General features: G+C 32.1%; 1 protein-coding gene and 1 long non-coding RNA gene across 2 annotated transcripts; one reads left to right on the forward strand and one right to left on the reverse strand.

The window, feature by feature from the left end:
• The first annotated feature begins 19,474 nt into the window (after positions 1-19,474).
• LOC126883190 (uncharacterized) lies at positions 19,475-36,035 on the forward strand. Its single transcript, XR_007697552.1, has 3 exons — positions 19,475-20,482; positions 20,983-26,406; positions 34,793-36,035. It is a non-coding gene; the product is annotated as an uncharacterized LOC126883190 (long non-coding RNA).
• Positions 36,036-45,903: 9,868 nt separating this feature from the next.
• On the reverse strand, positions 45,904-46,638 carry LOC126883705 (uncharacterized). The gene has a single exon (XM_050649365.1). It carries the CDS (start codon positions 46,636-46,638, stop codon positions 45,904-45,906), a length of 735 nt encoding a protein of 244 aa, XP_050505322.1.
• Positions 46,639-72,089: the final 25,451 nt, after the last annotated feature.

Here is a 72,089-nt window from a genome sequence, read left to right on the forward strand (position 1 = left end):
TAAAACTCCGGTAAAGCGTTCCCAAATGATGACTTAAAGGTTTCCCAAATCTACAGCGTCGTATATATGTTACAGTTCAAGTTGATTCTCAGTTAGAGTTGACTCCAACTAGTTGGAGTCAACTCCAACTGAAACGAGCAGTAAAAGTTGATTTTAAAAATTTAAATCAACTTTTACTAGTTGGAGTTGACTCTTCCTGGATCGATTCAGTAAATGTTGATTATACAAGAATCTCAAGTGCATTTTTAATGAGTGTGCGTTTCTTTGTTTTGACCGTTTCAACTGCTTATTAGTATAGTCTGTAACGTCGCCCCCGTTAGGTAAATTATTCTGATTCGATTTTTTGCACAAACTTACTCAAAGAAATACATCCGTATAACAATCCTTATAACAAATACACGGGTGTCACGCGGTACCGCGGTCGAAAAATTGTTTAACCAATTTCAGTAAAGTCAGTCAGTAAAGTGACTCTTTATCGAACAAGTCTGATATTACGAGCAGAGGAACAGACGCGTTCGATAAAGAGTATTGAGGTGGTGCGTACAAAATTGTATCTTCAATCATAAAAAAACTAACACTTACTTACAACTTTGAGGAAATTTTTTTAATTTTAGACGAAATAAAAAATTCGTATGACAGTAACGAGAGTAATCCCAGATGACTTTTGCATGATGGCTGGTTTTGAAGTTTAATCGATATAGTTATCAATATTGTATACCTACCTAATTACTAAATCTGTAAAGTTTTGATTTATTTTGTATGAATATAATTGCGAAACACTACAGAATTTTACTTTTTGACATAAATTTTATTAATAATAAGATAAATTTTGTACAATATTTTTAATAATTAAAGTAAATAAATTTTAATTTCACTCAAATAAATAATCGATTGCAGCCATTGACCACTTACATTCAATCTCGGTTAATTTGATTAATTATCGCGGCAGGTAAAGTAACATTCTTCTTTCAATACAACAAAGTGTTACTTTACTGCCGAAAATGAGGGCAAATGAGTACAATAATGAATGATTTTAGTGACGTTTGGCGATAAACAATGATTTTAAACAAATTCGCAAAAATATGTAATTTTTTCACTTCGTACAAATGAAAATGAGGGCAAATGAGTACAATAATGAATGATTTTAGTGACGTTTGGCGATAAACAATGATTTTAAACAAATTCGCAAAAATATGTAATTTTTTCACTTCGTACAAATTTTTTTTTAGATCCGTTGGGCCTTTTTTCTCTAAAATTGACTGTTGTCGAGTTATTAGCGACTTAAAATTTGAAAAACGCCAAAATAACCATTTTCAAGGTTAAAGATAATTATTGTGAAAGTCGAGCGAGCGGCCGTGGAGTAACGGCATAATCGCTGGCCTCATACGCCAGTGCACGTAGGTTCGAGCCCTGCTTAAGACAAACCATTTTCATTTCCAATAATGACACGAGCCGTCTCACCGTGCCTCGGAAAGCACGTTAAGTCGTCGGTCCCCCTGGGCTAGTGTACATCGACACTAGTTGCTTGAAACAGGGTTAAAGATGTAATTGGCGCCGGAACTGTCCGAAAAGCAAAAATGCCATACGATATTATATATTATGAAAGTCAGAAACTAAAAAAAATCAAAGATTAAAGCTACCTCTATAAGATCCTGAAGAAATTTTTATCATTATTTCATTAATAAGATATTATTTTTAATTATCAACAATGAGCGCTAACCGTGTATTGAGGCGGCCGTCAATGTGAGTGCGAGTGAGATTCACCATTGGACGGCTGGAATGGTGCATCTCTTTAGCACTCACAATTGACGGCCGCCTAATACGCACTTAGCGCTCATTGTTAATAATTAAAGATAAAGCTTAGTAATAAAATAGTGACAAAAATTTCTGCTGGATCTTGTAGAGGGGGCTATAAACTTTGATTTGGTCACTTTCTGACTTCCATAATAATGGATTTTAACCGAGTTATTAAGACTTGAAAATGGCTATTTTCGCATTTTTCAAATTTTAAATCGCGTATAACTCGACAACAATCAATTTTAGAGAAAAATCACAAAATACCTTTTTTGCTCAGAATAACCCAAATGATCTAAAAAAAAATTGTTCGAAGTGAAAAAAATATTTTTGTGAATTTGTCTAAAAAAATTGTTTAAACAATTTATCGATCAAGGTACTGCCTGGCACCCAGTAGATTTGTTATAAGGACCTTTTTTGAGTAAGTTTGTGCAAAAAATTCGAATCGGAGTAATTTACCTAACGAGGGCGACGATACAGGCAAGACTAATTTGAACATATTCAGTAACATTTAATTTCTAGAATCGGCTGTTTGTGTGAATCAGATTCAACTTTGACTAAATGGCATTGGGAAGAGTATACTTTTCCTAGTTGGAGTCTACTTTTACTAGTAGATGTTGAATATAAATCTTCATTTTATATTTATAATCAACTTTTACTGAAACCAGCAGTTAGAGTTGACTCCAACTAGTTGGAGTCAACTCCAACTGGATAATCAACTTGAACTGTAACATATATAATAGTTTGTATTTAAACGAAAAAATTGTAAGCAATGGGGCTGCCAGTGCCATGCGCGACCAACGGAATACTACTTCAATTTTAGTTTAATATAAATAGCAATACCATAAATTTCTGATGGTAACAGTAAGTTCAAACTAAAATCGTCTACAGACGCCCTGATAAAACCTCCTGACCCGACAAACTTAGGGGAATAATTTTGTAGGGGTCAGCTCTACACACGTCCTGATAAAAGTATCTGACAAAACGTAAAATAATTACTTTACTTAAATTGTGTCTAAACATAATGTGTACCTGTAAGCAGTATTTTTTAATTTCTAACGTCATAATAATTGGGAGTAACAAAAGTACAGCTCCACTCCAAAGTAAATTATCATGGATAACACGTCATTTGTGTAATAATAGATCATTAACGAATATGGAAAGAACCAAATAAACAATCTATTACGAATTTATCGTAAATAGTATATGTATTACATAAAACAATCATTTTTCAAAAAATGTTAAAATTATAAAATTTCTAACGTCCTAATTGGAGTAAAAAAATGCAACATGTCAAAATATACAGCAATAATTAGTAAATTATGTACTTACTCTATATTATAGAGCTTAGCATAGTTAACAGGTCATTTGTGTCCACCGCTTTACAAAAGCAATCCGTATAGATTATGAACATTACTGATATGAGTCATAAATCAGGCCAACAACGCTACACACGTCCTGACACGATAAATTTGTCAGGATATTAGAATAGCAAGACCACCCGACAAAATCGGTCATCCTGACTGTCATGATTAGGGATGGGAAAAACCTACCGGTTTTAACAAAAAACCGTTTTTTTACTTCGCAATAACCGGTTTTACCGGTTGGTTTTTGTCCCGGTTAAAACTGTTTTTTTCTTTTTAAAGTAAAAACAGGTTATTAAGTTTTTACGATGATTATGATTAGGTTAGGTGTTACTTTGGATCCCAATCACAATTATTATTCTCAAGTAATTATTCCAAACAAAACCATAATTCAAATTGTATTTTATAAATACAGAAGCAAGCTGAAAGCGCAAATTCACATCAGCCAGAAACAATGAAGTTTTATTATAATATTTCGGTGAAAAGGTATTTGTAATCATAATATTTACATAAGAAGTGATCTGGTTGAAGTAGACGCAAACATCATCTATTTTTCACACTTGACTCTTGACATTGAAAGTGGGTAAATTACTTTTTCTGACTACCAAAAATAATGTTACGACTATGAATATCGAATTACCGATTACGAATACAAATCTCCAAGGATTTCCCTACGTTTTCAAAACGATACACCCATACAGGAAGTATTAAATGAGTTAAAATGTACCTATTATACAAATATACAAACGTGTTAAAAGAAATACATGATAATTTTTTTTGATGGTAGTAAAAATAAAAGATAAATTGCATTATCCAATTTATTTTTAAGTAAAATATTTATGTTGATAATATTTTTTTTTAAATCCCATTTACAAGAGTCTGAGAAATAATCAATAAATATATAATAATGATAAATAAATATATTAATTAATAGAAAAATTGGTTTTATTTTATATATATATATATATATATATATATATAAACAAAAGATGTAGATCTTTGAAACACACTCAGTGATCAAAAGATCCACAAGTACTGGTTTAACGACCACTAGTACGAAATCAAACAAATGAAATAGAGAATGTGGAAAAATCCCCTTACGAATAATTCGAAATGGTGGATGTGTGAATTATTCGTAAGGGGATTTTTCCACATTCTCTATTTCATTTGTTTTATATATATATATATATATATATATATATATATATATATATATATATATATATATATATATATATATGGCTCTCTCTTCCTATATATATATATATATATATATATATATATATATATATATATATCCAAGATTTTATTGTCTGCCCAAAATTCACAAGCCCACATTGAGCATGAGGCCTATTGTTTCCTCAATTAATTCACCTAATATACATATTGCTAAATTTTTGACTGATATCTTGTCAAAATCTTATAATTACAATAATGATTACAACATTGTTGACTCTTTTCAATTTAGTGAATTTATTAATGACTTGAAGCTACCACATGGTTATATTTTGGTGAGTTTTGATGTAGTTTCACTTTTTACTAACCTTCCCTTGGCTAGTGTCCTTACTTCACTAAGAAATCATTGGAATATTATCCAACCTAATTCTCCAGTTTCCTGGGAAGTGTTTGCAGAATTGCTCCAATTAGTGTTTGACACTAATTTTTTGGTCTTCAACGACAAATTTTATTTACAAATTTTTGGGACACCAATGGGTTCCTCGATTTCACCCATCCTAGTGAATTATGTTTTGGATGATTTAGTTTCTGACCGGCTGGGTTATTTAGATTTTCAAGTTCCTTTTGTTAAACGTTATGTGGACGACCTATTACTAGCCTTACCACCAGACAAGACTCAGGCCACCTTGTCCATCTTCAATGGGTTTGATCCTCACTTGCAGTTCACATGTGAACTCGAGGACCCCAACAACCAGAGTATCCCCTTCTTGGACATGCGTGTCACTAGAAGTGGAGATAACACACTCTGTACAAGCTGGTATAGGAAACCAATGGCCTCTAATAGGTTTCTCAACTACCATTCTTGTCATCCTTTTAAATATAAAATAAATCTTATTAAAGCTTTAAGCTGCAGGCTACATAGGTTGACACATCCGGTTAATCGAAGGGAATCCCTTCTGTTACTCAGAAGTATATTGGTAGATAATTCCTACCCTTCATCCCTTATCAACAAATTTCTTTTTTCCCAAAGTTACGGTTCTTCTCTGAACGACATACCCAATGGTGACCAACTTAGATCAATATCGAATAATACTGTTAACATCACAATTCTGCCTACTACTAATCTTGGGACTCCTGTTTCCCAGTTTTCTTCACTTCCTTATTTTCCTCAGGTTACTGATAAACTTATTAAACTATATAAAAATAATAATATTCCTGTTAAGATTGCAATTAAGAACGCAAGATCAGTCAGAAATTTGTTCTCTAAGACTAAAACACCCTTGTCCCCTTTGGAACAGGTTAATGTGGTCTACCACATACCTTGTGCTGAATGTGACGCATGTTATGTAGGGCAGACAAAGCGAGCTTTAAAATCACGTTTAATTTCACACCGTAGTGATATCAATTTGAAAAAACCAACTTGTGCCTTAGCCCAACATGCAATAGATACAAAACATAAGGTGGACTTTGATGAAGCCAAGATCCTTTGCAATGAACGCAACCTGTCGAAAAGACAGTTCTTAGAGATGTGTTTCATATTAAAAACCTCTAATGTACTTAACAAGAGAACTGACATCAGTAACTTGAGTCAAATATACCATGCATTGATTTTGCAGAATTAGTTGGTATTATTACACTCAAATTATTATATTGTAAAAAAGTTTTTGTGGTTTTCAGGCTTTTCCCACTTCTTTTAATATTGATCTTGCGGAATCAGTAGATGTTATTACACTTAAATTATTTTATTGTAAAAAAGTTTTTGGTGGTTTTTTCAAGCTTTTCCCACTTTTTTTTTGATAATAACAGTTACTTAATAGATTGAACAATTTAAAATTTTCCATAGGATAAAATTTTGCATTATTGATATTAATTATAAATTACAATTTGCTAAACTGATTTATAAATTTTCTTAAATTATTGCATATTTTTTCTTGCATTTTGAGCTGCGATATATGGGAGTTATACTATTGTACTATCTTATATATTCGTTAGTAACTGGATGACCAGTACTAACGTAGGCACTTTTCCATATAATTGTGTGAAGTGCCCTCACTTGTTTAAAATAAACTGTGATTCTTGTCTACGAGGTATAAGGTACATCCCTTGATTACTTCTTGATATTACTTTCACTTTTTAAACACTTTTATAACTGTTTTAAATACATCAATTCAAATTTTACCGCGCTGCGCTGCAGTTGTCAGTCACTCTTTGTTATAAAATTTTTTAAAGGTTGCCTGCCTCTTGGCGAGATGTCAGTTTACACCTGATAATTCAAACTCCATTTTCTTTTGTGTGTCCGTTGGGCTAGGATGACCTGCTGGTAACTATTCAACTTTAAATTTTCGAAGTTGCATATTAGCACTATATTCATTTAATGATGTTGCCTAAGGTTAAAATGAAGTATGCTTAAACACTACTAAATTTTTGGAAGTGTGAATCTGGTTTTTTCTTGGTTCATTCTTGACTTTGGAAAAAAAGCAAGCCAGCTTTTTTCCACTTGTTTTTTATATGTGACTGTTACCACATGGTCTTGTCTTTGGCTGTACTAAAGTTTTTAAATATTAACTATACACTTAAATGTTACATACTTATACATTACATTGGTTCATGGATAAGGTTTTTTTTACTATGTACATCTTATCTTTTGCTACATGTCTTTTTAAGGTAACGCTAGTGCTTTTTTACCTCTCTTTTGGATGTTGTTTCTTATAACACTCTTTTTGTAGATGAACTGATGATGTCTACTGAGCAGTAGACGAAACGTCTTCAATAAATAGATGAAGTAGCTGAATTCTTTGTCTCTTTTTTCACCCACTTGACCGATAAAACCCTACACTTACGAGTGCTCCTTTGTTATATATATATATATATATATATATATATATATATATATATATATATATATAGATTTTTCCACATTCTCTATTTCATCTGTTTGATTTTATATATATATATATATATATATATATATATATATATATATATATATATATATATATATATATATAACAAGGAGAGGTTAACGCGAGTTAATAGGTATCGGCATGGCTCGCAACAATGAAAATACAAAATATGCATAAGATGGAATGCAACCACAGACACGTGTTTCTGACTTATTAGTCGTCATCAGTATGGTATAGCCAAACAGGAGCAACGCAACCAATTTGTGGCTGTAATGTTAGAAGACCCTCAGGATTCGAGAGCAACAACTAACACATCCACGGAGGAAGCTACAGCTACCTGAGGAAAGTAATGCCAAACGTTTAAAACGTTTTAAAATCAAACAAGGAGAGGTTAACGCGAGTTAATAGATATCGGCATGGCTCGCAACAATGAAAATACAAAATATGCATAAGATGGAATGCAACCACAGACACGTGTTTCTGACTTATTAGTCGTCATCAGTATGGTATAGCCAAACAGGAGCAACGCAACCAATTTGTGGCTGTAATGTTAGAAGACCCTCAGGATTCGAGAGCAACAACTAACACATCCACGGAGGAAGCTACAGCTACCTGAGGAAAGTAATGCCAAACGTTTAAAACGTTTTAAAATCAAACAAGGAGAGGTTAACGCGAGTTAATAGATATCGGCATGACTCGCAACAATGAAAATACAAAATATGCATAAGATGGAATGCAACCACAGACACGTGTTTCTGACTTATTAGTCGTCATCAGTATGGTATAGCCAAACAGGAGCAACGCAACCAATTTGTGGCTGTAATGTTAGAAGACCCTCAGGATTCGAGAGCAACAACTAACACATCCACGGAGGAAGCTACAGCTACCTGAGGAAAGTAATGCCAAACGTTTAAAACGTTTTAAAATCAAACAAGGAGAGGTTAACGCGAGTTAATAGATATCGGCATGGCTCGCAACAATGAAAATACAAAATATGCATAAGATGGAATGCAACCACAGACACGTGTTTCTGACTTATTAGTCGTCATCAGTATGGTATAGCCAAACAGGAGCAACGCAACCAATTTGTGGCTGTAATGTTAGAAGACCCTCAGGATTCGAGAGCAACAACTAACACATCCACGGAGGAAGCTACAGCTACCTGAGGAAAGTAATGCCAAACGTTTAAAACGTTTTAAAATCAAACAAGGAGAGGTTAACGCGAGTTAATAGATATCGGCATGGCTCGCAACAATGAAAATACAAAATATGCATAAGATGTAATGCAACCACAGACACGTGTTTCTGACTTATTAGTCGTCATCAGTATGGTATAGCCAAACAGGAGCAACGCAACCAATTTGTGGCTGTAATGTTAGAAGACCCTCAGGATTCGAGAGCAACAACTAACACATCCACGGAGGAAGCTACAGCTACCTGAGGAAAGTAATGCCAAACGTTTAAAACGTTTTAAAATCAAACAAGGAGAGGTTAACGCGAGTTAATAGATATCGGCATGGCTCGCAACAATGAAAATACAAAATAAGCATAAGATGGAATGCAACCACAGACACGTGTTTCTGACTTATTAGTCGTCATCAGTATGGTATAGCCAAACAGGAGCAACACAACCAATTTGTGGCTGTAATGTTAGAAGACCCTCAGGATTCGAGAGCAACAACCAACACATCCACGGAGGAAGCTACAGCTACCTGAGGAAAGTAATGCCAAACGTTTAAAACGTTTTAAAATCAAACAAGGAGAGGTTAACGCGAGTTAATAGATATCGGCATTCCATCTTATGCATATTTTGTATTTTCATTGTTGCGAGCCATGCCGATATAGAAGAAAATCAAAGGGAAACCCAACAAAAAATGGATGAAACACAACAAAAAATGGGTCAAAAAATGGATGAATCACAACAAAGAATTGATCAAAAAATGGATAAAGTGGATCAAAAAATGGATGAAACATCAAAGAAAATGGATAAAATGCAAGAAAATCAGGAAGAAACAAAACGAGTAATGAAAGAAAATCAGGAGGAAACAAAACAAGCAATAGAAGAGAGCAATAAGAAAATAGAGGAACGCATAGAAAAGTATGAAAAGGAAATAAAAGGATGTTTGACAACAATGAAAAACGAGATAAGAGAACAAGAAATGAAAATTCAAAATAAAATGGAGGAGTTAACAAATTGCCAGAAAAATGAACTAGAAAATTTGGAAAATAAGTTGGAAAACGCATTACAAGAGGACAGGCGAGAAATAGAAAGACAAATGGAGGAAATCAAGAATCAACAAAATTCCGGAGAAAGAAGGGAAACGATTATCCATAGTACAGAGGAACTGAAAATGAGATTTGGCGGGGATGTAAAAAAATTACACCCAGTAATTTTCATAAATAATTTAAAAAAGAAAGTACAATACATCTTCGAAACAGCCAAAGAAATGATCAGGAACCATCTTAAAGATGAGGCGAGTTTATGGTTTGATAGAAAAGAAGAAGAATTGGACAATTGGCATAAATTTGAACAAAAGTTCCTGAGTTATTTCTGGGGAAAAATACAACAGCTAGAAATAAACAAGGAGTTGCAAAACGGGAGGTACCATGATAGAATGGGTATTTCAGAAAAAACATATGCACTACAATTATACAACAATGCAAAACATCTACAGTACAATTATTCTTCCGAACAGCTAGTAGAACTGATAGCCAGATATTTTGAAGATACCTTAGAAGATCACATAACGTTACAAAACTACAAAGATATCGACAGTTTATGCCAATTCTTACAAATACGAGAAGCAAAAATGAGAGAAAGAGAAATAAGAAGATCGCAAGAAAATTATAGACAACGCGAAAATCAAGACTATAGAGATAGAAGACAAAACTTTAGGAGAGATTATACAAGAAGAGATAGGAGGGAAAACGAAAATAGAGACAACGGAAGAGGAAACTATGAACAAAGAAATCGGCAATGGAACGAAGGCAGATATCGAGAAAACCAAAATAGAAATAACACCCGCACATATCAAGAAGACAGAAATGATAATAGAAGGAATGAACAGGAAAATCGTGGAAACCGATACGGGTCCGACAGACCAAGAGAAAATAGAAGAGCGGTAAACAATACGCAAATAGGTGAACATGAGGATGAGAGACAAAGCGACGGAAGAAGAAGCGAAGAAGAACAGCAAGCGTCTTTTCACGAAGGCACTCACTAAACACAAAAGAACAAACAGGAATTTTTTGTCACCCGAAGGAATTTATTAAATTAGCAGGAAATAATGATAAAAGAAGTGGATTTAATTTAAAATTTTTAGATGGTTTTATCAATGAGAAACCGATTAAAATTATGATTGATACTGGTTCGGAAATAACATTGATTAACAGGAAATTAATAGAAGAGGTTGATTTAACGAATTTAATTGATGGATTCGACCGTTACTTGATGGAAGTTCATTTTATCTCACAATAAAACACTGAAAAACGTTTGTTTTCTATACTTCCACAAAATTTATTACAACTATGTTATTACTACAGCTGTTTCGGCAAAGTGCCTTTCTCAAGTGATATATTTTACAATGTGTTTGCCTTTTTAAGTCTTTAACTGAAGAGGTTGAGGAGTGGGGAGCTGTTTGTCTTAAGTTGGTCATTCAGAATTATATCTGTATTTTTCAATTTATTAATTTCCATTGATTCTAAAAGTGATAGCTTAAGGCCTTTATTTTGAATATGTAGAATTTGAAACTCTTCATTGAAAGAATGATTATGATCTAGAAGGTGAAGTGCGTATGTAGAAGTGTCTGTTTTTCTATTGTTGAAAGCCCTTTTGTATTCTGCTATCCGTTTGTCAAAAGTTCTGCCAGTTTGACCGATGTAAGTTTTCGGACAGTCACCACAAGTTAGTTTGTACACACCACTCTGTAGTTGCTTTCTCTTTCGGCTTTTATTGTTTTTAATATGTTTGCTTAAGTTGTTGTTAGTTCTGAAAGCTGGTGTTATTCCTTTCTTTTTTATGTATCTGGTTATTTTTGTTGTTATTTTGCCAGTATATGTGAGAGAACAGAAGGTACTGGGTTCTTTCTGTGGTGGTGGATACACTAATTTCAAGGCTTTCTTATGGAGTTTTTGGTTTAAAATGTTGTTAACTGTTTGTTCGTTATAGCCATTGTTTACTGCTATTTGTCTAATGATATTTAGTTCTGTCTCGATGTTATTTTTTGTCATAGGAATTTCTGTCAGTCTATGTATCATGCTATGGTAGGCTGCTAATTTGTGTTGTGTAGGATGGGATGATGAATTGTGTATAGTTGTGTCAGTATGGGTAGGTTTATGATATACGGAGAACTCATGTTTGTTGTGTAGTCTGGTAATCGTTACATCTAGAAAGTTTATGGAACTATTCTGTTCTGTTTCTATTGTGAACTCAATATTACTATGAAGTGAATTAATGTATGATAGAAAATGGTCAAGCTGTTAGTTCCTGTAAAGCAGACTAGTATGTCATCCACGTATCTCCACCAATATAAGAACTGTTTAAATACGGGGTGTTTAGAAATTGTTGTTTCAAATTGGTTCATAAATATATCTGATAGTAATGGGCTTAGAGGATTACCCATAATAAGTCCTGCACTGTTGTTTGTGTAAATTTGATTATTGAATTCAAAATAGTCTTGATTTATGCAAATTTCAAGAAGGTGTAAAATTTCAGATGCAATGATCGGATTTGTACTATTATGTTCTAAAAGGTTTTTAACTAAAACAAAAGTTTCTGTAGGAGGAACACTAGGAAAAAGATTTTTTACGTCAAATGAAATTAGTCTGGAGTTGTTGAGCAATTGAAAATGTTGTATTTTATTAACTAGTTCTAGTGTATTTTTTACGGTGAATTTAGGTGAAAATTTAGTGTATTCTGTAATAATAACTGACAGTTTTTTTGAAAGTTTATATGACGGAGCTGTACAAAAAGAAACTACAGGTCTTATTGGGTGGTCAGGTTTGTGTAGTTCAATAAAAGAGTATAATTTAGGGGGTTGTGGGTTCATAATATTAAGGTATTTCTGTTCTGTTGGATTTAGTATTGATTTTGAATTTTCAATGGCTAGTTTAATTTGTTTTCGGTATTTTTCTGTGGGGTCTTTGTTTAGTGTTATACTATTTTGGTTATTTAAAAATTCTATTGTTTTGTTATTATAGTCACTTTTATCGATAGCAATAGTAGTGTTACCTTTGTCTGAGAAAGGCACTTTGCCGAAACAGCTGTAGTAATAACATAGTTGTAATAAATTTTGTGGAAGTATAGAAAACAAACGTTTTTCAGTGTTTTATTGTGAGTTAACGAATTTAATTTACAAAATTCCCAGGGTAAATTTAGTGGGCACAAATAAACGGACTTTGGCAACAATAAATGAAGGAATACGAATAAAGGTTCGATTGGGGAAGAAATTTTATGCCTTACAATGTGTTATAATGCCAAACATGATGCATGATATGATCGTAGGAGTGGATGAATTGTCAGAAAAGCATGTGGTGATAGATTTCAAAAATAACACGATGAAAATCACAAAGGGAAAAGAAGAAGAACAGGACATTCTGGAAATGAACAAGGAACATGAGAAACGGAAAAAGGATAATGTAGACAAAAATCAAACGGTGGAAATGAATTTGTCAATGAAGCAAGGACAGAAAAGAAAGAGGAGAAAGCAGCAGAAGATAAGTAAAGACAATGAAGCCTTGGATTCCTCGAAAAAAGAGATGAGCCCAGAAGAAGAAAAAGAAGAAAAAGAAGAAAAAAGATTGACACAAGAAAATGAAGCTTGGGATTCCTCAAAAGAAGAGATGAGCCCAGAAGAAGAAGAGACCAGAATAGAAAAAGAAGGCGAGAGAGAGACCATTGAAACTGTGGTATTTGAAGAAGAAGTATGCAAATGGAGGAGGCATAATACACAATAAACATGTGTAAAGAATCGGAGGAAGAAGAAATAAAATTTATATGTGGAGAAGGAAAGGAGAAGGAACTGCGTGAAATATTGAGGGAGTATGAAAATTTAATAAATGAAGAAAACAGAGTAGCCAAAAAGTATGAACATTCGTTTGAGGTTAAAGACTTAGGAAATTTTCGATCGAAAACTTACCCCATCCCATATAAGTACCGACAAGAGGTGAAAGGAGAAATCAATAAAATGTTAGAAGATCAAATCATAGAGAGATGCGACTCGCCGTATGTCAACCCAATCGTGATTGTTAAAAAAAGCAGTGGAGAATTGAGGCTCTGTTTGGATGCCCGGAATATAAATCAACACACGGTATCTCAATATGAATCACCTCTCAACATCGAGGCTATTTTTGGGAGAATTACAGGATCACATATTTTTTCTAAAATTGACTTAAAACATAGTTTTTGGTTGATACCGTTAGCAGAAAAATGTAGAAACTACACCGCTTTTTCAATCGATGGTATCGTGTACCGATTTAAAGTAGTGCCTTTTGGGTTACAAAGTGCTTGTGCAGCACTGGTAAGAGCTCTCCATACAATATTAAACAGGTATGAAGATTTTATAGTACACTACATCGACGACTTACTAATTTTTTCACCAGATACATCGAGTCATTTGAAACACATAAAAATTATCTTAGAATAGTTGGACAAGGCCGGATTAACATTGAACATTGAAAAATGTCAATTTTTTCAAAAAGAAGTGACATATTTGGGATTTAAATTGGAAACAAAAACAGTTAGTTTAGCCGAGGACCGGGTGAAACTCATAGATGAATACCCAAGGCCAACGAATTTGAAAACATTAAGAGGTTTTCTTGGTACGATTAACTATTTCAAAAAAACTAATTCCTGATTTGAGCCAGAAGGAGATTCCATTGATAAAATTATTGAAGAAAGGTGTTAAATGGAATTGGAAAGAAGAACAAGAGAAAGCTTTCCAAATATTAAAAGAAGAATTCTCGAAAGGAACTAAAATATATCATCCCATGTACAATTTACCTTTCATATTACGAACTGATGCGTCCATCCAAAAATTCGCGGGAGTTTTGTCGCAGATACAAAACAACCAAGAAGTGCCAATTAGTTTAATTTCCCGGGTGACAAAAACATACGAAAAAAATACAGTGTGACTGAATTAGAGTTTGCTAGCGTAATTTTTTGTGTAAATAAATTAAGGTTTTATCTATTAGGAGCAAAATTCACAATCGAAACAGATCATGCAGCTTTGGTGCATATCATGAAAAATCGACTGGTTAACAATCGTATACATCGAGGCATTTTGTTACTACAGGAGTATGAATTTGAGTTTCGATACATAAAAGGAAAAGACATTATAGCCGACGCTCTCACACGGGATGAAGACACTGGAAAAAAGGAAGCAATTGTTTTTCAGGTGGGACTAAATATCTTGACACAAGAGGAAGGTGTATTTTCGTTAAACGAAATAAGAATAAATCAAGAAGATCTGGAGGAAAAAGAAAAAAGAAGAGCGGAAAGGGAAAATGATATTTTCTTCAAAAGAATCGACGGAAAGGAACTATATTTGGTAACACAGACATTTTCAGAGAGGATCATACAAAAATTACACAATGACAATGGGCATATCGGTAGCAGGAAGGTTTGGCTGGTTTTTCGAGAAAACTATATCTGCCGAAAAGATTACCGGATTGCCAAAGAAGTGACACAAAAATGCGAAATATGTCAAAAATATAAAAGCAGAAATATAAATAATAAAAATATAAATATAATTTCAGAAATGAAAATATTGCTACAAATATTGTATCCCGTCAAAAATTGGATATTGTAGCAATAGATATGTTAAGTGATCTGATAATGACCACGCAAAGGAACAAACATATTTTGGTGATGGTCGATATATTTTCAAAATACGTAAAGTTATACAGTTGCCGTACGACAAAGGGGGAAGAAATAATGAGAAAGATTGACAATTTTATAGCCACCGTAGGAACACCAAGAAGAATTCTCTTAGACAACGCAACGTATTTCCGGGGACAGTTTCAAGACAGAGGAATAGGGGCAAATTTTGTCAGTATCCAACATCCTCAAAGTAATCTTCAGAGCGTTTTATACAGGAGACTACGAAATTCCTTCGCATGGCTGCAAATGGACAACATCGACGATGGGATAGGAAAGTGGCAGAAATAGAAAACTATTTAAACACCATTCCAAGTACGGTGACAAAAGAGACTCCGGAATATATCATGAAGGGTGTTATGCCCGTACGGCCATGGGAAGAACCTGAACAGAGGGAATACCAACGAGTTTTGGAAATTGTGCAGAGGAGGCTGCTGCGCAGTAATGAGAAATATCTCCAAAGACAAAATCATAATAGGAGACGACGACCAGTGACTTTTCAGAAGGGAGAAAAGGTGCTTGTAAGGGCATTACGAGTATCAAACCTCACTGGGGACGTTTGCGCAAAACGAATGCCTATTTTCGAGGGTCCATACACCGTGCACAATGAAAATGGAATAAACAGTTATGTTCTGAGGCATGTGGAATCAGAAAAGATACGAGGAGTTTACAATATCCATGATGTGTACAAATACCACGAATAAGGAGAAATGCATAAAATTTAAGGTAGGATAAAAGAATTAGGTTAGGATAACATGATAACAAGAAAAAAATTTGTTGTCGAGAGAAAATCATTCTCTTCGTTGCACTTATTAATAACGATTTTATCTCAAAAACAAGGCGGGGATGTTATTGTGTTTCAATTTATCAATCAAAGATAGAATAAAAATTTTTATTTTTTTTAATATAACGCGGGCACATAAATTTGATCCACCCTGTACATTGATTTGTAACTATTTATTATAAGTAGTTTTTAAGAAGTGATTTATCGTTAGTAAGCTTTTTCCCTGAAAAATAGAACACATTAGGAAAGAAAGTGATATGGATAGACCATAATTGTTCAGGGTATTTGGAGATTATAACAATGTTTTGTTATGCACGAGGGCAAAGCCACATTAATTAGTTCTTAGGAAATTAATGTAAAGAAAGTTTTGAATTTTAAATATGTTTGTTTAATGATAGGAATATTTAGATAATTTCCGGAAGGTCGTAAGTTTGGGTAGGAATATTTTTGAGAGAATGACTGTTTGTTTTCAAATAAAAAAAAAGAAGATGGGGAGATAAATGTTTCTGATTGGCTAGGCACTTTGGAATGGGGAAAGTTTTGTATTGAATGTTGAGATAGTTTTGGAAAGAGGAATTATTATGTGATTGGTATCGCGGAAGAGCAGTCAACGTTTTCGTGGATAGTTAGATAGCAAGTACCAGTGGGTGTTTTGATAGTGGAGAATAGAGCTGAAAAGTGGAACGAGAGACAGATCAAATTGAGACGAAACACCTCTTTGATTCTGTATTATTGTGAGAAGGAGAGGAGAGAAATTTTTGGAGTTTGTGTTTTGTTGGAGAATTGGTGCTGGTATGCTGATAGATTTGAAGCTTGAGAACGGAGAGGGCTTTGATGGGTAGCCTAACATAGTCAACGAGAGAGAGAGAGCTGTTTTGGGTCAAGAGAAGACATCAGAGTGAGTGAAGCAAAAGGTCAATTAATTTATGTGAAATATATTTTTAGGTTCGGAAACTAAAATTTTGAGTAAAAGCATATGAATTAAGATTCCAATATTTCAAAAAGTAAATAGGAAGTATAGGTAGATTTGCGAATACCTAAATTTGTTTGTTTAGCTTGTTTTGTCAAAGTCATCGGGAATTTTTTTAACTAGAATAAATTTAAGTGGTAAAAATTTCATTCGGACAGCTGTGTCCACAGGTTTTAAATTTGATCGATTTTTAGAGTATTGATTTTGATAATAAAATTCTGTATGCTTATTTAATATTTCTATTTAATTCCTTTTCCTAATATTTTTCCCGATTAGAACCAATTAAGAGATACTGAAACCACGAGAGAAGATAAGTATAACATAAGATAATTTAGATATTTTTTTTTATGTATTATAAAAAGGCTCCCTGAGATTTTTTCTTAATTTTTTTGTATGATTTGCGACAATTGGATAATTGATTAAATAATTAATTGGAGTAATCAAATAAAGACTAATTGATATTAAAGAAATAAAAAGTAGATCATAACAATATATGTATATATATATATATATATATATATATATATATATATTGAACGTTTACTTATATATATATATATATATATATATATATATATATAAAACAATTTAAGTTTCAGTGGGTTCGAGTCAATAAAAAGGGGCTATTTTAGAGGACTATTCTTTATTTCTCAAGCTTTCGAATGCCATCGCATTCTTTTTCAAGAGCATATAAAACTAGGTTCGTTATTAAACCTGCTAACTAAACTAACAATAAATGGTAAAATAAAAATGTTAATAATAGAATAAATATTTCCCAGACTGCATAAAAAAAAATAATTATTTGAATTTTGAATTTAAAATATCGGTAGAAATTTTTTTATAAATCTAGGATTTATAAAAAATTTATAAATTTGGATTTATAAAAAAATTTCTACCGATATTTTAAATTCAAAATTCAAATAATTATTTTTTTTTATGCAGTCTGGGAAATATTCATTCTATTATTAACATTTTTATTTTACCATTTATTGTTAGTTTAGTTAGCAGGTTTAATAACGAACCTAGTTTTATATGCTCTTGAAAAAGAATGCGATGGCATTCGAAAGCTTGAGAAATAAAGAATAGTCCTCTAAAATAGCCCCTTTTTATTGACTCGAACCCACTGAAACTTAAATTGTTTTATTCCAAACAAGTCAACATAGTACTTCTTTTTCTTTACTTATATATATATATATATATATATATATATATATATATATATATATATATATATATATATTTATATATATATATATATATATATATATATATATATATATATATATATATATATATTATATATATATATATATATATATATATATATATATATATATATATATTCATTTAGCTGTGAATCGAAACAAGAGCAGTCTTACCTTAGTTAGTTTAGAGAGCGCCAAAAGTGCTCTAACTAGTTTCAACTCTTGCTAGAGTTTCTTCAGAGAGCACATATTTGATTCTCTATAAACCAGCAAAATTCTGGCATTCATGCGTCAGCTCGAACCACAAACGAAAGATTATCATGAGATGGATGCCGTGGCGGCATCTGCTAAAGACTAACGAAAGTTTTATTGTTAATACTAACAATATTAAAAATAAAACTTAATCAGAAATAATCTTCTGGTTACATCATTCATGGCTTCTAAAATTTGCAAGCCAATGAATCGCCGGAGCAAAAAAGGCCGAGGGAGATCTATCGAGTTGCATCTCACAACTCGCCTGTTCAGCACGGTAAAATGGTTTTATTAAAAATTGTGTTTTCTTTATACATATTGATATTGATATTCTTTCGTTAGTACTAATTTTGATCATATTGATATCGAGTATCGAGTCGACTGAAGTATCGCAAACTAAAGTGCATTGTAAATGTAACATTGTAACCTATTGGATTAAAAAACCGAAAACCGGTTTTTGGAAAAACCGGTTTTTTGACCGGTTATAACCGCCAGGTTAAACCTTAAGTAAACAACCGGTATAACCGAAAACCGGTGTTTTGTCAAAAACCGCCATCGCTAGTCATGATTACTCGTTTTTGTAGTGAGACCAGCCTACACACGCTCGGACAGTCTAAATTTGTCAGCCCCAACTTTGTTAGCCCTAACTTTGTCAGAGCGTGTGTAGACGGTTTCAACTTCCACTGGTCACGTAGCTAATATTTTTAGTTCTCATTAAAACCTTCTACACACGCTCTGACAAAGTTAGGGCTGACAAATTTAAACTGTTGGAGCGTGTGTAGGCTTGTTGCATTACAAAAATGAGTAATCCTGACAGACAGGCTGACCGATTTTGTCGGGTGGTCTTGCTATTCTAACATCCTGACAATTTTTATTTTGTCAGGACGTGTGTAGCGTTGTTGGCCTGAGTTCTGACTCCAACACGGCTGAATAATTTTTAACAATCTATACGGATTTCTTTTGTAAAGTGGTGGACACAAATTACGTGTTAAACTATGCTAAGGTCTATAATATACAGTGATGAGCGTCCTAATAACCGGCAAAATAGCTCAAAAGATGGAAAACATATTAAACCGTGAGATAAAAAGAAATAAAACTAGTAGAGTTGTTACATTTAGCGTTAGTAACATATAAATTGACATTATATTGATTGTTTCCCACCTTTAGACGTATCAGAGGAGTATGCCAACTAAAAATGTCACTGTGACAGTGGCATTTCTCAAATTCGTCCGATACGTCTAAAGGTGGGAAATAATCAATATAATGTCAATCTATAAGTTACTATCGCTAAATTTAACAACTCCACAAGGTTCATCTCTTTTTATCTCACAACTTAATTATGTTTTCCATCTTTTGCGTTATTTTGTCGGTTATTAGTGCGTTATTACTGTAGAGTATAATTATAATTTACTACTTGATGCCATATAGTGCTAGTCTAAAGTCCGTACCCCTCTCGTATCTTTTGAACGGTTATACCTATAATAGTGAAATTTGGTGGGAGCAAATAAACAGACGTAAGCTTTTTAACTAGTCATAACAGGTGACGTAATTATGACAGATGACTGTACAGAGCCACTGTGACAGATAATTTTAAATGGGACCTTATGGCAAGTGATACCTCGTTTGAAAGGTATTGAAAACACCTATTCAGGCATACTAATTTTGTTTGAGTTTAAGCTAATTCTGATGAATAAATGAAATAAATATAAAATTGTAGTTTCGCATTTAATTCATAAAAATTCGACCCCCTTGTAACGGTCACATTACGAAATTAGATCTTTAATTATTTTTATAAGTATTTCCCCTCGGTCTCTCATTTGATTTCTTTCAACTTCTCTAATTTTCTCGTAAATAAATATTTACGTGACGTCACACTTCAGAGTATGGAACATACTCTACACCTCGGGTAATAATTTGATTCGTGTGCTGACAATTTGACGTTTTGCTCTGTGAAGTGGCGAGACGAGAGACTTCACTTGTGGTTGGGAATTTGGTTAGTATGGATGGCGGGTGAGGATCAAATTTGGAGGTTAGACCTCGTGTTAATAAAAATGTGTGACTTTTGAATTATGGATCACCAAACCTATCTAGGAGTGTTTGGGAATACAGAAGGTATTAATCCAATGGGGTTTACAGCATAACATCATCGTATCACACGGTAAATAGCAATATCTGTGTTTTATAAATAGTTTTTATAACCATTGTTGTCACTCTTGTTCAAGGTGACATAATATATAATCTTTCTGATGTGTGTGATGTGTAAAATTCAATGAATTGTTCTTTTAATTATTCTACTAATTACGAGTAATATCTTTTCATTATTCCCATATCTATAGATAATATTCATTCAGAGAAAATTCTAATATTTTTAACCTTTGGTTATACTAAAGTCACTTTCAATATCACTTATCAGTCCTATAATAATTATTTTAAAGAAATCATATTTATTCTGTATTTAAATCCTAAATCCACATGTCTGTAATGAGAACTCACATAAACTTTGTCAAGGTCAAGTACTTCAGTAATTAAGAGGTCTCTTTTTGTGTGTTTTTTTTATTACTATCTATCCAAAAAAACACTTTCCTAGTTTTCTTCTTTCTTTCTTTGATTGGTCGTACACATAAGAAATTGAAGTAAACGGGAATTTTGTGTTTTTAGCCATCCATGTGAAATCTTAAATAACACCTCGAAACACCAAGAGGCCAAACTCCAACCATAAGTCACTGGGAGTAGTTACTTGGGGAACAAGCCTTTTGGGGGCATTCCAGCTCCTTTTCGTATTAGCACTTGGACCTACAGGAGGCATGATTTTTGCACTATCCTAGTGCTCATTTCCGGGGATGCGCCAGCAACCTATTTAGGAGTCGTTCGAGTTTGTTTGAGAACTACCAGTGGGTGACATTAGTAACTATTGTGTGTTTATCTCCTGTTTTATTTTAATGCACTGTTTATTAATTTTGTTTCAGATTTAGTTTACCTATTTATATAACATATTTGTATATTATGGTATTAAGTTCCCAAACTCATGTATCATTTTGCGGTACTGTACGTTGAGCTCTGCGTATTTGCCCAAAAGTTATTACTTCTAATATTTTATTGTTTATTTAGGTCGATTTCATGTCATTATGTAAATTTAGGTTGTACTATTTGCTTGTTTCCCAAATATGTTATTTATTCGCTTTATTTCATTTGTTCAGTTAATTCGTCGCTACTTTATTTTATTGCATTTGCTCGGGTAATTTAGGTCATCGTTTGGGTATTTATCTTAGCTTCATTTTTATAACTTTTATTAATGCATTTGCTTAATTCATCATGGTATTTTCTCTTCGCCAGGCTTGTGCCTATTTATTTATATTACTTTTAATATTTCGGGTTTTAATTCAGTTGTACGTAGCAAGCGTACTATAACCATTGGGTAGAAATCTCATGTGAGTTGTACCCTATATGTAAGTGAGAGGCACTTAGGTAATTTTGTAACAGATAACATTATTGTAGTTATCTCAAATATAACTATGTAAAACTTGTGATTGTATAGTCACAGTATATGCTTTATATAACTCAGATATTGTCAAAGATCTAGTAGTTATTTTTAATAAATATTTATTTATTTTGTATATATCATTTATTTTTATTATTCCTTTATGTTCATTATTACAGATTTAATTTATTTAATATTTAACAGCAGTGTAAGATACCTGGGAAAGTGATCGAAGATCATTTTCTTGGCGCCCATGATTTGTTAGTTTTATTTATTTTGATCGTCTTTAGAAATCATTCATCTTCATTAATTTTTAGTATATTATTCTTATTTTATTATTTCACCTTTTAGTCATCATTATTATTAACTTAGAGCTACTGTTCTTCGACAGGCATGCAAACGAGCCGTATCCATCCTTGAGTGTCAAGTTGTTCTCTTGCATCTCTTGCTAGCCAACTCTATTTAGTTTGCCTCTGTCTCTTCCCATTCCTACGTCTATCCCTTTTAATTCCCGTTTCTTCAGTACTACTGCACTTTAGTAGTAATTTTTCATACTTCGGCTTCGACGCTGAAGCCCCTTCATTTTTATTTTCATAATAGCCACAACTATTAGTTATCTAGTTTTCTTACTTCTGTTGGAGTATATCCTTCTTTTTACTTTCACTCCAACAGAAGTTTTCTTATTTTTGTTACATTGGCGCCCAACGTGGGGCCAACCGTTTATGGTTCTAAGACAGTAGTCCTTTTAGTTCATTTCTTTTTTCTTTTATGGAATTTTCTGTATTATTACCTTTTTGATATCTTTGTATACATGTTATTTCTGATTTATTTTTGTCGTTAAATTTTTTATTAATACTAAACAGGTAGACTTATACTGCTTTTCTTTGTTTATGATTAGTTTATTTTCGATACCTCATTTTTTATTAGGTTTAGTGGTACAGCTCATATTGTAGTTTGAATTTTGTATTTTTATTGGAAACTTATTTATGTATTTAGACTGAGTATACATAACTGACTTATGTTCTATTATGATAAATTTTTATTCCTTTTACCAATGGTAGTATGTTTGCTCGTACAATTAATCGGTGACTATATGCACATATTTTTTTTCTAATATGGTTATATTTTATACATAACTAGAAATCATTTTCAGTATTTAGGTACTTTATTTACTTTATTGATTTGATTTTTTATATATTTTGCTGGCATTTTTGATTTGTTGGTGTGTCGCTAATATTTTCTCCATATGTATATTTGTCTTACAAACTTTAGATTATATTTTATATTTGTTATTTTTGATATTTGGGTTGTTTGGTAAGACAGGCACACACCACAAAGTAATATCAGTCCAGAACATTAGCTTCTATACATGATACGTTGAGTTCGCATGGTTCGGATGATTACAGATGGTCATCTAACTTTATTTTTCTTTAATTGGTAGTGTTAAACATAACAATTTTAATTATTGTATGGTAAAGTAGTTCCATTATCCATCTCACCTTCTAGTTTGTTAATTTTGATAATAATATTATATTAATGTGGGTACCATAATATAATCCTTATATAAATCAGATACTTTAGGTTGAGATTCAAATATAAATTCGTTATTAGTTAGGAAACATTGATACTATTTTTCAATTAAGTTATAGAATAATCTTCAGAAGAAGATTACCTTAACAGTGTTGTTCAAGCTAATCTCTTCTTCTGTTTGTCTTTAGCTTAGCTCAATCTTTAGTATGGTTAGAAATTTTAGTCTGATATTTTTTATCATCCGATAATGCAGGTACCTACATACATTGCTTGATTTCATCTTTGGCTTTGTTGTTGATGACTTTATTTATGAATTTATTACTTATTAGTTTAATTATTAGTAGTACTTTATGTATGAGTTTATTTTTTTTGTATTATACATGATGCATTTTAATTATTAGTATGAGTCAATATTATTCATTGCTGATCCTGTCAGTAGGATTACACAATTAATAATAAGTTCACTTGTATTTTTGTTTAGTTTTGCACACCTAACCCCTAAGTTAGTAGGGTTGTTAACTTATTATATATTTATATAGTTGGATAGGAGAGCTCATACAAGTACTCTTGTTTAATATGGATATTATGATGGAACTATGTTACACTATCATATCTCAGGTTATGTGTTATATTATTTTGAATATTTGATTACTTATTAATTTTTATTATTTTTTATATCTTGTTATTGGATTTGCCATATTGGAAAGATGTGGTTTTTATTTTTTATTAGGTTACTCTATTGACACTTGTCTCCAATATTTTAAATATTTTATAATAATTCAGACCCTTATTTCCTATACAGTATGATTCTGGAATTAGTTTGGAATTTTGATGTATGTATGAATTCTTGAGTCTTTCATATTTCTTCTTAGAAACTAGTCTGTTGATGCTCAAAGTTGGTGAATACGTGGGTTCGAAGTTCAGCAAGGCGCCATTGCTATCCAATTTCGCAATCTATGTTTTTCATTGCAGAGTAGACAGATGTTAATCTATCATAATATTTCTTGTCAGGAAATGTCTGCAGCAGGTCCTAACCATTCTAGTGTTAGTCCAATTATTCCAGTTATATTTTTACCATTTGATAGGGAAGTGTTTAGTTTATATTATGTCTCGTACTTCATAGTATGTCTGTTTTTTGACTATCCCTATACACAGTAGATCCCTTAATTTAGTATTTGAGGTGTTTAGACAAATGAGTTGTTCATTTGAGTATATTCCCACTTCTTTCCTTAGGCATTAGTTTTGCTATTGAGATTCAGGAATATATTCCTGGATAATTCTATGTATGCGAGAACGCATAAATCTACAGTTTTATTCAAAATTGGTTGCTCATTCTCGTCACATATTTTTTTCCTATCACTTATCATAGTGCCATAGAACTTGTAAGTTCACCATTCCATTCTGTTTTCTTTCTTACTTATTCTTACGTTATTAGTACTTTATCTGAGTCTGGTTATTCTCATACATCTGTTGTAGCAACATGCTATAGTTCGCGAATACCAGCACGAATTAAGTTTATGTAGTTTCTATAATATTTTAGTCAATACACTATAGGTATTTATCATACCTTTGATTTAGTTTGGTTACATCTCTGTTACTTAGTCTGTTAGTAATTTTTTTTCTGACTTATTTTGGATTAGTTAGTTTGGATAGGTTCATATTACCGGATGAGGGTGTATGTAGACCTAATTTATTTATTTTGTTCAGTATTAGTTACCATTGGATCCAATAATTTAGTTTATTTAGCATTAGTAAGAATTGGTCCATAAATTTGCCTGATCGTTCTTCTTTGGATATGCTCTTATATAAATCTGGTGTCCATTGATAGTCCGATTCTGGATAAGTGTCCGATTCTTCATTTATTTTGTGTATTTGGTTGGATAGGTTCGTATTACCGGATGTGGGTGTACGTAGACCTGATCTGTTTATGTGGTTTAGTATTGGTGTGAATTGGTCCATAAATCTTCCTGGTCGTTCTTCTTTGGATATGCTATTATGAATCTGGTGTCCACTGAGAGTCTGACTTTGGATTAAGTGTCCGATGTCACATCTATTTTGGTTATTGAGATTTGGATTCCTTTGGTATGGTTATTATTGGTATTATTTGGCATTTGTGAGAATTGTTCCATAAATCTTCCTGACTGTTCTTCTCTGGATATACTATTATGAATCGGGTGTCCATTGTTAGTTCAATTTTGGATTAAGTGTTCAATTCTTTACTTACTTTAGTTACTGATTTTTTTTTAATTCACTTTGGTATATTTACTCTTGATATGGTTCGAATTGGCTCACACCTTTTCCGGGTTGTTCCGTCCTTGGATATACCCTTTATAAATCTGATGTCCATGGATAGTTCAATTTTGGTTTTAGTGCCAAATTCGACACTTAGTTATTATTATGAACTTTAGTACAATATTTAGTTTTGTTTTGACTTTTAAGCAATATTATGTCAATATTTGGTAGCAGAGAGTAACATAGTAACATTTTAGTGTGAATTTGAGTCATATATTAATTTATTTTTCCTTGAACATTAATTTATGCTTATTGGTAATCTTGCGAATCAACGTGGATTGTTAGACTATGTATTGCAAAGTTAGTTGTTATTATTTTGAAGTTTAGGAAAAAAAAATTTATTGATAAAATTTTTTTCCCGAGTAGAAGTGGATTGTAACGGTCACGTTACGAAATTAGATCTTTAATTATTTTTATAATTATTTCCCCTCGGTCTCTCATTTGATTTCTTTCAACTTCTCTAATTTTCTCGTAAATAAATATTTACGTGACGTCACACTTCAGAGTATGGAACATACTCTACACCTCGGGTAATAATTTGATTCGTGTGCTGAGAATTTGACGTTTTGCTCTGTGAAGTGGCGAGACGAGAGACTTCACTTGTGGTTGGGAATTTGGTTAGTATGGATGGCGGGTGAGGATCAAATTTGGAGGTTAGACCTCGTGTTAATAAAAATGTGTGACTTTTGAATTATGGATCACCAAACCTATCTAGGAGTGTTTGGGAATACAGAAGGTATTAATCCAATGGGGTTTACAGCATAACATCATCTTATCACACGGTAAATAGCAATATCTGTGTTTTATAAATAGTTTTTATAACCATTGTTGTCACTCTTGTTCAAGGTGACATAATATATAATCTTTCTGATGTGTGTGATGTGTAAATTTATTCAGTGAATTGTTCTTTTAATTATTCTACTATTTACGAGTAATATCTTTTAATTATTCCCATATCTATAGATAATATTCATTCAGAGAAAATTCTAATATTTTTAACTTTTGGTTATAGGCCTTGGGCCCGCATATACAATTATTATTTATGACCACACCGTTGAAACTTTTTGTACTTGTTATTTGGGTGGAGTCGGACAAATTTTGAGCTTGGCGCATTATGGTAGTGGGGCGTTTGTCTGTCAAGCGGTGACGAAGTTGTCAACTTTATGCAAGAAAAAAATTTATTACCACATTGGTCATTCTATTTTAATCAATGGATTTTATCATATAAACAACGAAAACAATTTTGTCGGACAAAAATATTGGGGCATACGACGCGTCGGACACGCTAAATATGTCAAATTTATGAAAATAATAAATTTATTACCACATGGATAATTTTAACGGTATCTACCATAAAGCATTTTTACAATAATGTGGTAACCTTGTCGGACAATTTTCACGGGGCATATGCACAGTCGGACGCGCCGAAGATGTCAATTTCCTGAAATTTTTTTATTTACAACCATTTTTCCGACCACATTAGTAGGTTATAAGTAATTATATTCTTAATCAAAAAATCAAAGTGTCGGACAAAAATATTGGGGCAACTCGACAGTCGGACAAAAAATTTAATTTTTATTAGTAAACTATACTTCCCAATTATGCTGGGTTCGTGCATCCCTTATTTTACAACCATTTTTCCGACAAAAGTAGTAGGTTACAAGTAATTATATTCTTAAACAAAAAATGTAATTGTCTGACAAAAATGTTGGGGCAAACGAACAGAAAACTTAATTCTTTTAGGCTATCGACGAGGAGGTATTATCAAAAAAAAAATTAAAACAGAGTTTCTCGGTTACTTTTGAATCGATTTAGCTGAAAATTGGTACACACACTAAGTAAAGCATTTAAAAGGGTATGACGTAGGTCGGAACCCAAAATTTTCTTAAAAAATTTTCCGACAAGAGGGAAAATTTTAGAAAAATTGTGATCTGATAATGTGTGTATATACTCCTTGAACAACGACAAACATCGTTCTGTATTTTTTTCTCGAATTAAAAAAAAAATTTCAGCACATGTATCAGGTTATAAGTAGTTATATTCCAAATCAAAAAATCTAAGTGCCCGACATAAATAGTGGGGCACATCCAAAGTCGGACAAAAAATTTAATTTTTATTAATAAACTATACTTTTAAAATATTCTGGGTTCGTGCATCCCTTATCTTTACAACCATTTTTCCGACAAAAGTAGTAGGATACAAGTAATTATACTCTTAAACAAAAAATGTAATTGTCTGACAAAAATGTTGGGGCAAACGAACAGGAAACTTAATTCTTTTAGGCTATAAACGAGGAGGTATTATCCAAAAATATTTTAAAACAGTTTTTCTCTTTTATTTTTGAATCGATTTAGCTGAAAATTGGTACACACACCAAGTAAAACATTTAAAAAGGTATGACGTAGAGCTGTACCCAAAGTTTTCCAAAAAAAAATTTCGGACAAGAGGGAAAATTTTAGAAAAATTGTGATCTGATATTTGCGTACATACTCCTTGAACAACGACAAACATCGTTCTGTAGTTTTTTTTCTCGAAATAAAAAAAAATTTCCAACACAAGTATCAGGTTATAAGTAGTTATATTCCAAATGAAAAAATCTAAGTGTCCGACAAAAATATTGGGGCAAATCCAAAGTCGGGCAAAAAATTTAATTTTTATTAATAAACTGTCTTTTAAAAAATACTGGGTTCGTGCAACCCTTACCTTTAAAACCATTTTTCCGACAACATTAGTAGGTTATAAGTAATTATATTCTTAATCAAAAAATCAAAGTGTCCGACAAAAATATTGGGGCAACTCGACAGTCGGACAAAAAATTTTATTTTTATTAGTAAACTATACTTCCAAATTATGCTGGGTTCGTGCATCCCTTATCTTTACAACCATTTTTCCGACAAAAGTTGTAGGTTACAAGTAATTATATTCTAAAACAAAAAATGTAATTGTCTGACAAAAATGTTGGGGCAAACGAACAGAAAACTTAATTCTTTTAGGCTATCGACGGGGAGGTATTATCAAAAAAAATTTTTAAAACAATGTTTCACGGTTACTTTTGAATCGATTTAGCTGAAAATTGGTACACACTAAGTAAAGCATTTAAAAGGGTATGACGTAGGTCGGAACCCAAAATTTTCTTAAAAACTTTTCCGACAAGAGGGAAAATTTTAGAAAAATTGTGATCTGATAATTTGTGTACATACTCCTTGAACAACGACAAACATCGTTCTGTATTTTTTTTCTGGAATTAAAAAAAAATTTCAGCACATGTATCAGGTTTTACGTAGTTATATTAAAAAATCAAAAAATCTAAGTGCCCGACATAAATAGTGGGGCACATCCAAAATCGGACAAAAAATTTAATTTTTATTAATAAACTATACTTTTAAACTATTCTGGGTCCGTGCATCCCTTATCTTTACAACCATTTTTCCGACAAAAGTAGTAGGATACAAGTAATTATACTCTTAAACAAAAAATGTAATTGTCTGACAAAAATGTTGGGGCAAACGAACAGGAAACTTAACTCTTTTAGGCTATGGACGAGGAGGTATTATCCAAAAATATTTTAAAACAGTTTTTCTCGGTTATTTTTGAATCGATTTAGCTGAAAATTGGTACACACACTAAGTAAAATATTTAAAAGGGTATGACGTAGAGCTGTACCCAAAATTTTCCCAAAAAAATTTCGGACAAGAGGGAAAATTTTAGAAAAATTGTGATCTGATATTTGCGTACATACACCTTGAACAACGACAAACATCGTTCTGTAGTTTTTTTTCTCGAAATAAAAAAAAAATTTCCGACACAAGTATCAGGTTATAAGTAGTTATATTCCAAATCAAAAAATTTAAGTGTCCGACAAAAATATTGGGGCAAATCCAAAGTCGGGCAAAAAATTTAATTTTTATTGATAAACTATACTTTTAAATTATGCTGGGTTCGTGTACCCCTTATCTTTACAACCATTTTTCCGACAAAGGTAGTAAGTTACAAGTAATTATATTCTTAAACAAAAAATGTAATTGTTTGACAAAAATCTTGGGGCAAACGAACAAAAAACTTAATTCTTTTAGGCTATCGACGAGAAAGTAATATCAAAAAATTTTAAAAGAGCTTTCCCGGTCATTTTTGAATCGATTTAGCTCAAAATTGGTACACACACTAAGTAAAACATTTAAAAGGGTATGACGTAGAGATGTACCCAAAATTTTCTTAAAAAACTTTCCGAAAAGAGGGAAAATTTTAGAGAAATTGTGATCTGATATTTGCTTACATACTCCTTGAACAGCGACAAACATCGTTCTGTATTTTTTTTCCAATTAAAAAAATTTCCGACGCAAGTATAAGGTTATAAGTAGTTATATTGTAAATCAAAAAATCTAAGTGTCCGACAAAAATATTGGGTCAAATCCAAAGTCGGACAAAAAATTTAATTTTTATTAATAAACTGTCTTTTAAAAAATACTGGGTTCGTGCAACCCTTACCTTTAAAACCATTTTTCCGACAACATTAGTAGGTTATAAGTAATTATATTCTTAATCAAAAAATCAAAGTGTCGGACAAAAATATTGGGGCAACTCGACAGTCGGACAAAAAATTTAATTTTTATTAGTAAACTATACTTTCAAACTATGCTGGGTTCGTGCATCCCTTATCTTTACAACCATTTTTCCGACAAAAGTAGTAGGTTACAAGTAATTATATTAAACAAAAAATGTAATTGTCTGACCAAAATGTTGGGGCAAACGAACAGGAAACTTAATTCTTTTAGGCTATGGACGAGGAGGTATTATCCAAAAATATTTTAAAACAGTTTTTCTCGGTTATTTTTGAATCGACTTAGCTGAAAATTGGTACACACACTAAGTAAAACATTTAAAAGGGTATGGCGTAGAGTTGTACCCAAAATTTTCCCAAAAAAATTTCGGACAAGAGTTAAAATTTTAGAAAAATTGTGATCTGATATTTGCGTACATACTCCTTGAACAACGACAAACATCGTTCTGTAGTTTTTTTTCTCGAAATAAAAAAAAATTTCCGATATAAGTATCAGGTTATAAGTAGTTATATTCCAAATCAAAAAATCTAAGTGTCGGACAAAAATATTGGGGCAAATCCAAAGTCGGACAAAAAATTTAATTTTTATTGATAAACTATACTTTTAAATTATGCTGGGTTCGTGTATCCCTTATCTTTACAACCATTTTTCCGACAAAGGTAGTAAGTTACAAATAATTATATTCTTAAACAAAAAATGTAATTGTCTGACAAAAATGTTGGGGCAAACGAACAGAAAACTTAATTCTTTTAGGCTATCGACGAGGAGGTATTATCAAAAAAAAATTTGAAAACAGTGTTTCTCGGTTACTTTTGAATCGATTTAGCTGAAAATTGGTACACACTAAGTAAACCATTTAAAAGGGTATGACGTAGAGCTGTACCCAAAATTTTCCCAAAACAATTTCCGACAAGAGGGAAAATTTTAGAAAAATTGTGATCTGATAATTTGTGTACATACTCCTTGAACAACGACAAACATCGTTCTCTATTTTTTTCTGGAATTAAAAAAAAATTTCAGCACATGTATCAGGTTTTAAGTAGTTATATTAAAAAATCAAAAAAATCTAAGTGTCCGACATAAATAGTGGGGCAAATCCAAAATCGGACAAAAAATTTAATTTTTATTAATAAACTATACTTTTAAACTATTCTGGCTTCGTGCATCCCTTATCTTTACAACCATTTTTCCGACAAAAGTAGTAAGCTGCAAGTAATTATACTCTTGAACAAAAAATGTAATTGTCTGACAAAAGTGTTGGGGCAAACGAACAGGAAACTTAATTCTTTTAGGCTATGGACGAGGAGGTATTATCCAAAAATATTTTAAAACAGTTTTCTCGGTAATTTTTGAATCGATTTAGCTGAAAATTGGTACAAACACTAAGTAAAACATTTAAAAGGGTATGACGTAGAGCTGTACCCAAAATTTTCCCAAAAAAATTTCCGACAAGAGGGAAAATTTTAGAAAAATTGTGATATGATATTTGCGTACATACTCTTTGAACAACGACAATCATGGTTCTGTAGTTTTTTTTCTCGAAATAAAAAAAATTTCCGACACAAGTATTAGGTTATAAGTAGTTATATTACAAATAAAAAAATCTAAGTGTCCGACAAAAATATTGGGGCAAATCCAAATTCGTACAAAAAATTTAATTTTTATTGATAAACTATACTTTTAAACTATGCTGGGTTCGTGTATCCCTTATCTTTACCACCATTTTTCCGACAAAAGTAGTAAGTTACAAGTAATTATACTCTTAAACAAAAAATGTAATTGTCTGACAAAAATCATGGGGCAAACGAACAGAAAACTTAATTCTTTTAGGCTATCGACGAGAAGGTATTATCAAAAAAATTTTTAAAACAGTTTTCTTGGTTATTTTTGAATCGATTTAGCTCAAAATTGGTAAACACACTAAGTAAAACATTTAAAATGGTAGACGCAGAGCTGTACTCAAAATTTTTCCAAAAAAATTTCCGACAAGAGGGAAACTTTTAGAAAAATTTTGATCTGATATTTGCGTACATACTCCTTGAACAACGACAAACATAGTTCTGTAGTTTTTTTTCTCGAAATAAAAAAAATTTCCGACACAAATCGGGTTATAAGTAGTTATATTCCAAATCAAAAAATCTAAGTGTCGGACAAAAATATTGGGGCAAATCCAAAGTCGGACAAAAAATTTAATGTTTATTAATAAACTATACTTTTAAATTATGCTGGGTTCGTGCATCCCTTATATTTACAACCATTTTTCCGACAAAGTAGTAAGTTACAACTAATTATATTCTTAACCAAAACATGTAACTGTCTGACAAAAATGTTGGGGCAAACGAACAGAAAACTTCATTATTTTAGGCTATCGACGAGGAGGTATTATCAAAAAAAATTTTAAAACAGTTTTTCTCGGTTATTTTTAGATCGATTTAGCTGAAAATTGTTACACACATTAAGTAAAAAATTTAAAAGGGTATGACTTGGAGAATGGAGAAGAAGACACAATGATGAACTCCAGACAATATACGGAGATGAAAACATAGTACGCTACATTAAATCAAACAGAATACGATGGGCGGGTCACGTACTAAGATCAAGTGACGAAAGACTTCTAAACGCCACATTCTGGGAAAGGCCCGATGGAAAAAGGTCAGTTGGTCGCCCAAGAAAGAGATGGAAGGACGCAGTAGCCAGTGATCTACGCAAAATGGGAGTACAGCAATAGGAAATAGCTGCTCAGGACCGACAACAATGGAGGAAAATAGTAAACGCGGCCAAGACTCACATAGAGTTGTAGAGCCAAATGATGATGATGATGATGATGACTTAGAGTTGTACCCAAAATTAATTTTGGGTATTAACTACAGTTACATTATTAACTACATTTTTTAACTACAGTTAAGAATTTAATATTCACCATTGTCGCGCATACGGGTAATATGAGCCGAGAAATACGTAATTTAATATGAAGTCAAAAATGTATAAAAATTAATTTTTTTTTTAAATTGTACCAAAACGCCCCATTATTTTTGTCCGACAAGTGATCCAATATGCATTACACATGGTAAAAAAACAGTACAAAATAAAAATAACATCTGTGGTAATAAATAAAAAATTTTCAGGAAATTGACATTTTCAGCGCGTCCGACTGCGCATATGCCCCGTGAAAATTGTCCGACAAGGTTACCACATTATTGTAAAAAGGTTTTATGGTAGATTTCGTTAAAATTAGCTATGTGGTAGTAAATTTATTATTTTCATAAATTTTAAGTTATTTTTCGGGTGTAACTACAATGATATTATGCTAAAAATGATGGTGTATCGCATATTTAAAATGCGTTTATCTCGAAAACGGTTGAGTTTAGGAAGATGAAAGAAGTATACCTTTTTTAAGTAAAACTAATAGGAAAATAAAAATTTTAATGTCAAAATTATACAGAGTGAGGGATAAAAAAAATTGAACGTCATAAATGAGTGCTGAAAGGCATATGTGGCGCCCTCTTGGCAATGCATAATTTTTGGTAAGGAATATAGATTTCTCGACCCAAGAAACCCCCAGATATAAAATTTCATGTTATTATCTCATACCTATCAGGAAATATTCAATAATAAATAAAAAAAAGTTTAACTTTGACACCCTGTATCTCGGCTATTATAAACTTTGTACTAAGGTAAGTTAGCTTAAATCGGCCTATTTTAACCTCAGGGACCTAAAGTTAAGCTATGGCCCATTCTTTACCAAACACCCTGTATGCATAAATATTACTTTTTATTTTAATTGTACCAAAACGCCCCATTATTTTTGTCCGACAAGTGATCCAATATGCATTACACATGTAAAAGAACAGTACAAAATAAAAACGACATCTGTGGTAATAAATAAAAAATTTTCAGGAAATTGATATCTTCGGCGCGTCCGACTGCGCATATGCCCCGTGAAAATTGTCCGACAAGGTTACCACATTATTGTAAAAAGGTTTTATGATAGATACCGTTAAAATTATCGATGTGGTAATAAATTTATTATTTTCATAAATTTTACATATTTAGCGTGGCCGACGCGTCATATGCCCCAATATTTTTGTCCGACAAAATTGTTTTCGTTGTTTATATGACAAAATCCATTGATTAAAATAGAATGACCAATGTGGTAATAAATTTTTTTCTTGCATAAAATTGACAACTTCGTCACCGCTTGACAGATAAACGCCCCACTACCATAATGCGCCAAGCTCAAAATTTGTCCGACTCCACCCAAATAACAAGTACAAAAAGTTTCAACGGTGTGGTCATAAATAATAATTGTATATGCGGGCCCAAGGCCTATTATACTAAAGTCACTTTCAATATCACTTATCAGTCTTATAATAATTATTTTAAAGAAATTAAATTTATTCTGTATTTAAATCCTAAATCCACATGTCTGTAATGAGAACTCACATAAACTTTGTCAAGGTCAAGTACTTCAGTAATTAAGAGGTCTCTTTTTGTGTGTTTTTTTTTATTACTATCTATCCAAAAAAACACTTTCCTAGTTTTCTTCTTTCTTTCTTTGATTGGTCGTACACATAAGAAATTGAAGTAAACGGGAATTTTGTGTTTTTAGCCATCCATGTGAAATCTTAAATAACACCTCGAAACACCAAGAGGCCAATCTCCAACCATAAGTCACTGGGAGTAGTTACTTGGGGAACAAGCTTTTTGGGGGAATTCCAGCTCCTTTTCGTATTAGCACTTGGACCTACAGGAGGCATGATTTTTGCACTATCCTAGTGCTCATTTCCGGGGATGCGCCAGCAACCTATTTAGGAGTCGTTCGGGTTTGTTTGGGAACTACCAGTGGGTGACATTAGTAACTATTGTGTGTTTATCTCCTATGATTTATTTTAATGCACTGTTTATTAATTTTGTTTCAGATTTAGTTTACCTATTTTTATAACATATTTGTATATTATGGTATTAAGTTCCCAAACTCATATATCATTTTGCGGTACTGTACGTTGAGCTCTGCATATTTGCCCAAAAGGTATTATTTCTAATATTTTATTAACGTAAAGACTGAAAAAGTTTTGTACACACTTATGACAACAGGTAAAAGGGGGAGAAGTGTACTTTTGAAGTGTGTAAAATTAATAATTCTTAGCTGAGCGCTTTCGGCTTATAAAGCCATCTTCGGAGCTATGCTACAATAAAAGATCTCTAATGAATAATTGATCTTAGAATTCAAAGTTTAACTTACGTCAAAAAGGTCAAAATACCACTATGAAGAGAGATGGGTTCCATTTATGATATGAAATACTTCTGTTTCTTATGTAGTTTTTTATTGGTTGGAAAAAACCTTGTCTGTCTGTTTAAAAAATTGTTCAATTTGCCGTTGGTTGTTTTTGTATCCAGAAAAGTTAAACATCAAGAACGAGCACAATGGACTTTCACACGAAAATTACATTATATATAAAACGAATATTTGATCATGGTAAGGTCAAAAAGACCTTACCATTTGAATACTGCGGTGTCAGATAGCAGAATGGTCGCCTCGCATGGAGGATTTTTAATGACAGTCGATGTAGACAGGGTGTGCTCGTTAAGGTGTCTTCACATTTTCTCATATAAAGTGACAGTTGACATATGACATTTTTAGCAATTGGATTGAACAACTTTTCAACAAAGTCTGTAGTTACATAAATCTGGTTTTTTAAAAATAATGAAATACATATTGAAAAGAGACTTAAGGTCTAGGATAAACCAATTGACAAGTTATCCTTCACAAACCAAACTCGAATCGGTTTTGAAAATTAATACATGATGTAAAGAAACTTGATGGTGAAGTTTTTTAGGAAGATGGGAAATAAATTAACCATGAATTTTGTGAAATGTGATTTTTAAAGAATAAGCTGCCAAATGATTTATTACAAATATTGTTTTAAATGATGCTTTAGTAAAGAATTAAAAAAATTTTTAAAAATTATTTTTTGATTGTATGAGGTCAAACTTCTTCCTCCAGAGTCTCCCACAAGAGTCTGAACAAAGGTTTATAGTTGTAATTAAGATTGATTTGTGTATTCAAGCAAAAATCAGGATTAAGTTTCATTTCTTTAGTTATCTCTAGATCTTCTAAAAGGTTCATTTGTCTATAGTTTTTGATTGGGATGTTATGTAAAATTGTACTGTTTTCGGAAGGAGAGAAGGAATGGTTGCTAAATTTAACATGATAACCAAAATTTGATTTTTCTGGATTGCTGAGATGTTCTTTGATCCTCTGAGATAGGGTCCTCATGGTCCTGCCCACATAAGTCATGTTACAATCCCCACAAGACAGTTTGTAAATACCACTTTTATTTAGTTTGTCGATTTTATCTTTGGTGTGGCTGAAGATGGATTTGATGTTATTTTTCGTTTTGAAAGATATGTTAAGGTTACTGACTTTATTACAAAGTAATCTTGATACTTTTTCTGAAATTGGCCCTAAGTAGGATGAGGATCTATAAATAGCTGTAGTGTTGGGTTCGTTCTCTGTGTTAAACGCTTGGTTTAGTCTCTTTTTGAGTATTGATCTTCTAATGACCTTATCTACAGTAGAAGAGGGGAAACCATTGTTGTTTGCTATTTGTTTAATAATTGAAATTTCGTTGTTGTAATTGTCTTGGGACATGGGGATGTTAAGAAGTCTGTGGACATAACATTGAATAGCTGCCATCTTATGTTGAAAAGGATGGTTAGATGATATGGGTATAATATGGTCTGTTTGAGTAGGTTTTCTAAATACTGAGTATTCTAAAGTAGTAGACGATGAAGAAGTGGAAGATGTATTCTTTTTGATGGTTAGGTCTAGAAAATTGATCATGTTGTTGGTTTCTAACTCTAGTGTGAACTTAATTGCTGGATGTAGGTTATTAATTATTGAAAGAATGTTGTTAGGTTCTGAAGGAGGACCTTCTATAAATGCTAAAATATCATTAACATATCTGTACCATAGGATTATTTGTCGATGTGAATGGACAAAATTATTTTCAAGAGAATCTAGGAAAAGATCTGCAAGTAGTGGGGATAAAGGATTTCCCATTGCTAGACCTTCTGGTTGTCTGTAAATTTTGTTGTTGAAGATGAAGAAATCTTGAGAAAGGCAAAATTGAAGTAGTGAGGTGATTTGAGTACATTTGTTGGGGTCTATGTTCTTTGAAATTAAAAGATTGTTGACAATTGGAATGGTTTCAAGTCTAGGAACATTAGTGAAAAGATTGGTTACGTCAAAAGAGACCATAGTAAAATTGTTTGGGAGGTTAGTTGAAGAAAGTTTGGATATTAAATCAAGAGTGTTTTTGATAGTATATTTTGGAGTATAATTAAGAAGATCCTGGAGAAGTGTGTTGATAAATTTGGCTAATGGAGCTAGTGGTGTATTGACGAAACTGACTACAGGTCTTATTGGAACATTGACCTTATGGATTTTGGGAAGACCTTAGAGTCGTGGCATTGAAGGATTGCTAGAAATCAAAGTTTTTGGATTTATTTTAGATTCTTGAAATAAATTTGTAGCATTTGAGATGTTAGTTTTAAGTTCATTTATCATTTTGTTCTTAAAACTAACATCTCAAATGCTACAAATTTATTTCAAGAATCTAAAATAAATCCAAAAACTTTGATTTCTAGCAGTCCTTCAATGCCACGACTCTACGGTCTTCCCAAAATCCATAAGGTCAATGTTCCAATAAGACCTGTAGTCAGTTTCGTCAATACACCACTAGCTCCATTAGCCAAATTTATCAACACACTTCTCCAGGATCTTCTTAATTATACTCCAAAATATACTATCAAAAACACTCTTGATTTAATATCCAAACTTTCTTCAACTAACCTCCCAAACAATTTTACTATGGTCTCTTTTGACGTAACCAATCTTTTCACTAATGTTCCTAGACTTGAAACCATTCCAATTGTCAACAATCTTTTAATTTCAAAGAACATAGACCCCAACAAATGTACTCAAATCACCTCACTACTTCAATTTTGCCTTTCTCAAGATTTCTTCATCTTCAACAACAAAATTTACAGACAACCAGAAGGTCTAGCAATGGGAAATCCTTTATCCCCACTACTTGCAGATCTTTTCCTAGATTCTCTTGAAAATAATTTTGTCCATTCACATCCACAAATAATCCTATGGTACAGATATGTTGATGATATTTTAGCATTTATAGAAGGTCCTCCTTCAGAACCTAACAACATTCTTTCAATAATTAATAACCTACATCCAGCAATTAAGTTCACACTAGAGTTAGAAACCAACAACATGATCAATTTTCTAGACCTAACCATCAAAAAGAATACATCTTCCACTTCTTCATCGTCTACTACTTTAGAATACTCAGTATTTAGAAAACCTACTCAAACAGACCATATTATACCCATATCATCTAACCATCCTTTTCAACATAAGATGGCAGCTATTCAATGTTATGTCCACAGACTTCTTAACATCCCCATGTCCCAAGACAATTACAACAACGAAATTTCAATTATTAAACAAATAGCAAACAACAATGGTTTCCCCTCTTCTACTGTAGATAAGGTCATTAGAAGATCAATACTCAAAAAGAGACTAAACCAAGCGTTTAACACAGAGAACGAACCCAACACTAGAGCTATTTATAGATCCTCATCCTACTTAGGGCCAATTTCAGAAAAAGTATCAAGATTACTTTGTAATAAAGTCAGTAACCTTAACATATCTTTCAAAACGAAAAATAACATCAAATCCATCTTCAGCCACACCAAAGATAAAATCGACAAACTAAATAAAAGTGGTATTTACAAACTGTCTTGTGGGGATTGTAACATGACTTATGTGGGCAGGACCATGAGGACCCTATCTCAGAGGATCAAAGAACATCTCAGCAATCCAGAAAAATCAAATTTTGGTTATCATGTTAAATTTAGCAACCATTCCTTCTCTCCTTCCGAAAACAGTACAATTTTACATAACATCCCAATCAAAAACTATAGACAAATGAACCTTTTAGAAGATCTAGAGATAACTAAAGAAATGAAACTTAATCCTGATTTTTGCTTGAATACACAAATCAATCTTAATTACAACTATAAACTTTTGTTCAGACTCTTGTGGGAGACTCTGGAGGAAGAAGTTTGACCTCATGCAATCAAAAAATAATTTTTAAAAAATTTTTTAATTCTTTACTAAAGCATCATTTAAAACAATATTTGTAATAAATCATTTGGCAGCTTATTCTTTAAAAATCACATTTCACAAAATTCATTGTTAATTTATTTCCCATCTTCCTAAAAAACTTCACCATCAAGTTTCTTTACATCATGTATTAATTTTCAAAACCGATTCGAGTTTGGTTTGTGAAGGATAACTTGTCAATTGGTTTATCCTAGACCTTAAGTCTCTTTTCAATATGTATTTCACTATTTTTAAAAAACCAGATTTATGTAACTACAGACTTTGTTGAAAAGTTGTTCAATCCAATTGCTAAAAATGTCATATGTCAACTGTCACTTTATATGAGAAAATGTGAAGACACCTTAACGAGCACACCCTGTCTACATAGACTGTCATTAAAAATCCTCCATGCGAGGCGACCATTCTGCTATCTGACACCGCAGTATTCAAATGGTAAGGTCTTTTTGACCTTACCATGATCAAATATTCGTTTTATATATAATGTAATTTTCGTGTGAAAGTCCTTTGTGCTCGTTCTTGATGTTTAACTTTTCTGGATACAAAAACAACCAGCGGCAAATTGAACAATTTTTTTAAACAGACAGACAAGGTTTTTTCCAACCAATAAAAAACTACATAAGAAACAGAAGTATTTTATATCATAAATGGAACCCATCTCTCTTCATAGTGGTATTTTGACCTTTTTGACGTAAGTTAAACTTTGAATTCTAAGATCAATTATTCATTAGAGATCTTTTATTGTAGCATAGCTCCGAAGATGGCTTTATAAGCCGAAAGCGCTCAGCTAAGAATTATTAATTTTACACACTTCAAAAGTACACTTCTCCCCCTTTTACCTGTAATATTTTATTGTTTATTTAGGTCGATTTCATGTCATTATGTAAATTTAGGTTGTATTATTTGCTTGTTTCCCAAATATGTTATTTATTCGCTTTATTTCATTTGTTCAGTTAATTCGTCGCTACTTTATTTTATTGCATTTGCTCGGGTAATTTAGGTCATCGTTCGGTATTTATCTTAGCTTCATTTTTATAACTTTTACTAATGCATTTGCTTAATTCATCATGGTATTTTCTCTTCGCCAGGCTTGTGCCTTTTTATTTATATTACTTTTAATATTTCGGGTTTTAATTCAGTTGTACGTAGCAAGCGTACTATAACCTTTGGGTAGAAATCTCATGTGAGTTGTACCCTATATGTAAGTGAGAGGTACTTAGGTAATTTTGTAACAGATAACATTATTGTAGTTATCTCAAATATAACTCTGTATAACTTGTCATTGTATAGTCACAGTATATGCTTTATGTAACTCAGAGATTGTCAAAGATCTAGTAGTTATTTTTAATAAATATTTATTTATTTCGTATATATCATTTATTTTTATTATTCCTTTATGTTCATTATTACAGATTTAATTTATTTAATATTTAACAGCAGTGTAAGATACCTGGGAAAGTGATCGAAGATCATTTTCATGGCGCCCATGATTTGTTAGTTTTATTTATTTTGATCGTCTTTAGAAATTATTCATCTTCATTAATTTTTAGAATATTATTCTTATTTTATTATTTCACCTTTTAGTCATCATTACTATTACCTTAGAGCTACTGTTCTTCGACAGGCATGCAAACGAGCCGTATCCATCCTTGAGTGTCAAGTTGTTCTCTTGCATCTCTTGCTAGCCAACTCTATTTAGTTTGCCTCTGTCTCTTCCCATTCCTACGTCTATCCCTTTTAATTCCCCTTTCTTCAGTACTACTGCACTTTAGTAGTAATTTTTCATACTTCGGCTTCGACGCTGAAGCCCCTTCATTTTTATTTTCATAATAGCCACAACTATTTAGTTATCTAGTTTCCTTACTTCTGTTGGAGTATATCCTTCTTTTTACTTTCACTCCAACAGAAGTTTTCTTATTTTTGTTACACCCTCCGTGGCTCAGTGGTAAGAGCGCCTGCCTTTGGATCGAAAAAATCCGAAAGGTTGTGGGTTCGAATCTCACCAGGGTCAGAAATTTTTCATTTATTATAAATTAATAAATGAATATAGTTTCTGTCCTTGTGGGATCGGTACTCACCGGAGGGACCGCAGACGTTCGGATACAATTAGCGTCTCTTTGCAAAGACAATGACGTCGACTTTGCAAAGTAACAAGACACTTACTCAACACACACACTACACATGACACTAGGTACCTAACTGTTCAAAATTACCGTATCTACCATGCCAATGGCCATTAGTTGTCGAGGCAATAGCTAAATAAAAAAAAAATTAAAAAAATAAATAAAAATTCAAAATTCCGCATATGATTACTTGTCAAAAAGGTTGACGTTGACGTAAAAATTTGTATTGTTTGTTTTTTAACCAATAGGAGTGATTCAAATTTACGGCGCCGTAATGCTTGTTTCTAATTGGTCCAACCGCAGGCAAGTTTACTCCACTGTTATTAAATTTTGACATTAATGACATTTATCAAATTTTGGCACTTCTGTCATTTTATAGGTTAATTAAGTATATCGGCGATTTTTTGTGTTTTCTGCATTATTCCTTTAATTTTTAGATTTTTAGTCTACTTTTATACAAAAACAGTTGTTTTTAGAACTCTTTCGCTATGTGTTAGTATAATATAATATGTATGGATTATCATCGATCTGATATGATCAACGGAAAAAGAAGATGAATTTGGTGACTTTTCTAGTAACTTTCTTGGATGTGAATCTGTCTTTTTAGTTTACTCCTCTTGGTTAAAAATCAACTATAGAGAATTGAAAAACTTCAACTTTTTTGACAAAAAACCATAGGCGGACATTTGAATTTTTATTAATTAAATGCGAAACTACAATATTATATTTATTTATTTTATTCACCAAAATCAAAATCAACTAAAACCCAAAGAATTAATATGACTGAATAGATATTTTGAATACCTTTCCAACGAGGTATCACTTGCCATAAGGTCCCATTTAAAATTATCGGTTACAGTGGCTCTGTAACGTCATCTGTCACTATTACGTCACCTGTCATGACTAGTTAAGAAGCTTACGTCCGTTTATTTTCTCCGTCCAAATTTCACTATTATAGGTATAACCGTTCAAAAGATACGAGGGGGGGTACGGACTTTTGACTAGCACTATATATATTTTGACATGTTGCATTTTTTTGCTCCAATGATATTAGAAATTTAACTAAATTGAAAAATTTAAAAAGAAAATTTAATTTAAAAATGTGGGTAAATTTTTCCCGCTTCGTCAACCATTTCTTCACCTATAGACATCTCTTTTTTTCTTCTTTTCATCATCAACAAGCATAACTGCTAGAGCTAAATCAATTGTTTGCTTTTTCGATAAATGTGGTGCCATTGGCAACCAAATTAAGAGCACTTTAGAGATTACAACTTCACTCCCCAAAATCATATTGGCTACTAATGCTTTGTCAGATTGTTTTATCAGGACGTGTGTAGAGCCGACCCCGACAAAATTAGTCCCCTAATTTGGTCGTGTCAGGAGGTTTTATCAGGGCGTGTGTAGACGATTAATAAAACCGTCTACACACGCTCTGCTGACAAAGTTAGGGCTGACAAAAATATACTATTGGAGCCTGTGTACGCTTGTCGCACTACAAAAATAAGTAATGCTGACAGTAAGGCTAACCGAGTTTGTCGGGTGGTCTTGCTATTCCAACATTCTGACAAATTTATCGTGTCAAGACGTGTGTAGCGTTGTTGTCCTGATTTCTGACTCCAACACGGATGAATAATTTAAACTAAAAGGGGTAGTTCCCTGGGTTGGCTGTATACCATTTAGTTAAGGGACTCTACCATGAAGTAAAACCACTTCTATGTAAAAGGTATATTTAATATACCTGATGAATAATTGTGAATAATCTATAAGGATTTCTTTTGTATTGTAAAGTGGTGGACACAAATTACGTGTTACACTATGCTAAGGTCTATAATATAGAGTACATAATTTAGGGCAGTCACAGAGGGTATTTGGCTCCGAATTCCATCCTACTATATCAATTTACTTGATATTTTCACAGTAAGTAGGGAATAGCTCAAAAAACAAAGCCTACCATATATAATATGGCGCTTTTATCTTGGGGGCGGTTCCCACCACTTCAAATGGGTGGAAAATATTAAAAAAAAATAACCACCGAAGTTGCTAGAGAAAGCAATTCTAAGTAAAAATTGTTCGGTTTTTTGTGAGTACTTTAAAAACTATGCATCAAACTAAAAAAACTATATAAAAAACATTCTTGTAGCTTATAAAAAAACAAAGAGATTAGTTCCTTCACAAATCTTCTAGTTATAATACAAAAAGAGATAATGTGATGATAGGTAGGTGAAAAGAGTTTGTTTTTTTGTGCATACTTAAATCGGTGTATTCAACTTGAAATAACACAGGAACGGTCCATTTTATGTGTATAATGCTACCAATACCTTTTGTAGTGCTTGAAAATACCTTTAACTTTAAAATGAGCAATATTAAATGTCGATTACATTCAAACTAAGCGGGATATGCTACAAAAAAATTGATGACTAATGTATTTTAAGAAAAAATGAGAAGCAGTGGCGGCTCGTCAGAGGAGGCAACGGAGTCTTAGCCTCCCCATAAATTTTTTACACATTTTATGTCATCTCTGGGACATAATATTTCTATAATTATTGATGAAATGTCACTCTGTTTTGTTTATTTTGAATCACGATAAACAACAAGCGCTCGTACTAATACAAAGTGTAAATTATTGCACATTTGTAACCAACTATTTTTAATTGAAGGTGTTTCATTGGCAACTTCGCACTTAAAACGAGCCACTGATAGTTCCCTTGTCAACTTTGCAGTGGCGTGCATATTTTAATTATTATTTATTTCAACATCTAAGTCAAGTAATTACATAAAAGTTAAATCTAAGATCGATGTAATTATTAAATGATCATGTGTATTTTGATCAAGTATTTTCTAGTTGTCTAATAAAATAAAGGAAATATTGTTCTGAAGCTATTACTTTGTGGCATCTTGTGCAATTACATCCAGGTGCAAATGAATAAATTAGTTATTTTGTAAACCAGCGACTTTAAAGGAAAATCCTGAAACAGTTCGATTTTTACGTTTAAATTATGATTTTTTGAGATATATATCATACTAGTGACGTCATCCAGCTGGGCGTGATGACGTAATCGATGACTTTTTTAAATGACAATTAGGGTCGTGTGATAGCTTATTTGAAAGGTTCTTCAATTCTCTATTCAGTAATATAAACATTAACATAATTATTTATACGGGGTATTAAAAAAATGTTTAATTAAATTGATACAAAGAGAAAAATGTATGTAATTTATTTAATTTAAAATAAATTATACTGCTGTCAAAAGACAAATTGTTTTTGATAAATAAACATTGCTTTTCGTTTAATTTTCATGTTCGAGCTGCCACCCATCTGCCCATAAGTTTGAACATTATTTAATTTAAGCGTAAAACAATGTTTATTAGTGAAATAGATATTTTTTTTCTGTTTTATGAAAGCATTAGAATGTATTTTAAATTCAACAAATTACACACATTGTTCTTTTTGTGTCGATTAATTTAATTGAAACATTTTTTCTTATACACCCTGTATAAGTAATTATATGAATGTTTATATTCCGAATAGATAATTAAATAACCTTTCAAACGAGCTAGCACACGACTCCGTTTCTCATTTAAAAAATACAACCATTACGTCATCATGCCCAGCTGGATGACGTCACTAGTATGCTATAATATGTCAAAAAATCATAATTCAAAATTAAAAATCGACCTGTCTCAGCATTTATCCTGAATGTCGCTGGTTTAAAAAATAATGAATTTATTTCAAATATTTGCACCATACTCTACATACTCATACAATATTAGTTATATTAGTGATTATACACTATTTTACTTGGGAAATAAGCCACAATTTAAGTTGAAAAACAATGTATTTGACGTTTCGACTTCCACTGCTGAAAGTGATAGGTATTAATATTTTGTATTTTGATAACGATTTCCGAGTGGAAGTCGAAACGTCAAATAAGCTGAATTTTCAAAAGTGTGGCTTATTTTCGAAGTAAAATAGTTCCTATATTTTACTAAAATGGTACCTATATAATTGATAGAGAGTACTTATACAGTATTTCAAAGAAATGGACTTTGCAAAATAATTATTATGTTCCAAAATTATATAGAAGAAGAAATAAAAAGCAAATAAATAATTAGCTAAGTTATGCTTATGAAGTTTCGGATTCCAGCGACTCGTCCGACGAATCTTCAGTCTCATTTAAATCTATTATGATTTTGTCCAAAACGGTGTCAACCATCCCGTCCAATCTCCACATTTTCTCCTCTTCCTTGATCACATGGTCTACAGCATTAGCCCAATCTTCTTTACGTATCCGTTCCATTGCGAGTTCTAACAAACGTTGGACATCAGAAATGTTATAGGTTACGTTTTCGCGAGCTACATAACCTTTACTTGAGCCCAGATTAGTTCTATTGGGTTCAACTCGCAATGGTAAGGAGGAGATTCAAAACGGTGATGCCTTTAGCACGAGCCATTGTATCAACAACATGCTGGCGATATTTGTTACGATGCTGTTTAATAACACTCATAAGTTCAGCCTTAACCATGTCCTGGGAAAATGGAATTCCTTTTTGCCCTAGCCAACTCTGCATGTGTGCTTTTTTGGTGGCCATAGTTGGCAGTTGCTCCACTAATCGGCTGTGATAAGCAGCGTTATCCATCACTATGACCGAATTTGGATGGACTCGTGCTAGAAGGGATTCAAACCACTTTTCAAAATGTTGGGCGTCCAAGTCTTCGTGATAATCACCCGTTTTTTTGGATACAAAAACTAGAGCACTGTCGTCTAAAAAACCACTGTCACTACCTATGTGGGCGACAATCAGTCCTTGCCCTTTTCCTGTTGGTCCTCGTAACCCCGTCGACAAACCGTCCACAAATACTTGACGATGACTCGTTACAGTAGTATCTTGCCAGATTTTAGATACTGTGTGACCGCCATTCACCCACGTTTCGTCCAGATAATAGATCTTTTTGTGGGCAGAACGAACCTCTCTAATTGAGCGAAGATATCTTCGTCGCCATGAGACTAAATCTTCTCTTTCTATTAAGACAGATTTACGGGATCTTTTGGCATATGTAAATTTTAAATCGTCTTTTATTTCTTTCCGTAAGGTCTCTTTACTTACTTTGGGAATGCGATCATTCTCCATGATCTTTGTCTTAATAGATTCGAGAGTTGGGGCTTTATTTTCAAAAAAGAAAGAATGAATAGCAGCGCGTATAAAATTTTTCTGGTACTCGTCCAATTCAATTTTTTTTCTACCGCGGCAATGTACTTTTGGAGCTTGTACAATCCCAGTCACCTTTTTTTTTCGCGTACAATCCGTTCAATTGTCGAAACGGACACTCCCGTTAACAATAAACATTGGGCTACAGCTTCCACTGTATGGAGTGTATTTTTTAAAGTGTCATAAACTCTACAGACAATCTGCTTTTCTTCTACTGACATAAATTTTCGCTTTCTTTGTGCATTACTTGGACCTGCTACGGCATCCATATTAATGCTATAAAACGGATAATCATCAATCATATTATTCTGCTATTTGACGGTTGTTTATTAGGGATGGCAAGGATAAATCGATACATTATATATGAATTGCTGAACTTTAAAATTATTATCCATATTTTGATATCGATATTAAACTTTCGATATATCAGAACATACAGTGAGGCCGTTTGAGAAGGTTTATATATCATACTAACGACGTCATAGATTTATGAGTGATGACGTAATCAATGATTTTTTTAAATGAGAATAGAGGTCGTGTGATAAATCACTTGAAATATTATTAAATTCTCTATTCAATAACATAAACATTGTAATTATTTTTATAGGGTTTTTTTTTATTTAAAATTATTTTGCAATCTGTTGAGTGTCAACAATAAACAAAAGTAATTACATTGACTAAGGACAAGGAAGATTTTACCCACTGGCAAAATCAAAGTACAATTTTTATAAAGTTGTGTACAAAATAATTACATTTCATAACTACTAACTCATTAGTTTAAAAGTTTACTCTAAATGGTAAGTCCAATGGTTTGAACCTCTTTAACCTACGCTGTTCTTGGGAATTGTCTAGGAGGTTAAGTGCAAACTGGTTTTTATGATCCTCCAACTTGGCAATGTAAGCAGCGCTACGTTTTGTGATGACTTCTTGTACCGTATCAGTTTTAAGGTCTCGATGAATAATTCTGTTGTTGATGTACCAAGGTGCATTAGTGATGGTTCTGAGGGTTTTTGATTGGAAGCGTTGGATGATTTCGATGTTGGAGTGACTGGCTGTTCCCCATAGTTCCAACCCATATGTCCAGATTGGCATAAATATTGCCTTATAGAGCAGCAATTTATTATCCAGAGATAGTCTTGATGAACGGCCCATTAACCAATACATATTTCTGAATTCGAGACCTAGTTGCTTTCTCTTGGTCCAGATATGTTTCCTCCATGTGAGACTTCTGTCCAAATGAATACCAAGATATTTTACCTCGTTGGCTGATGGTAATTGGTGATTGTTTAAAGTTACAGGAGGACAAGTTCCTCTTCGTGTTGTAAATGTAACTTGAATACAATTTTTATAGGGTGTCCACAATCTTTTTAATTAAATTCATTGACACAAAAAAAAGTAAGTAATTTAATTAATTTAAAGTACGTTTTACTACTATCAGAAAAAGGGAAAAAATGTTTATATAATAAATAAACACTGGCAAAGTGCCAAGAGGCAGGTGGGTGGCAGCTTGAACATTTAATGTAAGTGAAAAGTGATGTTGTTCTTAAGCTATTTCCCTGTGGCATTTTTTATGATTAATTATTTATATGGGAAATAAGCCACAATTAAAATGAAAAAATATTTTTATTAACGTTTCGACGCCCAAATCGGGGGCCGTTGTCAAAATACAAAATATTACTAAAATAAACAAAAATGTTGTTGCTAAGTAAAAAATTCTTCTAATAATTTATTTAATCTGACTCATTTATATTAGCAATTTAGATATATATTATACATTTTAAAGTAGAAGACTTTAAAATGATATTGCCAATATTTATGAGTTGCGTTCCTGGGACGACTTACTGAAAGATAGTTCATTCAATTACATGAAATCAACCCCAACATATTATTTATAATTATATAATATAAATCAACCCCTTATTACCCATATAAATAATTAATCGTGAAAAATGATGTTTATATCTGAAATAAACATTTTTTCTACTTTTTGTGTCAAATAATTTATCAAAAAAATTTTGACACCCTGTATAAATATTTATGTTAATGTTTATATTACTAAATAAAGAATTGAATAACCTTTCAATTGAGCTAACAGACGACCCATATTCTATTTAAAAAAAATAATAAAAAAACAGGATGACGTCACTAGAATGATACATACAAAAAAATATAATTTAAAAATAAAAATCCACCTATCCAAGGATTCCGTCAAAATATTTTTAATTACAAAAATATTGAATTTATGCAAACCTTTACCTCCTCACTTTATATCGATATTTAAGATTCAATGTATCGCCCACACAGGATTAATAATTAATATGCCATATTGCATATTATCCCGTAGGTATGTAATATTATAATCCATAACAGGATTGTAAAAACAAACTAATTCAAAAACAGTAGGTATATTTTCCCAATTAAAAAAATCAAAGTTATGACTGTCACCTGAAGAGGGATCGCGTAAAGTTCGAGACATTGATGCTAGAATATACTATGATTATTTTAAAAATCGACCTGCCCGATCGTTTTGCTTATATGCTAAAAATAAATGAGTTATTATGGGGGTGTAATACTTATTCCAGCGCACTGTATAATACGATATACCATTGTATAATTCGTTTTTGCCATCCCTATTGTTTACTTACCTCAAAAACTATTTTAAAGTTAGTAAATAATTTAATAAAGTCTATTTAATAAATTCAAAACAAAGTCACATTCACGATTCACAAGAAACAAAATACACCATAAACCACCACGTCTACGTCTATGCAGATAAGGAAACTTGTTGACGCGTAAAATATTTCTTGGATTTGCCACCCTTCCTCGGACGTAAATATATAGACCAGCGAAGTATTGATAAGGTTACCAATGATTCACAGTATTCAAGGAATTTGTTCAACTTAGCCGCTTGTAAAAGTGACCGATAGGCCAGATGTATATTGTTACGGAGGCAAATTTTATGAAATCATCTTACTTTTTCACTTATCCAGATTCACAAAGCATACACCATAAAAATGCCCCCGGTAAGAATTTAGTTATAAAATTTAACATTGTTGCCGATAGTTCTCAGTCCAATTTGTAGATGAGTCGCCTTCAATTAAAAATGGTTCGAGTATAACGCATCTGGAACTCATCTGTATAGCCACCTCGCTGTGAGCAGCTCCTCATATCCCTACCAAGGAATGCAGAAACCAGACTCGACTCCGTTGTGTTATATGTTACGACAAACTTCTCGAAACCAGCAATATAGTTTCCTATGCGTACAATAATACTCGATAGAGAAACGTAATATTATATCGCTTCACGTCATACTACCAAGAAATATAATGCAAGGGAGGCCAAACCAGAATTAGACTCACTTGTGTTTTTACTTATATTCTACAGGGTGTTTCATTGCGAAACGGAAATACTTTAATGGTCAATAGAGGGCACCAAGCCGGTTCTAGATATATGGGCCATTCCACGAACATACGCCTGTTTTAGATTACTTCGACAACGAATATTCTACTGTGCAACATAAGAAGTACGAAAGTAAATGGCGCTAATAATTATTCCAATAAACAACAATGTAATTTGCAATTTACGTTCGTTCTTCATATTTTGCACAGTAAAATATTCGTTGTCGAAGTAATCCAAAACAGGCGTATGTTCGTGGAATAGGGTATACTACATTTTTTGCCCTACCGACTTTTATAACCGAGTTACAGGGTGTTTTACCGATTTTGCCCATTTCTTTCCTAAGCCATAACTTTAGAACCACCCTGTATATCTTTTTGATATTTGGTACACATATGTCTCATTTAAAACCCAAACGACCGACATACTAACCATACGAAAAATCCAGGTCCAGATTAACAAAAAAATATAAAGTAATTGTGACCTTAAAACAACACCCTGTATATTCAAATTTTGAAAATCTGTTTGCATATTTGAAAAGAGCACAAAAATTAAGTTTAATAGTTCGCTTCAATGTTTCGGCCAAACAATTTTATGACTTTAATTTTGAAATTATATTGAATTTTTTAAGAACTCTGACATTAAAAAGCAGATATTAACTTTTAGTTATAAATTATTAAAGGTAATGAATAAATACTCATTTTAAAAATAATAAATACTTATTTACCACATTGGAACGACCCCATTAGTAATCACAAGAAAAATCCAGGTCCGGATTAACCAAAAAAATAAAAGTAATTGTGCCGTCGAAACAACACCCTGTATATTGAAATTTTGAAAATTTGTTTGTGTATTTTAAAAGAGCATAAAACACTGCGTTAAAAAGTGCATGTCAAATTTTTGCGCAGAAAATTTAATTACGGCAATTTTGAAATCATATTGATTAATTCTGTCAAGGTGAAAAGAAGCTGCCAGAAAAATTAAGAACAATCCCAATGTAATTGGAAAATCAATACGAAATCTTTTAAAACGAGCAAGGAAATGCATCGAACAAAATGGCTGACATTTTGAGCAACTGTTATAGTTCAAATTTTTTTTTTTTTTTAATAATTTACTAAATCATTAAAATATCCCAATTCTCTCAATTCTAATTTTTAATGATGTGCATACAGCCATAAATCCAGAGAATCCATGAAGCTAGCGTAGTAAATAAGTATTAAGTATTTTTTAAAAAGATTCATTAACATTAAATTATTAAAAGTTAATAACACCTGGTTTTTAATCTCAGAATTCTTTAAAATTTCAATATAATTTCAAAATTGATGTAATTAAATCAACGGCGCAAAAAGTTAAAATTAATCTTTAATCAAAGTTTTTTATGCTCTTTTAAAATGCGCAGACAAATTTTAAAAAGTTCAATAAGTTAGTTGGTTCAAGGTCACAATTACTTTATATTTTTTTGTTAATCCGGACCTGGATCTTCCTTGTCATTAGTAATTGGGTCGTTCCAATGTGGTAAATAATTATTGATTATTTTTAAAATGAGTATTTATTCATTAACATTAATAATTTATAACTAAAAGTTAATAATATCTGCTTTTTAATATCAGAGTTCTTAAAAAAAGTCATAAAATTGTCTGGCCGAAAAGTTAAAGCGAACCATTGAACTTAATTGTTTGTGGTCTTTTCAAATCTGCAAACAGATTTTCAAAATTTTAATATACAGGGTGTTGTTTTAAGGTCACAATTACTTTATACTTTTTTGTTAATCCGGACCTGGATTTTTCTTATGCTTAGTATGTCGGTCGTTTGGATTTTGAATGAGACACATGTGTACCAAATATCAAAAAAATATACAGGGTGGTTCTAAAGTTATGGCTTAGGAAAGAAATGGGCAAAATCGATACAACACCCTGTAACTCGGTTATAAAACTCGGTAGGGCAAAATATGTAGTACATCTAAAGCCGGATCGGTGACCTCTATTCACCGTTAAAGTATTTCCGTTTCCCAATGAAACACCCTGTATAAGGAACTTAATAGACAGGTTATTTCTTGGTGTGATTTTATCAGTTTATTTTTTTTTTTAATTAGTGTTTGGTGAATTTTTGTAATTCATATATTTTTATTTGTGTTGTTATTGGCTTAGTAAGGTTATTTTTACAATTTATGTACCGTTGTTTGTTTATATAAAATGGATCAGTTAAACGAAATCAACATATCCGAAGATATAATTGACTGGCTGCTCAGGAATATGTAATTTTAATACTTTAAGTATATACTGTTAAGATCTGCTTTTTATTAATTTTATATCAATTATTATTTATCTGATTAATTATTTAATTGTCGCAAATCATACATAAAAATGAATAAAAAATCTCAGGGTGCCTTTTTATACTAGGTTAAAAAAAAATCTAAATTATCTCACGTTATACTTATCTTCTCTCGTGGGTTCAGTATCTCTTAGTTGATCCTAATCGGGATAAAATAGGGAAAATAAATAAAGCAAAATATTAAAATAAACGTACAGAATTGTCTTTGATTTGTCAAAATCAATACTCTAAAATCTATCAAATCTAAGACCTGTGGACACAGATGTCCGAATGAAATCTTTACCACTTAAATTTATTATAGTTAAAAAAAAACAATTTATCGGTTTGTTCTCGATGACTTTGGTAAAACAAACTAAACAAAACAAATTTATGTATTCGCAAGATTAGCTATACTTCCTATTTACTTTTAGAAATATTGGAATTTTAATTCATATGCCTTTTACTCAAAACTTTACTTTCCGAACATAAAAATATCTTTCACATAAGTTGACTGACCTTTTGCTTCAATCATTCTGATGTCTTCTCGTGACCCAAAAACAGCTCTCCCTCGTTGACTATGTCAAAGGCTACTCATCAAAGCCCTCTCCGTTCTCCAGCTTCAAAACTATCAGCATACCAGCACCAATTCTCCAACAAGCCGGGCCTCTTTTGACACGTACTCGATTCAAACAAAACTCCAAAAATTCTCTGCTCTCCTTCTCACAATAATACAGAATCAAAGAGGTATTTCGTCTCAATTTGATCTGTCTCTCGTTCCACTTTTCAACACTATTCTCCACTATCAAACAGCCACTGGTACTTGCTAACTATCTATCCACGAAAACGTCGAACTGCTCTTCAGCGATGCCAAAAACATAATGACTTCTTTTTCAAACTCTCTCAATCATTCAAACTACCTTTCCCCTTCCAACTTGCCAAGAATCAGAAACAATCTTTTCCATTCGACAAACAAACAGTCATTTTCAAAATTATTCCGACCATCCTAATTACTTTCGGGGAAACTCTACAACATTTACTCGTGTTGAACAAAGATATTAAAATTCCAAACTTTCTTTTTAAACCACTTTCCCAGAAAGTGATAATTACATCTACCTGTGGATTCTATAGTTCTCGTAATAAACAATCTATTTTCATTTTAAATCTAAATACATCATCCTTTTCACTTTAATTATTCACAAAAGTCTTTAATGGTTCATCGGAAAGCTCATTAAAAAGAGAAATCCATTTACATCCAAACTAAATTCTAATAAATATTTACAGCTCAATATACAGGGTGTATCAAATTTATGTGCCCGCGTTATTTAAAAAAAAATTAATTTAATTTTTATTTTGCCTTTGATAAAATTGAAAACACAATAACATCCCCGCCTTGTTTTGAGATGAAATCAGTATTAATAAGTGCCACAAAAATATGATTTTCTCTCGACAAAAACACTTTTCTATTGTGTCAAAATATTTGGCCCCACCTGAAAAACAATTGCTTTCTTTTTCCCAGTGTCTGTACTTAGATGGGATAGGATAAGTTTTCGATCGAAAATTTCCTAAGTCTTTAGTCTCAAATGAATTTTCATACATTTTGGCTACTCTGTTTTCTTCATTTATTAAATTTTCACATTCCCTCCATATTACACGCAGTTCCTTCTCCTTTTCTTCTCCACATATCAATTCTCTTTCTTTTTTCTCCGATTCTCTACACATGTTTATTGTGCATTCTGTCTTCTCCATTTTGCATATTTCCTCTTTAAATACCGCAGTCTCAATTGTATCTTTTCCGCCTTCTTTTTCTATTCTGATCTCTTCTTCTTCTGGGCTCATCTCATCTTTTGAGGAATCCCAAGCTTCATTTTCCTGTGTCAATCTTTTTTCTTCCTTTTCTTTTTCTGGGCTCATCTCTTCTTTTGAGGAATCCCAAGCTTCATTTTCCTGTGTCAATCTTTTTTCTTCCTTTTCTTTTTCTGGGCTGATCTCTTTTTTCGAGGAATCCCAATCTTCATTTTCTTTTGTCAATCTTCTTTCTTCTTTTTCTTCTTCTGGGCTCATCTCTTTTTTCGAGGAATCCCAATCTTCATTTTCTTTTATCCATCTTTTTTCTTCTTTTTCTTCTTCTGGGCTCATCTCTTTTTTCGAGGAATCCCAATCTTCACTTTCTTTTATCAATCTTCTTTCTTCTTTTTCTTCTTCTGGACTCATCTCTTTTTTCGAGGAATTCCAATCGTGAATTTCCTTTGTCACTCTTTTTTCTTCTTTTTCTTCTTCTGGGCTCATCTCGTTTTTCGAGGAATCCCAGGCTTCATTGTTTTTATTTATCTTCTGTTGCTTTCTCCTCTTTCTTCTCTGTCCTTGCTTCATTGCCAAATTTATTTCCACCGTTTGTTTTTTGTCTGCATTATCCTTTTTCCGTTTCTCCTGTTCCTTGTCCATTTCCAGAATGTTAGGTCCTTCTTCTTTTCCATCTGTGATTTTCATCGTGTTATTTTTGAAATCTATCACCACATGTTTTTCTGACAATTCATCCACTCCTACGATCATATCATGCATCATGTTTGGCATTATAACACATTGTAGTGCATACAATTTCTTCCCCAATCGAACCCTTATTCGTATTCCTTCATTTATTGTTGCCAAAGTCCGTTTATTTGCGCCCACTAAATTTACCCTGGGAATTTTGTAAATTAAATTCGTCAAATCAACCTCTTCTATTAATTTCCTGTTAATCAAAGTAATTTCTGAACCAGTATCAATCATAATTTTAATCGGTTTCTCATTGATAAAACCATCTACAAATTTTAAATTAGATCCACTACCTTTATCAATATTTCCTGCTAATTTAATAAATTCCTTCGGGTGACAAAAAATTTCTGTTTGTTCTTTTGTTTTTAGTGAGCGCTTTCGTGAAAAGACGCTAGCTGTTCTTCTTCGCTTCTTCTTCCGTCGCTTTGTCTCTCATCCTCATATTCATATATTTGCGTGTTGTTTACCGCTCTTCTGTTTTCTCTTTGTCTGTCGGACCCGTATCAGTTTTCACGATTTTCCTGTTCATTCCTTCTATTATCATTTCTGTCTTCTTGATTTGTGCGGGTGTTATTTCTATTCTGGTTTTCTCGATATCTGTCTTCGTTCCATTGCCGATTTCTTTGTTCATAGTTTCCTCTTCCGTTGTCTCTATTTTCGTTTTCTCTTCTTGTATAATCTCTCCTAAAGTTCTGTCTTCTATCTCTATAGTCTCGACTTTCGCGTTGTCTATAATTATCTTGCGATCTTCTTATGTCTCTTTCTCTCATTTTTGCTTCTCGTATTTGTAAGAATTGGCACAAACTGTCGATATCTTTGTAGTTTTGTAGAGTTATGTGATCTTCTAAGGTATCTTCAAAATGTCTGGCTATCAGTTCTACTAGCTGTTCGGATGAATAATTGTACTGTAGATGTTTTGCATTATTATATAATTGTAGTGCATATGTTTTCTCTGAAATACCCATTCTATCATGGTACCTCCCATTTTGCAATTCCTTGTTTATTTCTAGCTGTTGTATTTTCCCCAGAAATAAATCAGGAACTTTTGTTCGAATTTATGCCAATTGTCCAATTCTTCTTCTTTGCTATCGAACCATAAACTTGCCTCATCTTTAAGATGGTTCCTTATCGTTTCTTTGGCTGTCTCGAAGTTACCGATGTGTCGTATTTTCTTTTTCAAATTGTTTATGAAAATTACTGGGTGTAATTTTTTTACGTCCCCGCCAAATCTTATTTTCACATCCTCTGTACTATGGATAATCGTTTCTCTTCTTTCTCCGAAATTCTGTTGATTCTTGATTTCCTCCATTTGTCTTTCTATTTCTCGTCTGTCCTCTTGTAATGCGTTTTCCAACTTATTTTCCAAATTTTCTAGTTCCTTTTTCTGGCAATTTGTTAAATCCTCCATTCTATTTTGAATTTTCATTTCTTGTTCTTTCATGTGATCTTTCATTCTCATTTCTTGTTCTTCTATCTCGTTTTTTATTGTTGTCAAACATCCTTTTATTTCCTTTTCATACTTTTCTATGCGTTTCTCTATTTTCTTATTGTTCTCTTCTATTGCTTGTTTTGTTTCCTCCTGATTTTCTTGCATTTTATCCATTTTCTTTGATGTTTCTTCCATTTCTCGTTTTGTTTCTTCCTGATTTTCTTGCATTTTATGTTGTGTTTCATCCATTTTATCCAGTTTTTGTGACTGGAGTTGCATTAGTTGTAATAATTTATCTATTCCTGATAATTCTTGTTGTTCTGATGCCATGATTGTTGTTTCGAAAATGTCTTCTTGTTCTATATGTTCTTCTTGTTCAAAATTTTCTTCTTGTTTTTTGTTTTCTTTGCTTTTGCTTCTGGTTGTTATCGACATGTAGTTAAAATTTTATCCCCGCCTAATATGAAATTCGAAAATACCTTGTATGCTGTCGAGACGAAAATTTTTCTCTCCCCAAATATAATCAATTTATCCCACAAATTTTTAAATATTTCAAAATTCAAATCAATCAAAAATAAAATAAATATATAAAATTGTACCTAGATAAAAAAATTAAGTCAAACAAATATTTCAAAAAATTTTAAATATCTCAAATTCTTTCCGACGGGCAAATAAATTCTCCTTCACCTGTTTTTCCGTTTCCTATTCCCTTCAAATTCACAACCAGAGATACTTTAATGTCCTACGTTGGCTCGCCATGTTGTTAAGATCTGCTTTTTATTAATTTTATATTAATTATTATTTATCTGATTAATTATTTAATTGTCGCAAATCATACATAAAAATGAATAAAAAATCTCAGGGTGCCTTTTTATACTATTAAAAAAAATCTAAATTATCTCACGTTATACTTATCTTCTCTCGTGGGTTCAGTATCTCTTAGTTGATCCTAATCAGGATAAAATAGGGAAAAGAAATAAAGCAAAATATTAAAATAAACGTACAGAATTGTCTTTTATTTGTCAAAATCAATACTCTAAAATCTATCAAATCTAAAACCTGTGGACACAGATGTCCGAATGAAATCTTTACCACTTAAATTTATTATAGTTAAAAAAAAACAATTTATCGGTTTGTTCCCGATGACTTTGGTAAAACAAACTAAACAAAACAAATTTATGTATTCGCAAGATTAGCTATACTTCCTATTTACTTTTAGAAATATTGGAATTTTAATTCATATGCCTTTTACTCAAAACTTTAGTTTCCGAACATAAAAATATATTTCACATAAGTTGACTGACCTTTTGCTTCAATCACTCTGATGTCTTCTCGTGACCCAAAAACAGCTCTCCCTCGTTGACTATGTCAAAGGCTACTCATCAAAGCCCTCTCCGTTCTCCAGCTTCAAAACTATCAGCATACCAGCACCAATTCTCCAACAAGCCGGGCCTCTTTTGACACGTACTCGATTCAAACAAAACTCCAAAAATTCTCTGCTCTCCTTCTCACAATAATACAGAATCAAAGAGGTATTTCGTCTCAATTTGATCTGTCTCTCGTTCCACTTTTCAACACTATTCTCCACTATCAAACAGCCACTGGTACTTGCTAACTATCTATCCACGAAAACGTCGAACTGCTCTTCAGCGATGCCAAAAACATAATGACTTCTTTTTCAAACTCTCTCAATCATTCAAACTACCTTTCCCCTTCCAACTTGCCAAGAATCAGAAACAATCTTTTCCATTCGACAAACAAACAGTAATTTTCAAAATTATTCCGACCATCCTAATTACTTTCGGGGAAACTCTACAACATTTACTCGTGTTGAACAAAGATATTAAAATTCCAAACTTTCTTTTTAAACCACTTTCCCAGAAAGTGATAATTACATCTAACTGTAGATTCTATAGTTCCCGTAATAAACAATCTATTTTCATTTTAAATCTAAATACATCGTCCTTTTCACTTTAATTATTCACAAAAGTCTTTAATGGTTCATCTGAAAGCTTTTTAAAAAGAGAAATCCACTTACATCCAAACTAAATTCTAATAAATATTTACAGCTCAATATACAGGGTGTATCAAATTTATGTGCCCGCGTTATTTAAAAAAAAAATTAATTTAATTTTTATTTTGCCTTTGATTGATAAAATTGAAAACACAATAATACATATAATAAAGCTTATATTATTAAAACCTTAGGAAGACCACAGCCAAATTTAACTATTATTAAATCCTCAGGTAATCGTCAAAATCGTGCATTTAATATTAATTGGTATAATAAATGGGACTAGTTAACCGGGTCTATTAAGAGGGAAAAAGTTTTTTGCTATCCTTGTATCTTATTTTTAACACAAACCGAACATACAACGTGGTCTAAAATAGGATATTCAGATCTAAAAAATTTACCTCGTTCAACTGAAAGACATTCCAAATCTAAAGATCACAGATTTCCGTCGTTTAAATTAAAATTTTTGCTAAACAAAATATTATTATATAGTAACTGCTTTAGATACAGCTCAAAAAGAGGCCATAATTACTTACAATAATCAAGTTTTGGAGAATGGGATGAATTTAAAAAGGCTTATCGATATAAAAATATATTGGGCTTCGCAAGAATTAGCTTTTCGCGGACACGATGTAAGTGATGATTTCATTAATCGCGGCAATAACAAGAAACTTCTATCGTTGTGGGGTAAATCATCATCATCCTCATTTGGCTCTACAACTCTATGTGAGTCTTGGCCGCGCTTACTATTTCCCTCCATTGTTGTCGGTCCTGAGCAGCTATTTCCCATTGCTGTACTCCCATTTTGCGTAGATCGCTTGCTACTGCGTCCTTCCATCTCTTTCTTGGGCGACCAACTGACCTTTTTCCATCGGGCCTTTCCCAAAATGTGGCGTTTAGAAGTCTTTCGTCACTTGATCTTAGTACGTGACCCGCCCATCGTATTCTGTTTGATTTAATGTTGCGTACTATGTTTTCATCTCCGTATATTGTCTGGAGTTCATCATTGTGTCTTCTTCTCCATTCTCCTGTTGTTTCTTCTCTGCAAGGCCCATAGATAGTCCGCAGTATCTTTCTTTCAAGTACCAGTAATTTTGTTGTTTCCCGCTGATTCAGAGTCCATGTTTCGCTTCCATACGTTATTGTGGGACGAATTATTGTCTTATATACTCTTATTTTTGCTGGTCTTGAGAGTATTTTTGATTTAAGTAGGGTCCTTAATGAGTAATATGCAATGTTTCCTGCAATAATCCTGGCTGCCACGTCCTTTTCATAGTTATTTTCAGATGTTATGATCGCTCCCAGGTACTTAAATTCTTTGACGACTTCAAAATTGTATTCATTAATTGTTACGTTTTGTCTAACCCTTGGTCTTGGGTTCTTCGTAACCACCATGTACTTGGTCTTGTCCTCGTTGACCTTAAGACCAACTTCCTTAGCTCCGTTCTCGAATAGGGTGAAAACTTCTTTTGCATCTCTGGTGGATTGTGCAATTGTGTCCACGTCATCCGCAAAGGCTAATAGTATTTTTCAACCTTGGGCGGCAAATCCGTTTGTCAGTTGTGGCTGAGCTTTCCTCACTGCATGTTCCAGTGCGAAGTTAAACAGCAGGGGGGCGAGAAGTTAAAATAGACCTCAAAATTCGAAAAATTTCGTTAATTTTAGATTTAATCCTGTTTTTATTAAGTTCTTTTAGTATCAATAGTTCTAACACTATTATTATTAATATAAAGGCAGTTTTTGTTTTTATTTGATTCAGAGTTGGACCACCATTTCCATATAGCCTATTTCAGTATCCCATGCATCCTCAGTGAAGCTATGTAGTCACAACTCTGAAAGAACTATCAACAATCCTGCCTATTTAAGGGAAACCATATTATTATTATTAATTACAAAAGCTATTCTACATCTCAATTATCAATGCAAGCAAGCGGTAAGAGGGAGGGTCTCCGTAAGGTGAAATGTAAATAAAAATGGTCAAAAACAAATGGAGCCTTAAATTACATTTTTTGGTGCATTTTTTGCTAGTGCAAATTTGTCTAGATTTTTTATAGTTAGTACCTCCCCCATTGTAAAACTCACGAGCCACCACTGATGAGAAGTATATTAATTTAACCCCACAGCCACCAGAATTAAAATGCATCGTTTTCATTCTACAATACCTTTTATTATAGTGTTATTTCTATGTTCAAAAAGTTAAACGGGTTTAAAATTAATTGTTTTTTTTTTAATAAGATCAAATTATAAAGCGTATTTTTAAATAAAAAAATGTAGAGTTTTTTAGATAAAAATTTTATTTTGGCTTTTCATTACAGTGTCTCTTATCATTTTCAAGTTACATGAAGAAAAAGAAAGACTTTTAAGAAAAGTTAAATATGCGCATTATAATTTAATCTTATTTTTTTAAACCATTCATTTTAAACCCGTTTACCTTTTTAAACATATAAATAATACTATAATAAAAGGTATTGTAGAAGGAAAACGATGCATTTAAATTCTGGTCGATGAGGGGTTAAATATACTTCTCATTTTTTCTTAAAATACTTTAGTCATCAATTTTTTCTTGTAGTATATATCTCTTAGTATGAATGTAATCGCCATTTAATATTGCTCATCTTAAAGGTCTTTTCAAACCCTATAAAAAGTATTGGTAGCATTATACACCATACACCTAAAATAGACCGTTTCTCTGTTATGTATTTCAAGTTGAATACACCGATTTGAGCACGCACAAAAAAACAACAGACTCTTTTCACCTACCATACCTCATTTTTATTATAACTAGAAGATTTACGGAGGAACAAATCTCGTTGGTTTTTTATAAGCTACAAAAATGTTTTATATAGTTTTTTTAGTCAGATGCGTAGTTTTTAAGGTATTCGCAAAGAACCGTCCAGTAACCAAAAAGTTGTTATATGTTTCTCGGAAAATGGCCAATTTTCAACCTCAAATAACTCAAAAAGTATTGAGTTTTCAAAAAAAATTATAGTACAGTTTTTGGTTAGAATTAGTTCTCTAGCAACTCCCGTGGTTATTTTAACCAAAAAAATTTTCACCCCCAAGGAGGGGTGGGAACTGCCCCCAAGATAAAAGCTCACATCAGCATAGGGTAGACTTTAAATTAGGAGATAATTAGAGGCTATTCCCAAAATTTTATTAAAATCCATGCAGTAGGATAAAATTCGGAGGTAATATTCTGTGTTTGCTCTCATTGACTGGCGTAATTTACTACTTGATGCTATATATTTTGACATGTTGCATTTTTTTACCCCAATGATGTGAGAAATTTAATTCAAAAGACTAAGTTTTCACTCTAATGGCATATAACATATCCCACCAGAATGAAAACAATGGGAACCTTCTCTGGTTACACCTCCGAGGCTTCTACAATTTGCAAGCCATACGGATGCTGAGACTAAGGAATTGAAAATGGTTATTCATTTTTAAATTTAATTCAATTTGAAAATTTAAAAAGAAAATTTAATTTTAAAAGTGGGTAAATTTTTTCCGCTCCATCAACCATTTCTTCACCCATAAACTTCTCCTTTTTTTCTTCTTTTATTCGATTTTACAACTTTACTCCACAAAAACACATTGCTACTAATGCTTTGTCAGATAGTTTTATCAGGACGCCTGACGAGCCGGGTCGCTCGCAGTTTCTTAACTGTCATCAATACGTCTAACTTCACGCGTAACTATGATACGAGAATTATAAAAAAATATACGCATTGAAATCCAGATCCCGTAATTCTTTGAACATTATAAAGTGAGTAGTACAAAGAGTTTCATGATTTTTTTTTGTAATTACACCTTCAATTTACCTTGTACTACTCGTAGACTCTACCTTATCGGTAAAGTCGTGTTGAGAAAATGCAGCGTGCCCGTAGAGTCGACCCCGGCAAAATTAGTCCCCTAATTTTGTCGCGTCAGGAGTATTTATCAGTGCGTGTGAAGACGGTTTTAGATGGCATGTATAAACTATCTCAGAGAAATATGCTCACCGTCGTTTAATCACTTGAATAAAAATTTAAATTACTGGCCTATATTATGTCTGATTATATTTATTTTTACAAATTAAAAGTGTAAGAAATTTTACCGACTACATGTGGTCAAAATTGCCACTTCCGTCCTTACCTCTGCATATGTTTGGTTAATAATCATAATTTTAATAGTTATATATTTAAATTAAAAATTAAATACCAACACGTATTGAAACTAGATTGACGAAAAAATTCGCAATAAATTCTTAATCGCAATGGCATATTTGATCGGAAGTGACTTCATTTTGTAATACTAGAGATTTAAAAAATACACTCTTTATTTGCTTAATTAATTAATTAAAAATCTTTAAATATATTTAATATGGTAGTTAATTTACAGTTTGTTTTTTTATTTTTAATGTGTTGGCATTTTTGTGGTGCGCAACCATCTAATTCTAATCCCCCTGTTTGTCCTACAGAGGTATGTATACGTATATTTTTTTATTATTGTGTTAGAAGACTAGATTACTATATGGAAGTAAATTTTTATCGAAACTGGAATATTCTAGGTATAGAATATACAGGCTGTGACAAAAAGGCAGGTCATAAATTAAATCACACATTCTGGCACCAACAATAGTTCGAAACCTAACTTACCTTAGTACAAATGTGCACCTAAAAAAAGTTACAGACCTTTGAAGTCACAAAACAAAATTGATTTTTTGTAATATATCGAAAGCTATTAGATGTTTTTATCGAGATGCGGCTTCTTTTTTAATAGGTTTATATGAAAATTTTATGGGAGTTTTGTTCCTTTAAACCCCCCAAATGTTTTATACGTTCAAATTGAATTATTATTGTGGTACCGTTAGTTAAACACAAACTGTTTAAAATCTTTTTTGTCACCTAGTATTTTTTCGACAAGCTAGTGTTTACCGAGATGTGGTTTCTTTTATAATATGTTTCAAATATACCTAAAAAAATGTAAGTGATAATTAATTAATTTTCATATTACATATTACTAGGACCCTATAATCTTATTTAACCATTTACAAATATTTGGTGGAATTTACAAAAGTTTAAAATATCTCGATAAAAACTGGATTATCGAAAAAGTACAAAAAGTTTTCAAACATTGTGATTAACTGATGGTACCACAATAATAATTTAATTGGAAAGTTTTTGTGGACTTGTGTGTAAATAAATCGGGGAACATGGTCCATTAATGGTCATGTCTCATATTTTCCGTCAAATGCAGGTCTTTTTACCTGTGTGGCTGTGTTAGGATCTTTCCTTTGAGTAGTTTCAGGCCGTCCAGCTTCTGGCACTCTTTAGTGTGTCCCTTACTTTTCTTCACAAGAGTGTTATTCTGTATATTTTCTCATCCTTCAAAGCTTCTATATTCCTCATATTTATGGTTGCATCTACAGGGTGATCAACTTCTGTGACAAGTTATGAGCACTTTTATTAAAAAATCATATTAATTTGATCGCCCTGTATGTTTCTAACGGTGTAATATAAACTAACTTTTTTACTGCTCTTGACTGTCAATATTAATTTAGCTTTGCAACAACGTACAGTTTTTTAACAACTACACAAATTTTATACAGGGTAAGTCAAAATATAAATACAAGATTTTCTTCATATTTCTAAATGGAACACCCTGTATTGTATATTACCATCGAAAAGTTCTATCAGTATACTTGCATATCTTTTGAATATTCCCTATACCTAAAGTTATTACTTTTCGAGATATTTTAGTTTTATTGTTGATAACAACATATATTACTTAATTATTAATAACAATACTTAAATTTATAAAGAAAACTAAATTAAATAAAAATATGTTTCACGTACTTCTTATATTTCTTATAAAAGGTGTTCAAAGTGACTTCCCATAACGTCTACATAAGCCTGGAGACGAGTTTCGAAAGACCTACTGACGTTTGTAAGCATTTGTTTTGTGACACTTTCAAAGGCGTTTTAATCCTTATTTTCATATCATCAACTGTTGTTGAGGGGTCCTATATACCACGTCTTTAATATAACACCAGAAAAAGAAGTCAAATTTGTTCAATTCTGGTGATCTGGGTGGCCAATGAACTGGCCCATATCTTCCTCTCCATCTTTCAGGAAATAATTCATCAAGTTCACCGTTGACAAGTGCGTTGTTGTGGTGAGCAGGGGCTCCGTCGTGAAGGTACCACATATCTTGGCGGATGTATAATGGTACATTTTCAAGTAGAATAGGTAAATGATTCACTAGAAAATTTAAATAAACTTCAACATTTACCGATTCCTCAAAGAAAAAAGGACCTATAACATAATTGCCTATAATTCCACCCTAATCATTTAAGGACCATCATCTCGTTTGACTATGTGTGCAAGCACAGTACGCATTGGTTGTGGAATAATAATGAAAATTGTGTCTGTTTACCCAGGGGTCACCAATTATATTCTCTGAGGGTCCGTTTCAAAAACCTATGACACTTCTGGGGTCCGGATTAATGCTGCCTTGTCTGGTTGTTGTGATTCGGATTCTTTGCGAATTCTTAACAAGAAGACAAATCAGAAGGGTACCGTGCGAAATTTTTGCGCAAAAATTGTTTAACAATTTTTTTTTAATTCAAAATATTACCTTTTTTGCCCCGAAAACATAGTTTCAGCATTTTTGGGTCATCTTAAACAAAAAAGATCTTCATTTTTCTCAAAGTCTATATATTTCGAGTTTTAAGCGATTTAAAATCTGAAAATGCAAAAAAAGCATTTTCGAAACTTGAAAATTCATGTGTAAATTATTATTTTTGAGGTTCTCAAGTGTCTAACTAAATTAAGTTTAAATTTAAACATTCAATTTCAATATTCTGATAAGTAACCGGCGTTTATTTCAATTTAGATCGTTGTTTTTAATTGTTAATTATGCGCGTTCATTTTCGCCGCAAATCGTACGTTGATAAATTATTTAAAAAAACATGTTAATAATATATGTTATAAAATTTTAATAAATGTCAATTACTTGTTCGGAATTTCTCTCATAAATACGTATAATATGTATACGCACCATAAAGTGCGACGATTAAACATTAAAAACCAACGATCTATATTGAAATAAGCCCAGATTACTCGTCAGAATCTTGAAATTGAATGTATAAGCTTCAATTTAGGCACTTGTAACTAATAATTAATTTACACATGAGTTTTCAAGCCTCGAAAATGCATAGTTATGTGTATTTTCGCATTTTTTAGATTTTAACTCGCTTATAACTCGAAAACTATCAACTTTTGAAAAAAATGGCAAAAGACCTTATTTTTGTTCAAAATCACCCAAAAAACCTAAAATACATTGTTCGGGACAAAAACATAATTTTTAATTTGTTTAAAAAATTGTTTCCTATGAAAAAAAATGTATAACTTGTATGAAGTTTGGAATGAGATTAGTGCAACTGATTTTCATTAGGGAGTTGAGATATTCATCTGTTAGCTGAGAGCTGTACTGATTCTTAATAAAGTTCATTCATGAAAAAACGGCTTCGCATCCATAAGTTGAGCCTTATACATAGTACACAATTTCATGGCCAAAGATTTTCAAAATTGCAAAACACTATATTTTGAATGTAATCGCGGTCCGCACAAAACTAACCTACGGTCCGGATGCGGACCGCGGTCCGCTAATTGGTGACCCCTGGTTTACACTACCATTTTTGGAGAATGTTGCCTCGTCTCCAAAAAGAACAAACTCAAATGTATAAGTATCTATTTGCTGTTGTGACCATTGACAAAATTGTACTATTCGTTCGAAATCATCCCAAACAAGTTCCGGATGTAATTGTATATGATATGGGTGCATGTTATTTTTCTTGAGTATCTTTTGGATAGATCTATAACTTATATCTTGCTCTCTTGTAATATTTCGAATACTTGTATGAGGATTTTCTGTAACAGCCAGTAAAACATTTAATTCATTTTCATCCGTAATAATGGTTTTGTTTTTTTCCTTTGGTTCATATAAAACCGAACCACTACGAATAAACCTGTCCAATAATTTGTCAAATGCTCTCTTATTTGGTTGTCTACGCTGTTGATACGGTTATAAATTCTTGTGCCAAGTAATGAGATTTTGAAACACTATCCTAAAATTCCTGTCATGTCTGTCATTTCTTCACGACGAAAATTCATTGTTAGGTAGCAATTATAACAATATGGCAAACAATTATAATCACAAAATAACAAACATAAAAACATACAGAAAATCAAAATCTTAAATCTGACTGCTCTTGTGTCAATTATTTCAAAGCCACCGCAAACAAGAACTTACAGCAATTTATAGTTTCCATTTCTTCGGAAAATTAATATCATTTTGGTAGTAAATATAAAAGTGTCGTTATTGTATAGAATTTATCAGAAATTGGGAGAAAAAAATGAAATGCAGTCTAATTTTAATTATCACTAACAAACCCATTGGAAGGTTTCTAATATTAAGAGAAATTAATTATTGTAATAAACGTATCTATGAGTTATCAACAATAAAACTAAAATATCTCGAAAACTAATAACTTTAGGTATAGAGAATATTTAAGAGATATGTAAGTATACTGATAGATCTTTTCGGCGAATATATAATATACAGGGTGTGCCATTTAAAAATATGAAGAAAATCTTTAATTTATATTTTGACTTCCCCTGTTTGTGTAGTTATAAAAAAAATGTACATTGTTACAAAACTACTTTAATATTGACAGTCAAAAGCAGTAAAAAATAAGTTTATATGACTGTTAGAAACACACAGGGCGGTCAAATCAGTAAGATTTTTAACAAATGTGCTCATAACTTTGTAACGCTTGGTAGACAAGTGACTTTTTAATCAGATTGAATAAAATATAGGGTATTCTATTTAAAAAACATAACTTTGGTTTGGCACCGTGTTATGGATGAGCCTCAGTGCCGTTTTATCCATTGGGCGCTTGGGACAGGCGCCCAGGGAGCCAGGACCCCGGAGAGGCCGGTAGGAACGCTTCTTTTTATTAATAACAAATTAAAAGCAGCTAAATGACCGAGGATCATATTTTTTTAAATAGAGAAAAAGACTACGAAATACCTGCGATTTCGATATGGTCTGATTTTAAGACTGATAAATAAGAACTGTGACAACTTTTAAACCAAAGAGCGATTCCTTAGATAATTGTAAAAAATGTATGAATCTGTAGACAAAGCTTATTATAGAAGATTAAATGAAGCAACTCTTATAGAGTAAAACCCAGTGGAGGTGAAGAGAAATGTTAAAGCTGTTTATTGTTACCCGTTCAAATTATTATTTTCAATTGAAAAAAAAAATAGTTTAACTGATTTTGGATATATTTTACCCACTAGAAATATTTGAATAGCTTACTCAAATCTCCCGAAGAAAGTAAATTTCATCTGAACTCTATGGTTACTTTAATAACAAGATCATTTTAGATAGATCATCATTTAAATTGGAGTTATAGACGCTGGCTTGAAAGAGCAAGTAGAACGCGAAGCTGACTATTGAGTTAAGGTCCTAATAAAGACCTAAGAAGAGTTGTTGACACCATTAAATTACTTGCTTCTCAATGACTAGCTTTTCGTTGATCCCATGAGAATTTAACGAGTCGTCATAAGGGAAATTACTTAAGTTGTCTTGTATATTTTGCTTTTGACAACTTCTTAGCTCAGCATTTACAGCGGAATGCGAATAAAGAAAAAGGTTCAGTTAGCTATCTGTCTGACCAAACTTGCAATGAATTCCTGAAAGCGATGAAAACAAAAAATGTAGAAACTTTTGACGCTGTAAATGTTTTACTTAAAAACTACAGATTCATCAAACATATTTTTGCAGTTAAGCAATAATAGAGACAAAAAATTAGCAGTTAGAAGTGAAGCCTAAGCACTGCATAATAAAATGGATACCTTTGAGACAGGTTAACTTGGATACTCTATTGACACTGATTTGGGCAAGGATTTTAAAACGAGTGAATGCAACAAGCATAACGTTAAAAACTGTGGACTTGGACGTCTCAATTGGAGTAGAATTAATGACATTTGAGCTTTGTTGGAGACGTAAGAAATAAATTAAGCAAAATTGAACTAGAAGCCAAAAATTATTTTTTGTGAAGGCAAAAATCTCAAACATATTTTATAGCCTTCAAAATACAAAGAAAAAACATTTTTCGATGAAGCAGTTGAAAGTGAAACAATTTTAAAGGGGCAAGATATATTCAGAATTGAAGTACGAGTACATACCTATTTAATGTTATATGCCAAAATATTTCTCAAGATCTTTTAAAGAGAATATAATGCTACAAAGATGTTACATCAGCTGTTAGATGTTTTTTATGTGAATTAATATTTTTTATGCGAGGAATTTAAAAAAGATATTGATGAAACCAAAGAGAACTTGCATAATGAAATTATTCATTATAATATAACGTTATGCTAAAATTTCAATAAACATTTGACAATTTATTGTCATCCAGGATGTAAAGGCAAATTTTGCCAATTTTTAACTTTACTTCAAGTTTATTTGACAATACCAATTTCTTATGCGTCAGCCGAGCGGTCTTTTTGGCTTTAAAAAGAATAAAGATACATATATATTGAAGGTCAAAGGATCAAGAAAACCTAGACGCATTATCACTATCGTATAGTAAAAAATAAAGAAGTGGAGCAACTGAATTTTGATAGTATTAATATGGCAGTTTGCTAATGCCTAGTCAAGAAAAAAAGTGAACTAATTTTTATCTTATATATTTTTTCTACAACCGTGTTAAAAATGCAATTTTTAGCACTCCATACGAGCGTTAAAAATGCTACTTTATGGCACTAGTGCTTTCAAATTTTTATGGCAGTGCAGTTCGTATTGACCGTATAGGCAATTTTAATGTAATGTCAAAAAATATAAAAATGGAATGTCAGTCAAGTTAAATTAAAAGTTTTTGTAGATATTGTCCTGTAATTACGTTTGTAGAAAAAATATTGTATGATATGCGTGTTAAAAAGTACATTTTTAAGGCACTCATGTGAATTTCAGAACTCGCTTCGCTCATTCTGCTAACTTTCACATGCGTGCCTTAAACGTGTACTTTTAACACTTATACAATGCGCAAATCGTTCAGCTGGACATAGGGAACATATATTGTATATACATAAATACATACATTGTATTATATTAAGATCATTGTGGTAAATTCGCTATCTGAATGACAATGTAGTTGTTAGCATTAAGGGGCATTAACCTCAAAATTTACAATTAAGTTTGGGTGACACAAATAAACGTCAAAACATGACATTGTAGTAGAACTATTTTTGACATAATGGGAAAACTGTGTCAGTCTAATTTGGAAATTAATTTTTAAATAAAAGGTATTTTAAAAATTTAAGGTAAAATTATTAATTCATCAGTCATAATCTTTGTTTTTGATTTATTTATGAACTGCCTTGCATTCAACATCACTCATTCTATTCGTTCTAACAGCTCTATTGCACCAGAAACTCGTAGGTATTCGAACAGAAGTTTCAACTAACACAGGTTAGCGCAGTTGCCACAATGATCTCTATGTATATTCCCTATGTCCAGCCGAACGATTTACGTACTGTATCATAAATAACTATTAGAATATGTTTTTTTGTTTGTCATGTGTTCTTCTGCAGAACTTTCTGTTTTTTTTTCATATTTTTAAATGTATTTTTTGGAATATTTTTTACGGATGCTATTTTTCTCGTTTGTTTCAAAAATCTTTTTTAAAATTTTTAAAAATGTATGGGTTTTACAATAAACGTTTATAGTTAATGCAGGTTAATGCATGTGTTTTTTTGTTAAAAAAAATTGACAGCGAATAGCAATGAAGGGGGCCCCTAAACCTCTAGTGCCTAGAGCTCGAAGTTAGGTTAAAGGTTCACACGCACCGAATCGGCATAGAGCGATCGGCTCAGACCGGTCGGCTCGGAACGCTACGATCGGCGGACTGTACCCGCGCACTGACTCGGTCACCTCGGCGGCCTCGGCATCGGCAGTTTCGCACTGCGACGGCAGTTTTTAAATGCATCCATTTTTTTGAATCCTGAGAAAACTAATAAGAATTTTTGAAAAAATTAAACGCAGAATGAAAGATTACATTATTACCGAGGGCCGAAAGTCCATAACAACTTCAATAGCGTTTATTATAATAAGTTACAGAGATGAGAACGAAGAGAAAATTTAGTATGATTTTTAATTACAAATACATATTATGCATTTTTGTAATCAGTATTTCAAAAGCTTTTAAATGAGGTGTCACATGATGTACTTTCCTATTAAAAAAAAATCAAAGTTATGACTGTCATCTGAAGAAGAATCGAGTAAAGTTCGAAACATTGATGCTATAATACCTATACTATGATCATTTTAAAAATCGACCTGTCCGAGCGTTTTGCTTATGTGCTAAAAATAAATAAGTTCATATAAATAAATAAAATTTATTTCAGCGGACTGTATAAGTACAATAAAATTGGCACATTTTCAGTTAATCAATTTTGGAGTATTAATAGATAAATATATGTATCTAGTAATAAGGGAACATCCCTAAACTGGAAAAAGGGGGAGGGAAACTATTACGACGGTGTACAATATATTTTTATTATTTGTGGTGTTGTTTGGTATGGTTAAATTTAATTTAATTTAAAAAGGTTCACGAATATAATTATATCCTATTTTAGAATAAAAAAGAATTTGTATTACTTTTATCGCATACTTTTCATTGCGTTTCATATTTCCTTTTTATCAGTAACAGTCATAATGTTACCAAATATACATAATGTACCGAATACCAAACAATAAAACATTATTCCTTGAGTTTAAACGAACAATTCTATAAAGAAAAAAGTCTGGCATCAATAAATATTAAACTGTTGTCCATTTATTTACTGAATATTCTGTGTGAAACAATTATTAAAAGAATGAATAGAAATAAAATATGCTATTCTATTTAGTTAGTACATTGTATTTACACTTATGAAAGAAATGTCGTTGAAATCAAAAAATCAAAACAACATAAGTATCAAGATTTATATGATGCAGTTAATAAAGCATAGAAATTCCGATAATAAAAGTGTTGTTTTTGTCCAAATAAATTTAAATAGTAGTGCAGTGAATTAAGAAAAAAATTATGCGGATATTAATGAGTTACATAATAATACTGATTTGAATACCTTCGTAATTAAAGTTTGAGAGAACTTTAAAATTTTAAAATCCAATAATAATATGGAATTAAAAAAAAACTTAGGACGGAAGGGAGGGAGTTTCTAAAAAACTACAAAAACTACTAAATATTTATATTTACCGGAGGGTCCTGTTTTTTTCGCTATCTCACCCCAAGCGTTTTCTTTTCTATTGGTGTCATGATAATATCTATTTTGGGGATCATATAATATTACGTATTCCCGCACACTTTCTATCAGAAGTTCGTCAGCCATAGTGCGTTTCTTAAAAATTATACACGTGTTCCTTGAAATTCATAAAATACTACTAAAAACTGACTAAAAACATACACAACGGCGCCAACGGCATCGAAACATTCGGCGGGTTTTGCCTCTGCTATCATTCTCCGCCGAAGCCGAAGCGATCTGGGCCTGGATTCCGTGCACTGTAGATATCTACATGTCGCTTTCTATTGGTGTCAATTTTCGTAAAAATATTTGAATTTTAGCTTTAATTGCATTA

This window comes from Diabrotica virgifera, chromosome 4 (assembly GCF_917563875.1).
Source record: "Diabrotica virgifera virgifera chromosome 4, PGI_DIABVI_V3a".
Taxonomy (NCBI): domain Eukaryota; kingdom Metazoa; phylum Arthropoda; class Insecta; order Coleoptera; family Chrysomelidae; genus Diabrotica; species Diabrotica virgifera.

Coding starts and splice junctions, on each gene's coding strand:
- LOC126883705 (XM_050649365.1), bottom strand. CDS start 46,638: ATGGAGAATGATCGCATTCCCAAAGTAAGTAAAGAGACCTTACGGAAA.